Source organism: Notamacropus eugenii, chromosome 2 (assembly GCF_028372415.1).
Source record: "Notamacropus eugenii isolate mMacEug1 chromosome 2, mMacEug1.pri_v2, whole genome shotgun sequence".
NCBI classification, from domain to species: domain Eukaryota; kingdom Metazoa; phylum Chordata; class Mammalia; order Diprotodontia; family Macropodidae; genus Notamacropus; species Notamacropus eugenii.
The window spans coordinates 485,422,196-485,493,744 of NC_092873.1; the positions used below are offsets into that span (position 1 = coordinate 485,422,196).

Here is a 71,549-nt window from a genome sequence, read left to right on the forward strand (position 1 = left end):
GATGACTTTTGTACTGGAAATAACAGAACAGAATAAAAATGACTAACAGGGAGTTGATATCAACATGTGTGAGAAAATAGTAAGACAGCAACTAATTGCCTTTGGTAAATTTAAATCACCTGACCCAGATGAACTGCAACATCAGGTACTGAAAGAACTGGCAAATGTGACTGAGTCATTGTCAAAAGTTATTTGAAAAGTACTTGAAAATATGACTTTAAACAAGAACAAAGGTACAAACATTCCCCACCCCCCACCCCAACACTTCAGTGACACATTCTCTTCTACATCACCTTTGTCTTTAGGGAGAGTAGACTCATACTTAACATAGTTTCTCCAGTCCTACCATGTTCCCATGGATGAGTCTTCACCTCAGGGTGGGATCCTGAAGGTCAATGTTTGCTTCTCAGGGCATTGGTTCTGGGCTGGTTGCAAAACTTGACATTGACTCTGACTCCTAGATTCCTGGAGGTTCACTTGCCTGACCTTTCCAAACATGTTATGGGGAAAGAAGAGACGTGGGTAGTTCATCTCAAAGACAGAACTGGTTGTCCAGATGACAGTGGTGAGGTCATTGCTTTGACTGAAGATTTCCAAATATTTCTTCAAATTCCTTGATTGATTTGACTTATCCCTGAAAGAACAGTTCTAGGAGCCAAAACCCCAGGAGAATGAGGATTTCCAAAGCACCATGCAGATACACAAACTTATGCTGAGTGCAGGTAATGATTATGAACCAGGAGGACTCTTCACCTTAGCAGAGGAATATAACTCCCCTCTTAGGTTTCAAATCCCTCTTAGGGGCAGGGGAATGGATGAGGTCTCCTGAGTTGATAGCAAAGGCTCAGAAGCAACATTAAAGCAAATACGTTTATTGCCAGCACCTTCTAAGGTGGTAAGGATTTAGCTTCACCTTAAGTACCTATGTCCACACATCTTCCCTCCTCTACATATCCTTCTTCTAACCTTTAAGACCAATGATGATGTTTCTAGAGATCCCACAGCTATAGAGGTAAATGCTGATCAGAAATTTAACTCCAATCTCACCTCCAGGAGGCTTCCATTGACTAAGCTAATCACTCTTACGTACCCTCAAGCTCTTATGTATTCAGTTTGCCTTGTTTTAAATCATGATTTTGAAGGTGTTATTGTGAAGCACCTATATATGTATGTCTCATCTGCCCATCAGAGAGACTGCTCCCTGAGGGCAGGGACCGGGCATCTCTCCCCAGTGCTCAGGATAGAGCTCTGAACACAGCAGGTCCCTGTTTAATAATGCTATGACTGAACCTCATAGGCTCCCCACCTGAACCTAATGGAATAGTTAATGTTTAGGAGGGGAAAGTGGGTGTATATGAAAACATGTGAGAATTACTGTACTTCTATACTAAAGAAGTTGGTTCAGGCATTGGTTCTGAAAACTTCATCAACCTTTATAGCATGTGGAAAACAACATTGATCTTGAAATCTGAGGACATGGAACTGAATCCTGCCTCTTCCACTTAATAGCTGTGCAGCCTTATTTCCTTGAGAAAGTAGGACACAATGACTTCTCCTGACTTTTATCCTGAAACCTATAATCCTTTGCTGGGCTGCCTGTGAGGAGCTGATAAAAGCTGAAAGAAACTTCAGGGTTGATATTTGCAAGACAGACCCATTCCATTACTGTCTGGGAGGGAGAAGGATTATTAATGAGTCAAGTGAGACTATTTCGTGATAGAATCAGGTAGCCCTGGAAGAGTCTAATATTTCTGGATGACTTTCTCTGGGAGTTACTATGTTCCTTGAGTATATGGCCTTTGGGAAGTCTTGAGTGATGAATGGGCTGTGTTTTGAAATCTTCGGTATAGAGAACACAAAGTTTGTTGGTGATGACTGTTACATCATCATCGGTGTCATCTGAGTATTTAACAATGCTTTCTGAGCCATCCTTTCTCTGGGTATGCCTGTATCAGAGGTTATAGCAACCTAGCAGTTTTCCATTCAAATCCTCATCACTAACATGAGAACCAATGTGTCCAGGGAAGTCTGGTTGTCTTACTATCCATCTGGTGACCCATGTGTCTCATGTGGGGTGGGGGAAGGTTCTTAGTAAGAGTCTTCTCAGAACTCTCTTGCCATATGGTCCCAATCCCTGCCCCAGAATTAGAAGAATATAATTCATGACACTCAAATGCACACACATGCACACATACACACACACATACACACACACACACACAAATTTGACAAGATGTTCCCCACCTACAATTGTGGAAAAGCATGAATTGATGGGGACACAAAAAACCTAGCAGCAAAGACTCAAGACCCAGATCCTGTTATCAGGAGAGTCCGGTCTCAGGCTCATTCCCTCTGTGGCCCCCTAGAAGTTCCTGGGGCCCCACTGGCCTTGGGAGCTGGCCCTTCAGCTGCTCCTGAAACACTGGACTGAAGGTGTCCAGAGAGATCCCTGAGTTCTAGTATTACGTGGCCCAACAGGGTTTTTATATTCTGCATATGACGAAGCAGAATTTGCATCTGGTAGTTCAGGTGAGGATCGTGCATTGTGAGGGGAGGGTTGGAGCATGGACCATCAGAAGGCTGGCTTCCTGAGGAAGGGCGACTGGACTGAGATGGTCTCTGGGGATCTGGAGGAGCTGGTTTTGGAACTGCTGGCTTTTCAGGAATTGCATCTGAAGCAGATGGAACAGTCGCTCTGGGAGGACTTCTTGAGGAAGAATCTATTAGAAGACACAAAGCAGAAGTCAGGGTCACAGTGTTGCAAACTGGGAGAAAGTTGGTGCAATTTATCTATGTAGCAGAAAGATGACAACCATTACTACCCCTGATGAGCACATTAGCCTCTGTGCCCAGTGAATTGGCCTATAGCCAAGCAGTTTTCTTCTGGACCAGACTGCTCTTCAGAGGGCTGGTGTCATTGTTGGGAGGGAAAGAAAAGTGTCTGGTTGAGACCTCTGTCTGGAAGAGATGTCCTTATGGATCTGTAGACCTCTAACTTGTGTATCTCTCTTGAAATGTCCTGCAATGGACTATACTGAAAGATGATGGAGATCTTAAGGCACAGCATACATCAAAGGCTGTTAATACTGTATTGCAAAGTCAGTAACAGCTTTATTTCTGAGTATAGAGAAGCCTCTATTCTCTCAGGTCTGTCTATGCTAGACATTGTGGGACCCTGATATATGGGGGAGAAATGACCCAGGGGAACTCTTATTCCAGGATTCCTGAGCATTATCCCTCCTACATTCTTTATTACTCCCCTAACACACATACACACACACACACACACGCATGCATGCATACACAGAGAATATCCTAATTATGTAGGATGAAGAATGGCTAGGGCCATCTAGGGTATGTCTGGGCATGATGGGATGGGAGCAATAGTCAAAGATATTTCTTCTAACTTCATTTTCTGACCAAGCTACCATGTACTTTGGAAACAACCATAAGAATCAAAGACAGGAAGAATTTTAATCTCCCCTTGAATTTGGGGGAAAATAGCTAGAAGGAAGAATTTTTGATGGGGAATGGAATGGGTTCTTTCTCTTTGTTCAGCATCTATAGGTGGTGCAGTGGATAGAGCACCAGTGCAGGAGTCAGGAGGACCTGAGTTCAAATCTCACCCCAGACACTTGACATTCACTAGCTGTATGACCTTGGGCAAGTCACTGAACCCCAGTTGTCTCATCCTGGGTCATCTCCAGTCATCTTGATGAATATCTGGTCACTGGATTCAGATGACTCTGGAGGAGAAGTGAGGCTGGTGACCTGCACAGCCCTCCCTCACTCAAAACAAAGTCAAGTGCAAGTCATGTCATCATTTCTCTGATGGCATGGTCTTCTTTGGCAACAAAGTATGAACAATGACTACACCCCTCCCCCCCCCCCCCCCAGTTTATATTGGGAGAAGAGATGGAAGTTGGAAAAGTCCACAACCTTATAGCATTGTTATTCAGTCATGTCCGACACTTTGTGACCCTATTTGGGGTTTTCTTGGCAAAGTTACTGGAGTGGTTTGCTATTTCCCTCTCCAACTCATTTGATATATGAGGAATCTGAGGCAAAAGGGTTAAGTGACTTGCCCAGGGTCATGCGGCTAGTAAGTATCTGAGGGTAGATTTGAACTCAGGAAGATGAGTTTTCTTAACTCTAGGCCCAGCACTTTATCCATTTTACCACCTTACTACCCTGTTACATGGGAGGCATTAATCAAGTCTTAGTATTTTGAAAGAATAGAAATGGAAATACCCTCAGGAAACTTTCTAGCAATTTGAGTTAAATTATACTCTGTCCTAGAGATTTAGTCTTTCTGAATTTAAATTGCACCAATAAAACAGCCTGTTTTTTTGTCTTTGTTTTTTATGAAGGAGACACACACCTTTTTATGTTCCTGGCTTATTACTATGGAGGTAGCAGAGGGTGGGCTCCTTGGGTGGCCACTACAGACTGATTCTTCCCTTTGTGTTCTCTGCAGATATGGCCATATCCATAGCCATAACAACTGCAGAAGGCCCCCAACCAAGCTAGCTCTAGGTCTTTTTTGACTCATTATTTAGGAGTTGTTACTTAAACAGTGAGGCTGGGGTGGGGAGGCACCATGGTCAGAGAGTGGGAGAGACTAAGGAAGATACATACAAGTGTTTTCTTTGACTTTCTCCCCTTCACAGGATGCTGAATCAGAATAAATGAAGTTCTCCAGAACTTTCTACTATCGCCTTTTACTTCTCTGGTATAGGCAGTTCCCCACGGGAGTGTCACACCTAACCCATCAGCCCCATTCCCTGCCCACCCATTCCCTGTCCCCCATACACTCACTTTGCACCTGAATCTCAAGCTTGAGGCTCTGCTTCCGGATCTGGCCGTCCTCCGTGGCTGTCTCACACCAGTAATATCCAGAGTCTCCCAGCTGTACTTCTAGGAGCCTATATTTTGGGGACCTATCTTTGGCCCGAAACATCCTACCATCCTTGTAGAAGGAGAAGTGAAGCAGGGAGGCTGGTCTCTGGGGGCTCAGCTTTGTCTCACAGCTCAAGGTCATTTGGCTCCCCTCCTGGGGTTTTGTGGATGGGGTTGCTGTCATTGTTGGAGGTGGAAACAGCTCTGGGGAGAAGGCAGGTGGTATAGGAGGAAGTGAAAAAGGAGAGCTATGAGGATGGAGGGGTAGTTTTGGTAAACACAGCCTACATGTGAAGGGCAAGCAGAATTCCCATCACATTCACCCCCCCAACTCTTAGACTTCTTTCCATTTCCTGCTCCCTCCCCTCCCTTTCCCTCTCCCCAAAAGGTCAAAATACTTCTCTTTAGCTTTGAGTTACTTGATAGGACCCCTATCCTTTTGAGACTGTGGTCTCAGCCCTAAAGGCTAAGGCTCATGTCTTCAGGTAGATATAGTTCTTCAGAAGTAGGGACAGATGAGATAGATACATATAGATATATTAATCTATATCTATCTGTCTATTTATCTGGTAGGACTCCACAGGGGTGCACTAGAACCAGCTGGATGGGGCTCATACAAGTCAGTTGTTCAATTTTCAGTGTTATACCTCAGAAATCAGCAGACCTACAAATCAGAGCTTGCTTTATTGTTTTGTTGATTATCTAGATATAAAAGTGATGGAGAAAATGTTAATAATGCAAATTAAACATAAAGTATGTCATGTATATATTTTTTCTGGGAGAACTGGTTTTTAAACATTTACTAATATACTACTGATTGACAGCTCCACAAATTATTGCCACTCTCTCCTCCTGCCTAAAATCACTTTAAATATACTTTATATTTTCTTGCTTGTGTCTGTGTTATATTTCCCCAGTAGAATGTAAATTCCTTAAGGACAGAGATTGTTTCTGTTTTGTCTTTGTGATTCTAACACAATGTCTGATAGGGACTCGGTGTGTGACTTCATTGGTATGGGCTGAGAAAACCCTCTCTACCAATATAGGTTGGTAACTTCTCTGAAATTTATGCTCAGATAATTCTTTAGAGTATAGATGTCAAACTCAGGAATGGACCCTAACCAGATTAAGATGTATTTTGGAAATTTTTAACAAAATAAAAGATAATACAATACCAAATAGATAATGTTCATTTGGAACTTTCGAAGTCAATGTGTGACTGGCAGGGATCCATTTGCATTAGCTTGACACCACAGGTTTAGAGCATTGAAATTCCAAGTGATCTGTCTTATAGCTGGTATATATGTCTGAGGCTAGACTTGAACCCAGAGCTCCTAGTTCTGAGGGCAGCTATCCAGCCACTAATACTTGCTTCTTGGAGAATAGAAGGCACTTTTAATAAGTGTTAGGTTTTTATTTTCTTTTTGGAGTGAATTGAATTCTGTCAAACTATGGAAAGTAGGAGGATAATGGGAGTAAAGAAATGTGAAGGGTCAGAGGGAGAGAAGGTGCTATGGTTTCATGCTTCCTCAGCAAATCTCTCTTAAAAGTTGATTGCTTAAGAGCCCAGCGACCCCTGAGCCTTGGCCACAGTTCCTACCAACACTCCCTATGATTCAGAAAAGGGTGGCTGATGATGCAAAACTCACAATTTAAATGGGGTAAAAGTATTTGGAAGATAATTCAGTGGAAATGTGCATGAAAGTCCTTGGTTAATCTCAAAGTGTTCTATAAATGTAAATTCTTCTTTAAATGACATTCCCACATCCAGCCCAGGGACAGCAAGTCTCAGTTGCTTGAGTTCCTTTGACCTTACTTTACCATGCTGGCTCACCCCTGGACGTTGAAGCAACTTCCATTCAACCCTCCATCCCCCAGCCAACTCCAGCCTGGGTCACTGGCCCCTAACAAAGGCTCTCATTCATAGCACCAGCACCTCCCCTGCATCCCACTTCAGCTCATACCTTGTACTCTAAGAAACACAGCAGCTGCCTTCTTGGCTCCAGGACCGGGCCTCTTGAAGATGCCACTGCAGTGATAGTGCCCACTGTCCACTGCATGAACCATACCGATAGAGAGCACTGGCTCAGGCCTGGGGGGGCCCAAGGCTGAGCCATCTCGGTAGAAGGTGACCTGGGACAGAGGCCAGTTCCCCCATGCCAGGCAGTGAAGGATCAGAGAATCACCCTCGAACACAGGCTGGGAGGGAAGCTGTAGTATCAACCAATCTGCAGTCCAAAATAAGGGGAGTCACTTCATTGGTTCAGGATTATAATCTTCCTCTTTATCACCATCCTCCCACACCTCCAACTTTCTGAGATTTCTGGCAGCTGGAGCCCCTAGGTAGGTGGGGGATGGGCTGACCCCTTGTAGTGCTACATGCTTCTTGAGCTACAGAGGAAGTTGGAGAAGGGGGAGATGGAGAGGCCTATTGTATTGCTAGGGACAGTTTCCTGAGGACATTAGGGTAAATGGGCTGTGGCAATAGAGGTAATGGGCCTAACCAAAGTAAGCAGTACAGAGAGCCCCTGTACCCAGTAACTGGCATCCAGAAGGGTCACTGGCAACTCAAAATTCCCCCTCACATACCACATCTCTCCCCAATTAAGTATTCAACTCACTCCTCCAACAACCCTTCTCCATGACCTTTCCCTCAGCACCATCTGGCTGCCATGACCCAAACTCCACAGGCAGGAGATGTTCAGCTTTTTATTTTAATAGCCAATTTCCCCCATTTACACTGTAAAATATTTTCAGAACCAGGGTCTTAGGTGAGTGTTGGGTAGAACCTGGCCAGGACAAGACTCAGGAGCTCTAAGGGATAGAGAGAAGGCTAACCTGGTAATCTTTGATGTGGGCATGGGAAAGGCAGGAGAGGAAAACTGGGCTAGTGGATCCCAAGGTTAAGCTTGGAACAAGTTTGGGAGGGGAGATGAGGTCTGAGGTTTGGGCTGGGAGTGGGCTGGGGCTTTGCCTGAAGCTAAGGAGGATGGTAGGCATGGGGACAGGTAGAGAGAGGGAACTCTAAACTGGATCAAGGACCCTCACTTACCATATGATATAATCAAGTGTAAAGGGTTGCTGAAAGCATAGCCCTTGATGGTCTCATAAGAGTATCTATCTGATTCTGTCCCAGAGGTCTGGCTGACATGAGAGCTGAAGTCCTGCTTGTCATGGTTGCTGACACTCTCAGGAGGTGGTCCCCCCTGCAGGATCATTGGTTTTCTCTGGAACACTGAGGTAAAGGTAGCTTGTGAGGATGGCTTGGACTTTGGGATGGTAGAAAAAGTCTCTAGGGGGATGTATCCCTTTCCTACCCTCATCTATAGTCCCACCCCTCACTCAAGAAATGGCCAATTCCAGGGAAAAGCCGGGATAGCCCAAGCCTTTCCTCCAATAATTTCTTCATTCATTTGAGTTACTGATCCTGCTTCCCTAAGGTACTGTGGCATGGAAAAGGATGAGGGGCATAGAAGGGAATGGTGAACTCACCAGCTCGACCACCAGTTGTTTCTGTAAGAGACCGGAGAGATTGGTTATCAGACTCTGAAGAGGTGGGAAGGAATTGGATGGATCAGATTTAGAGCTGGGTCTTAGATGACATCTAATTCAACTCCCTTGTGTATAGACTAGGAAAATGAGGCCCAGAGAAGCTGTGACATGCCTAAGGTCACAAAACTGAAGGTGGCAGAGTCAAGATTCCAACCCAGGTCCTCTGTCTTCAAACCCAACCTTCTCCACTAGACTAAACTCTCAGATTCTGATCTTGTTGGGGGACAAGTTCAGGGATAGGATGAAGTTTCCTGTACTCTGTTAGTGATTTTTCTCCCTTCTCTGTGCTTTCTCAGGAAGATTTTATCTCCCCAGGAGTCTTGAATATCTTTCCTCACTTGATTCTGTCCTCCACCTCCCATTGTCTTCTCTCCAGTCCAGTATCTATCAGGCATCTCTTGCTAGGTGACCTCTGCTACCTCAGAATTTTTAAGGCAATGATAGTCCTTGTCATCAGTCTATCTCCCTGCCATCCATCTTTACTGGTTATTACAAAAGCTACCTTTTACCCTTTTCTCAAAATTCAGGATCACTGTCCTACACTCACTCTACTTCTTATTCTATGAACTAATTTTTTCTCTCTCTGCCTCTCTCCTCTCTTTCTCTCTCTCTCTCTCTTTCTCCTTTCTCCTCTCTGTCTCTCTCCCTGTCTCTCTCTCTGTCTCTCTGTCTCTCTCTGTCTCTCTGTCTCTGTCTCTCTCTCTGTCTCTCTCTCTCTCTCTCTCTCTCTCTCTCTCTCTCTCTCTCTTTCTCTCTCTTTGTGTCTCTCTTTCTCTGTCTCTCACAAACTCACACCTTGGTTCTATCTTCTCCAGCTCAATTTCCACCTATCCCAAGTCCTACAATTAGAAATCTGTCTCTGATCTGGTGACATCCCTATTACTTCTAAGATCAAATATAGACACTTTAGTTTGTCATTTAAATCCCTCAACAACTTGGTCTCAACCTATCTTTCCAGTCATTCTACCTCTTCACACATGCTGCAGTCCAGCCAATTTATCCTCCTTATTGTTCCTCATACGTGGCACTCCGTCTTCCACCTCTGTGCCTTTGCCCTACCTCTCCTATAGGTCTGGAATGTAATCCCTCCTCTCCTTTTCTGACTACCCCCTGGTTTCCTCTAAGACTCAGCTCCAGCTCTGTCTTGAAGAACCACATTGGTTACTTTCTTGATCCTCCCAGGTCCTAGTGCTCCCCCATTAATCAAATCACTGTGAACCTATTTATATTATATTCAGTACATGCCTACTTAGATATGGTTGTCTCCCTCAAGTTAATATAAGTTCCTTGAAGATAGGGGCTATTTCACTGTTGTATTTGTATATCCATCTCCAAGCATTATGCCTGGCCCAAAGTAGGTGCTTAATAAATGCTTGTTAATAGATTGGCTGTTTCAGTCTCTAATCAGATCACCTCTCTGCCTTTCACTCTCTCATCTTCACCTTTAAGTTGCTTACCCTGATTGCCTCCCTCAGAAACATCTATCATTTCAGCTTAATCCAGGTCATTTACATCCATCTGTTCCCCAGGCCCTGTAAATGGATATCCTGGGTAGCTTCCCACACCTTGTCCATTAAATTTCCTGACAACCACCATTCAAATTTCTCTTGAATACTCACTTATTCCAAAAATCAATTCTGACCATCAATAGATAATAATACTAAAGTGGTGAGGTCAGTACAAACCCCCTTTTAATCTATCACCTTTCCCTCCCTCCTTCCTTCCTTCCTTCCTTCCTTCCTTCCTTCCTTCCTTCCTTCCTTCCTTCCTTCCTTCCTTCCTTCTTTCCTTCCTTCCTTTCTTTCTTTTTGTATTTCTCTCAGGCTGAATATGTGAAAATGACTGGAAGTAAAATGACCTGGCTCGAAGTGAAATGATTCCCTCATCGACTTGATCCCAATACTGGTCAGTGTAGAAGCTTTGGTCCACTTCACTTCAGATCTGGGCCACTTGGCCTGGTAACTCTCCCCCTCCCTCCACCAAGTTTACCATATTAATGCCAAACTTAGCACAAAAACCCAGCTGGCTTTATCCCTAGTGCAACTCAGAGCTTCCAAACTGAAGAGATCCACCAAGTCTCAGCCTTCCCCCAGTAGCAGAAATTATAGGGGTACATTACTATGCCCAACCCCATTCTTCACCCATAGACAGATGTACATTTAGAAATTCAAAAGCATACCCACATCCAAGCACCAAGACAGTAAGCACACACAAATGCTCAAACATACTCCTCACCCAGGAGCAGCAGAGCTACCCACAGTCTCACAGGAGAGAGGACAGGAGTCCAGGGAGTAGAGTCCCACCATAACATCCTGACGGGTGTCTTTGGATCTCTTGCTACCTCCAACTTACTGATAGAGTTCAACATGAAACCTCTTAAATTAGAAAAGAGGAACTCAACATAACTGCCTCTTTACTTTACCTCAGGGTTATTTCTAGCTCATTTGCATGTTTGCGTTCAAGCTTCATCCTCTAAGATCATCTCCAGACTTTTGATTTTTAAAGGCAATTCAGGATCTCTGGAGCACTTCCCTCCCTTGCCCCCTTTGCTTATAGCCCATTCACAGCTGTGATTATCTGTTATCTGACTGATAACCACAGCCCTGGGAGAAAGAGGAGTAGTGAAAGAGTTGTTCCATTTGACAGATGGAGAAACTGAGGCCAAGAGAAGGGAAATGATTTGTACAAGGGTATGCACAGGATACTGCTCACAGGGCCAGACCAAAGACCCAGCAATTCTAGTTCGAGCTTCTTTTGTTACCCACCAGTGACAAAATTCCCAAGCAGTTTGGAGCAATGGAGAAAAATATTTCCAAGCCATCCTGGTAGGCCCTACTGATGTGAAAAAGTTTGCCTGAGTACATGATAGTCAAAGCACTCTTCCCGGACAGAAGCACTGAAAGAGTTGGTGTCCAGAAGACACAAGACCAAGGCTCCTGCCAGAAACATCTACCGATACTGAAGAAACTGGAGACAGGAAGAATCAGATGACTTGAGAAACCCAAGAAGGAGGATCTAGGACAAGGGAGATCAGACAGTAATAGCATCTTTTTTCACCTCTCAACTGTCTCACTATCTCCATTGTCTTTTCCATTAGAGGTCTCTCCTTATACTCTGATCTATGCTCCCAAGAAGTCTAAACTTAGCATTAGGGGTTGATGAAGAATAAAAGAAATGTTCTGTCAGCAAAAGGTCTATTTTGCCCTGAAGCAGAGGGCAGTTGCTGCCTAGAGAAGTCTGAAATTCTGAGGTGAGCACTGTATTTGCACAGAGGTTAGTTAGAGTCACCAGAATCACAGCACTTGAGAATTGGCAAGGACCTCAGCAGCCAACTTGTCCAAGCCATACACCAAAGGGGTTCTCACTTTAACTTACCTGACAATTGGTCCTTTGGTCTTTGCTTGAAGACCTTCAAGGAAGGGGAACTCTTCACCCCTCAAGGCAATCCATCCCCACTTTTGTATGGCTCTAATTGTTACAAAGTTTGTTCCTGACATCATGCCTAAATTGTCCTTGTTCTATCTGGGCTCCAGGGCTAAATATTAAAAATTCAGTCCCTCTTTGAAACCCTTCAGAAAATAGGCTTTAATATACCCCTTCCCCTTCAAAGCTTCTCTTCAGGCTAAATGTCTCCAGTTCCTTCACCTAATTCTTATAAAACATGGACTCAAGGCCTTCCACCGTTCTAGCTGCCATACCCTGGACACTCTCTCACTTATCCGTAATTGGTATGTGATCATAGTGTGTGATTACTCTGCTTTGTTCAAATTTAACCCATCATAGGCATCAGCTATATCACTTTCTTTGAAGCTTGAACATTTGTGAATCTAAAAATAAACATAAAAAAGAAAATGTTCACTCTTTAAGGTAAATGACGCACGCACTCATGAGCTTGGAGCTGTCTAGTCTGAGAGGAGCTGAATTTGGTTATGGTGGGGAGAGTGTAGCAAAAGGAGACGTTGAGGCGATGAACCTTGTAGCAGGTGGGACTTAAGAGACTCCATGGGTCCAGAAGAGAAAGAAGAAACCAGGCCTACACAAGTAAAATTGTTAAGCTGATAATAAAAAAAAACAACTTACACTTGCATGGCACATTTCAATGTACAATATGCTTCAGCATATAGTAGAGGGGCACAAGCATTGTGTAGTGGAAAGAGAAACCCAAGATAGAGTTTAAGAGTTCTAATAGTTAATAGTTGCATGACCTCAGGCTTAAATTTCCTCAGCCATAAAACTGAGAAAATACTTGCACTACCTTCCTACCTCACCGATCACATGTCAAGAGGGACAATGGACACAGCCTATGCTCCACTAGAGGAAGGCTCCTGAGTGGACCTCCTGGGCAGGACTCATTGGGAGGGCCTGAACAAGAGTCACAGAAAATGAGAGGCTGTGAATGGGTTGGAAGGAGTGCTTCTGTCATTGTGTACAAAATAGGGCATGTGCAAAGCTGCCCTTCTTGAGTCCAGTCAACCATGTATGTTAGCTTAGCACTTGATTAAATATTGTGGGTAACAAAGCCACAATCACCTGAGTACCCACTGAGCAAGGAGAGTTGATGGGATGACTCAGTGAAGTTTTACAAGAGAACAACTTATCCTTCATCGTGACTTCTCAGTACTTGCAGGTATATGAAAGACTCAGCTTGATGAATCTGAGCCTGGGCCTTTGGTGGTATTTTCTACTCTGTTTCACTCTCTGACCATAGGTAATCAAACATTGATCCTGAGACAGCTGTGTCCATTCTCAGAGACAACTTCATGATTTTGAAAGAATGGATAGATCCCTCATTAGAGCTGTCTAGTTTCAAGGTGGGATTATGCTCTTGGAGGTGATGGGGAAGTGTCAGGTTAACCCAATCCCTGGTGTGACTTGCCAGAAGATAACTACCTTGGGGAGGATGGAGCAGAGTGAGATAAAATGAAAATTGCCTAGCCAGAAGTCCTGAAAACTCTTCATATTCAGATGTCTTAATCACTATATCCTGTTTTAAGGGTTTTTTTTGGGTTGTCTTGTTTTATTTTTACTGCACACCTTTTATGTTAAGCCCTGCTTAATATATATCTGTCCCATGCTTGATTGACATTGCACAACTTTCTGTGTGCAGTACCTTTCTGCTTCAACCCTCTCTCACTCAAAACAAAGTCAAGTGCAAGTCATGTCATTATTTCTCGGATGGCATGGTCTTCTTTGGCAGCGGACAGACACACACACACACACACACACACACACACCTTTCTGCTTACCACTTGAGAGACTCTAGGTATGAATCAAAACTCAAATTAAAAAATTTTCCCTAGGGCATGGGGGCGGGGGGTAGTAGGGAGTATAATAAGTTGAAGGATGTGAGGAAAGGAGTCTAACCTGTGCCGTTAGAAGCTAGGCTCCTCACTACAACTGAAATTGGTCTGTGCTGCTTGGAGAGAGGAGAGAGAGAGAGAGAGAGAGAGAGAGAGAGAGAGAGAGAGAGAGAGAGAGAGAGAGAGAGAGAGAGAGAGAGAGAGAACCCAGTGCCCTAGGCTTTAGATCCAGCAGTGGTTGCTAATTTTCACAACTGAAATCACAAACCCATCAAAGTAGCAAATTATCTACCTCAAAGCATTATACAAGATCAAATAAAATTAAGTACACAAAGGACTCCATAAAGCCATATATAAAGGTCAGTTATTATTTTTTACGATTTATTAACCACAAAACACCACATAACATAAATTGTCATTATTTTGTCTTCATAACAACATAGTGAGGCAGATAAAATAGTTATCCCCATTTTATAAATAAGTAAATGGAGGGTCATGGAAGACAAATGACTTGACTATGTTTATGTGTGTGTGTGTGTGTGTGTGTGTGTGTGTGTGTGTTTGTCCTTCGTTGCTGAAGAAGGCCATGTCATCAGAGAAATGTTGACATGACTTGTACTTGACTTTGTTTTGAGTGAGGGAGGGCTGTGCAGGTCACCAGCCTCACTTCTCCTCCAGAGCCATCTGAATCCAGTGACCAGATATTCATCAGGATGACTGGAGATGACCCAGGATGAGGCAATTGGGGTTCAGTGACTTACCAAAGGTCACACAGCTAGTGAGTGTCAAGTGTCTGAGGTGAGATTTGAACTCAGATCCTCCTGACTCCTGCACTGGTGCTCTATCCACTGCACTACCTAGCTGCCCCTATTATGTTTCTATACCTAGGAAATGCAGAGCTGGAACTCAAATTCAGCTGTTTTGACTTCAAGTGTAGTGTGATTTCCACTACACAGTGTTTTCTCTCTATATGAAGCAGATGACCATTCTTCTCCTTTAAAGTCTGTTTTTGTAGACCTACCCCTCCCCAATAAAACATCCCCTTTTAAGATCCTTTTTGAATCTTATATAGTCCCCCTTCTTTTAAGCATCCAATGGCTTCATGCCATCCACTAAGGAGTATGATTGTAAATGCAGTCTGGATCTCTTTTCTATACCCACTTCAACTCCCTCTAGTTCAGAACCTTACCACTCCTAACTATTCTTCCTCTGATCTCTCCTGCTTTTCTCATAAATCCAATCTACCCTTCACACATCTAACCAATGCACCATTCAATCTTCTGCCTCTGCTCAGAAGCATTTTTTCTCTATTTTCTCTGTTGCCTTCTGTTATCGATTGAAAAAAAGTGTAAAATCTTTGTCCTGAATTCAAGGCTCTCCACAATCTCCTTCCAACCTACCTTTCCAGGCTTATTTCATTCTGCTTCCTTTAAAACACTAAATCTTCCAGTAAAAGTGGACTCCTTGGTGTCCTCCATTCCCATCTTGCCCTATCCTATCCTCACAACTTTTTTCTCATCACCCTGCATGGATAAAATGGAATTACCCTCTATCCCACCATTCCCACTATTTCCCCCTATGGAAATTTATCTTCCTTCAAGAAACACAACTCAGGTGAACTCCTCCATGATGATTTTCAAGATTCCTTATCCCTCCTACAATTAGAAGGGCCTTCTTCCTTCTTTGAACTCTCATAGGACCCTGCTGAATATCTGCTTTGTACTTCTCTGATATATGCCTTGTATCATAGAGCCAGCTAAGTGGTACAATGGATAGAATACTGAACCTGAAATTAGAAAACCCTGACTTGCAATCTGCATCAGACACTTACTACCTGTGTGACTCTTAGCAAGTCACCTAACCTCTGTTTACTTCAATTTCTTCAACTCTAAAGTGAGATTAACCTCACAGAGTTGTGAGGCTCAAATGAGATAATATTTGTAAAGGATTTTCTTGGCTTAGCATAGTATCATGCACATAGTAGGTGCTATGTGAGTGCTTATTCCCTGCCTTTCCCATGGGTATTTGAGTACATATCAGACACTGTTGAAGTATAAGCTCCTTTGGGGCAGATTCTGGTTCATATGGGTAGTCTTGCACATAGTAGAGGTTTGCTAAATATTTAAGAGTAGAATTAATAGGGGGATATGCCTCACTTATCAAAGTGGATTCATGCCAGTCCTTAGTCCTAGAATGTCCTTTATTATCCTTGTCTTGTGATGCTCCTTTTGGCCTTGCTCTGGTGAGAGGTGGAGACAGGAACTGTCATCCTGAGTCAAGGAGTCTAGTGATGCTGGTTTAGGCTTATAATGCAATGAGACACTTGTGGACCACAAAATGCAATAAGAAACACCTTTACTTAAGAGAATATTCAAAAGGACATAATTTGGATAGAACACTGTTCTTTGCCTCTGAAATAGTCACCTATATCAGAAATATGCTCCTACAGGGCAGTGAGGATTTCCCTAAAACCTCCAGCACCAACTCCTCAAAGGCTGAAACTTTTATACCTCAGGAAACAAGGAAGCCAAACCAGTGACAATTCCCACATCTTAAAGGGAAACCAGTCCAGTTTACATAAAATAGGCTCTGTTCCTACCATACCTGACATGAATTGGGATGCTGGGTCTTTTATAGCGTCTGCTAGGACTTCTCACACTGGGGAACTTGGAAAAACCAGGGATGAAAGGTCTCCACTAGTGGAGGGGCCAGAAGCACCAAGCTGGTTATATAGAGCTACAGATCAGTTATGAGAGATCAGAGCTGCTAAGCAAGGAGTGGGAGCCTGGAGACAGGAGACAACGTTCAGATCAGAAGTGGGCTTCACATGCTATTTGCTCTCTCTCTTTGTTTCGTTTCTTCTTTCTTGTAGTCCATTCCATTGGTTCTAATTCTTTGCAATATGACTAATGCGGAAATGTTTAATGTGAATGTACATACATACATATATATGTATATGTTATATGTATAATACATATATGGAGAGAGAAAGACAAGGAGAGACAGAATATATATCAGATTGCATGCTGTCTTGGGGAGGGAAAAAAATTTGGAACTCACAAGCTTGTGAAACTGAATGTTGTAAGTTAAACATAGATGAATTAATTAAAAAATAAAAGCAAAAAAATAAGGCATGTTTAATAAAATAAATACAACTGCAATACAACAGAAAAAATAGAAGTGCTCTTTACAGAATTAGACAGGACCTTAGAGATCATCTAGTCCGACCGTACTCCCTCCTACCTTAGAAATGTGGAATTCAAGTCCAAAGCAGTTAAATGATTGGCCCAAGGTCGTAAAGATTAGTAAGCAGCAAAGTGGAGATTCAAGCCCAGGCCTTATGTAAAGACCCCAAAAGCCTCTGTGCCCCCAAAATAAAACCTCCTTTTCCCGGGGCAATTTGAATATCCACTAGAGGCCAATTCCTCAGACCCACTCTCCTAGAGCCTGAATCTTCACCAGTTTCCAAGTCCAGGCTCCCCTTCTCTTTACCTAATTCCTGGTCCTGTATTACCCAGATGAGAACCCTATAAAAACCCACCAGCCTTTCCCCTTCTTGGCACCCTTCCCCCTCACTTCCATCTGGAATGCCGATGAAGCCTGACTTATTTCTATCCTTCCTGACTGACCCTCTAATTATGAATGAGTGTTTCCCCTCAATAAAGCTGGCTTGCTTGACTTCCTCCCTGCTGACTCTGCCCTTAGGCTCGCTGTGTCTTGTGACGGTGCTCTGTCCTCCTTTTACTGCCCCTTGGAATCCCTCATCTTACTTTAGCTACACTTAAAATGTCATGACCCCAAATTTGGCAAAGCATAGAGTTCATACTATGATTCAGGTGAAGAGACAGGCTGTAGGGTCAGACACGGAGGCCCCAGATACTGGGCACAGCAAGATTATTTTCATGTAGTACCTAAGACCACACAGATCGGTCTTGTGGGCAGCTACACATTCTCATGTCCTAGCTGGAGAAGTAGAGCTACTCACCTCACACTTTCCTTAAATTGGATTCAGCTAGAGAGCTCCCCATTGTCACTGACATTACCCCCTGCTCCCTCTAGGCAGCAGCATAGACTAGCAGTCATTTAAACCTCACCTCAAATGTTGCTCTCTACATAGAGGAATGACAGGGATGATGACTGTGTGAAAGGTGAGGGAAGGGGACAGAAGAAACAACCCCTCTGTCCTCTGTCCTAGGGAATCCCGAGGGGTTGAGCCTGTGAGAAACAGAAACCCAAGGATTTGGGTCTACATGTGCTCCTTTTCTTTTTTCATCACAGTTCATTTTATCCAAAAAATCAAGGCACAGCTTGAGCCAACCCCAAGGATACTCTCCATTGAGTAGAAAAATGAAATGCAGCTCAGTGCAGAAAGTCAGTTTTTTACCTCTGCTCCTCTTTTCTAAGGAGTTCTTTACCCCTTTGCATGTGATGGACCCCTTCAGTAGTCTGGTGAAGACAATGAATCCCTTTTCAGCATCATGTTTTTAAAAAATAACTCAAGGACTTGCTACAGTTCATTCATTCACTACAGGTTAGTGAAAATAGATGTTTTCCCCACCCAGGGTCACAGACCCCCAAATTAAAGAAGCCTTGCTCTATATCCCATTGCATCATGAGGCCTAGCTTCTTTCTGTTGTTGAAGACAAAAGCCCCTTGCCCACCAGGAGGCCCTCAGCACTCACCTAACAGAGAAGAGTCCTGGACTGGCTTATGAGCTAATATCAATGCTTTATTATAGGTAGGATCACAGAATGTTAGAGCTGAAAGAAACGCTAGCCATTGTATAGTTCAACACCCCTCATTTTACAGATGAGTAAACCAAAGTCCTGAGTGGCACCATTGGAAACTGATGGAAAAAGAGCTGGATTTATTGGAAGGAGAAGTTTAGGTTGGAATCTTGCCTCTGACACTTATTAGCTTATCATGAATGTGGGCAAATCATAGACCTTCGATTTCCCATCTGTAAAAGAGGAATCAAAACCATTATTTTTAGTATCAAGTGATACCATATATGCAAAATATTTTGCAAACCGTAAGGTACTTTATAAACGTCAGCTAAGTGACTTGTCTAAGGTATCACAGTATGACTTCAGAACTTGATTGAAAAGACACTAAAACAAATTAAGAATATGAAGTCAAGAAGGCTTAATAAAAATCACTTTCACTAATTCAACATGCATTCAGAGGATACAGAATGTATATCCTTCACCTCACCCCATGGAGAGACTGGGGAAATGAGTGAGAGAAGGAAAGAAGTGCTGTCCATGTATTAGCAAGTCAGAGATAATAGCATCCTGATAGACAGTAAGTGCCAGAGATACACAGCAAATGCTTAATGAGCATTATTGAATTGAATTGAGGTCATCTGGTAAAACCTCATCTTTTGGGAGATGGGAAAACTGAGGCCAAGCAAAGTGAGCTGATTTATCCACCATCATATTCCTAGTAAGTAGAAGAGGCACGGTTCAAACTCGGGCTCTCTGCCTTCAGCTTCAGTATTCCTTCTACAGCACCATGCCACCTCTCATCCCAAGGTGCCTTTGATACCCCTCCCCCACCCCACTCCACCTACCCTGGGAAAAGAGATTGGGCCCCAACCAGAACAGCAGCACTGAGATTCCCTCCTCCCAGGGGAACAATGCCTGCCTGGAAAGGAGTGATTACAAGTGACATTCCCTGACCCCTTGCCCAGATACTCTTTCCTAATTCCCTGCATGCCTTACCTACCTCCTGCTCACTACAAGCCAGATTCACATTGAGCCCCAAAACCTTTAGCACCAAGGACTCTACACTGGTTCCTATGGCATCAATGGATCTGATGCGATAGTTCAGGGGCATCTTCTCCTCTTGAGGCTTCCTAGATGCTTCAAGGGAGAACACAGCCAGAGAGGACTAATGTGAAAACCAGAGAGGTTTCCATAAAGCACCAGACTTTTCAAAAGCAGACTGTGGCTAAATAGGTGCCTGAGGCCCACTGCCTTCTGCCCCAGGACCTTCCATTTAACACAAAACAAGAATTATTTAGGGGTGGGACAAGGAGATTGGTGGCAGAGATACCCTATTTCATCACCTGTAGATCATCCTGACCTAAGGGGAGCCATGCTCAGCCACCTCCTACCTCCACCCCAACACCTATGGAAAGAAAACTGCCTCTACAGCCAAGGCCTGCCCTAGGGAGGCAGCAGTGTCAGGAGGGAGCAGAGCAATTCCTCTAAAGGGACCCAGATATTTTGGATTGTCCAAAGTACTGATGGAGAGTGATTCAAGGTAGGAAGTCATTTGGGTTGAGTAGATGTTGGCAGCATAGATAGGCAGTGTAAACACTGACAGTAAGTTGTCTTCAAGTCTTTAAAAGCAATTTAGGATTCATGCAGACAACTGCAAAAGGGATTTTCAAATCCATTTTCCTGGAATGGCAAAGTTGGCTCAGGAAGCAGCTGGTCTCCAGCCTTAGGTCCACCAGATCCCTCAACCTGGTGCTTGTGGGAACAAACCGGTCAGGGCCACTGAGGGAGGGATAGGGGTGGTTATAATTATTAGTGATTCTGGTAAGTTGAGCGTCCTGATGCTTCTTCCTCGGGATTGTCTGTGTGCTTTAGAAGTGAATAAGACATCGAATTCTCCACCTAGAGAAAACAGAGAGATGAGGAAGAATTGGGGAAGTGGGATGAAGAGCAGAAGAGAAGGAACAAGAGAGAAACATAGGAGTCCACTAAGGAAGGGGAAAGTAGTATGGGGTAGAGTGTGTGGGGAGGAAGTTAAGGCACCACACTTACCTCAATCCTTTCTGTCTCTCCTGGAGTGTGGACTGTGAATGAAAAGAAAACTTGTCAGGGCCAAATATTGCTACATCAAAGGATTTGTAAAGTGTTAGAGATACTGGTGCAGTTGCTGCTATTTGTATAGATAAGACAGGAGCTATAAAGTAAAGCCCAATCTTCTACAACTTAAAAAAAAAGATCCCAGCCTGCCCCATCCTCAGTCCCTTTCTGAAATCCCAGAGAAGGTGGCCAGACTCCTTCCCTGAGCCAGCCCTACCTCCTGGCCCCAAAGCTGCTGCTGGGTCTGCAGCACATCTCCACTCCACAGCCCTCACTCTTCACCCTTCTCAGCTGAACATAATCATCTTCTACTAATGACACTGGATTTGAACCCAGAAGATCTGGATTTGAATCCTGCTGTCACCACTTAAAAGCTGCATACAATGCAGTGGAAAGGAGTCAAAGCAGATTTGGAGTCAAAGCAGAGTTCTGCCACCTGTGTGCCTTTCATCAAGTCACTTAAGATCTAAGGGCCTGTTTCCTCTTCTGTAAAATGAGGGGCGTTAGACTAAATGATCTCTGAGGTCTTTTTCATCTCTAATTCTATGATCCTATGATATTAGGATCTTGGGCAGATCATATGATCCTTTTGAATCTCACTTCATCTGTAAAATGGTGATAATAATACTTATACTCCTTAACTCACAGGATTATTGGGTATTATCTCCCTTCCCTGCACTACAGACCTCATGGTGCTTCTGAGAGGCTTTTCCTAGCTCTAGATATCCCTCACTCCCTTTTCTGAGAAGCACTGTCCTGAACTCCTGGTTGTGTAGGCTTTGCCATGTAACATCTCCACTTTTCCACATCTCCAATGTTGTCCTAGTTATCCTACAAAGCTGGCCAAGAGTTGAGCTTCTGACCTCCTTGCAACTCTACTGAGCTTCCACAAGCCTGCTTTTCTTCAGCCTCCAGTTCACCTTGCAGTATACACTGTCTGTGTCCCAACATATACTGGGACAGCAATGAGAGAGCCACCTGTACTTACTTGATTCCTCTGGGAGACTCTCCTTGTTTCCTATGTTTAGGGCTGTCTGGGAGAGCTAAGGCAGGACACATGGGGGAGGGACAATGGGACAGTCATAAAACTCAGGACCATGGACAGGGGAAAGAGGTTGATTCAAGGAGAAACAGACACAGCCTTAAAGCTGCCACACACCACCCAATGAGATACTTTATGAGACGGTAGGAAGGAAATAATTATGAAGGCCTTGGGATTATTGTATTCTAGATCTCAGGACAGGAGAAGTGGTGGACTAGGTGGGGAAGCAGCAATCTTCATCTCATGTGGAAAGATATCTGTGTCCAAGACCCAACAGTACCTGAGCCACTATCACCACCCACCCCTTCCCTATCCTGCTTCCAGGAGAGTCTAAGGCTCCCACCTTCCCTGAAAGTTTGGCTCCAAATCACTGAGGTCCCTTCATATAGCACTCAGGTTATTCAAGGAAGTCTGTTTGGAAGCATGGGGAGAAAGAGAAAGGCAGCCAAGAGTGTTGAAAAGAGGCCAGATTAGAAGTTGGAGCACTACTGTTGTTCTGACTCTGCCCCTTCATATTTGAGTGACCCCAGACAGGCTGCTTAACCTTTCTGGACCCCCAATTCCTCATCTGTAAAGTCAGGAAATTTTGTCAGATGACCTAGAAGGTCCCTTCCTGCTCTAAATCTGTGATCCTATGAAATTTCAAGCATTGCTTTCCCATTTCCACCCCCCCACACACAGCCTGTCCAGCCTAAGGGCACCTTGAAGAATCCAGTTGGGATAATCCCACCCCAAGGAAAAGAAAGTGGACATTAGTAAATCTAGAGGATTGTCCAAAGAGACAAGAATGTTGATAACTAAGTGGAATAGTTAGGGGTGTGTCTCAGAGGCCCCTCAGTTTAGATCTTAGTGTCTCTTAATGACTATTTTTATTTCTATCTCTCTGTTTCTTACTTTTTCTCTTATATCTTTGTTTCTCCACCAATTTACATGACAAATTAATTTTTTTTTAGATGGGTAAAACATTGTCTGTCAGCTTCCTATTTCAGCATCTGTGGGGTAAAAGAACTTCCCTGTTGTGTTAAAGAATTCCACAGTGCTAATTATGTATATGGCAGGGGATTCTTTAGGTTGTGGAAAAAACGTTACTAATCTCTGGATCTCTGGATCTCTGAGGAAGGATAGAGTAGGGATCTTGGCCAAGAAGAGAGCCTATTATATAAGAAACCAAGGGGAATCACATACCTGACTTTTTGTGTCGCTTGTAGTAATACAGGAGAACAACAGCAATTATAGTGACCACAACCACAAGGACCAGTATTATTGCGATTGCATTCACGGGGCTCACCTTCCCTCCTGATCTTGGAAGAGAGAGATCTCAAGATACACACTTCTTGTCTATCCCCCACCCTCTCCCTACCCTCCATTATTGTTAAATTAGCCTTGCCTCAGGCTTCCCGTTTACTTCTCCCTTATCTTTAGTAGTCAAACATCCTCCTAGTCTCAGCTTCCCAGATTTCTTGCCTTCTTTTAGTCTCAGCTCCAAGCCCACCTTCTACAAGAAGCCTTTCCCAATCCCCCTTAATTCTACTATCTTCCCTCTGAGATGAGCTTCAATTGATCTATATATTTTGGATTATACAGAGTTGCTTGGATGTTATTTTCCCCATCAGACTGTAAACTCCTTAAAGTCAGAGACAATTTTTTTCTTTCTTTGTGTCTAGAGAACTAAAAATAGTATGGGGCCTGACACTTAATAAATGCTTGTATATTTTTTGTTGACTTGATCCAGTCTCCTTCACTCTACTGATGGAGGCCTTCACTCATAACCTGGCAGATGGGGCCCTAGAGCCAGAAGAAAAGGACACTCCTCAGGCCTCTCTTCCAGGGAGGGGCCATGTGTGCAGGCTTACACAGTCTCTGCCTGGATACAGAACTATCTTGAAGGAGATGGCCTGGGAGATGACAGTGGATAGGTTGTGGGGTTCTAAGAGTACTTTATAAATTTTGTACGTGGATGACCATCTCCCCCTACTTAGGGGGTTCCGTTGGTATTCTGGGGTCAGCTGAAAAATTGTTGAAAAGCTTTCTTCTTAAAGCTTATCACTTGGGAGCTGTGGTTTCCAAAGGAGGTGAGCATGGAGAAACTGAACCTCTGGTTAGGACTGCTAAAAACCCTGCCCATCTGACCTGGTCTCCACAAAGTGAGACTGCCATGACTCTCCAAAGCTCTTTGCCTGGACTGGAATTACTGAGAGTGGTGGTATGGCATAGTATAAAGGGTGGGCTTGGAATAAGGAAGACCCACATTCAGGTCCTGCTGCTATGTTATCATAGGGATGTCACATCTGTCTCAGTCTCAATTTATTACCTCTAAAATAATAATAACATATAATAACAAATAATAATGCATGTGGGTGGGGTTTTTTGGTGGAGATTCAATGAATGCTTCATAAACCTAGAAATGCCATCTAAATGTCAATTATTCCTATTTTCTCTTTCTAGCATTTCCTTGTCCACCCCTTAAGAACCACATAAGCTCAGTCCTAGATGTCTGTCTTTTCCTCTCAATGCCTTGGCCAAGTCTCCTTACCTTGGACAGTGATCACCACAGTTGCAGATGCATGGGAAGTTTGCCCCGTGACCCCTGTACAGAAGTAAGATCCACTGTGAGTATAGTTCACTTTGGAGACAACGTAGTCGAAACTCTGAAATTCATACTTTAAGGCAATGTTATTCTGGTAGTATATGACTTTGTGCAGTGGTTTGTTTCTCCAACTGTGGCACCTCAGGATCATCGTGTCACCTTCCATGAATTCTAATCTTTCTACTTGGAGTAGCAGCCAATCTGAAAGACAAACACAGAGGCCACTGGCTCAGGACATTTCAGTTGGACCTAGAGCCTTGGGCCATCTAAGACTTCCTGCCATCTCCAAAGAGAAAGAAAAGCAAACTTCATCATGAGCAATGATTCCAACTGCCAGTTGAGGGCATGAGAATGTCCTTTGTTGTTTGTCCTTGATGTCTTGGCTCAAGGGTGTACTGGAGTTAAGGGGGGGAAGGGGGTTTGCACAAACTCATCAGATTCACTCTTCCAGAGTCATTAAAATCCAGTGCTAAGACAAAAATTAGAATGGCAAGCAAAGGCCCAGGATGAAGTGAAAGATCCTGGCATCTTTGCTGTCTGACCAAGCTCTAAGCACACCACAGTGCCTGCTTCAGCCCATGGCCATTGGAATAAGATGTTCTTATCTGCCCTCTGTACTGGCAGAAGTCTTCACATACTTGGGGCAGATGCCCCACTAACTTGTCAATGGGTTTGTGGCTAGTTGGTTACTCTCCACCTCATTAGTCCATCTGCCAAGAGGGAGAATTGAAGTCAAATAGACACTAAAGGTGGATGAGCAGCGCAGAGATGGATCTAGCAAACCCTCACACCAGAGGTACTAGTCCTCCTTAAATAATCATTCAGCACACATAAGAGCCCAAGAAATGGGGAGAATGTGCAATAAGACAAACATGGAGGCAACTTGGGAGGAACTAAAGAACTAGGCAGAGACCTAAACGTTTTAGAGAGTATGAGGTCATTTATAATCTGGAGCCCTAATCCTCAACCCACAGGGGATGCTAGTAGAGCATGGTGAACTGACCATGGGACTATACTGCTCAACCAACTCCAGTGGCTCCCCATTGCCTCTAGGAAAAAAATGCAAATTCCTTTGTTAGCTTCAAAAGGCCTTTATAATTTAGCCAGCTTCATTGGACATGACTCTTCCCTCCCTTGGATTTCAGCACCCAGTCCTTCTCTCTCTTCCTCTCATGCTACCTTCAGCTCCCCACTCCAGGCTTTTCTGCTGCCCCTTTCTATATTGAGTCATATTGCCTATGCCTGGAATGCAGTCCCTCTTTACCTTCTCCTCATAAAGTCCCTCTCTTCCTATAAGACACAGCTCAGGCAATATATTAGTGCATGAAGCCTTTCCTGGTCCTCTTAATTGCTAGTACCCTTCCTTCCAAAATTCCCTGTCTTCATTTGTACATGTAAATTGTACAGTATGTTGTATGTATGTATATATATAGTATAAATAATATACGTGTATACGTGTAAATATACATTACATGTACTTATTACCCCCCCCCTTAGAAGGTAAGCTATTTGAGACATGGGATTGTCTCATTCTCTATACTTATATTTCCAGGGCTTAGTACATGGGAGGCCTTTAATAAGGACTTCTTGATTGATTTAATGTAGGTCCCTTGTCTCCTGGTCACTTGCAGGTGGGGGAGGGAGTTCAGGAAATTTCCTGGCAGAAATGAGTCGTGAAAATAGAGTCAGTGAGAAAAACTGAGAACAAGACAAGCTAAACTTGCACCTCAGGAAGGGCAGCAGTGAAAAGGAGAATTAAAATACCTTGTGAATTTCTCAGGAACTCTCCCATCCACTTGCATTGGCATATTAGTTCTGCCAATAAACAGGATATGTCCCTTTCCAGGCTGTACTGTAAGCAGATTTCAACCCTCCCCTCCCCCTCCGTCTTACCCCAGGCTCCTTGCTTCACTTACCACTAAACACCTGTAGTTTCACAGGGCTGCTGAGGGCTGTGTGTTCTGTCCGACACTGGTATTCCCCACCATCCTCTGTGTTGACAGCTGGGATGAAGTAGGAGTCCTGGTGGATGGGGAGAGCTGACCCATTGTGGAACCATTCAATGGATTCCTTTCCAGGGGTCTGGAACCCTTCACAAGTGAAAGTCACATTGTCCCCTCGAAGCACATTGAACCATGGGGGCTCCAGGGTCAGTACTGCCCTTGGGGGACCTGATGGGTAGAGGAGAGGGGAATGAAGAAAAGGAGTCCCCAAGGAGGCATCAGATTCCAGATGTGAAGGGAGGACACCAGAGACAGGCACAGAGAACAGAATGGAGCATATTTAGAGGGCTGTGGAGGAGACAAAAGGTCAGAGCTGGGTCAGCTGCTGGTGGCAGTTTTCTCACACATTGATGCCACACTGAGTCATGAAGCTACAGGGCCTTTTCCAGACGGGTGGGCAGCTCCCTAGGGATTCCTTGGGTCCCATTTGATTGGTAAAAAGCAAACAAACAAACATAAGAATAATAACCAAAAACCAGAACACCCCAAGAGCTCTCATCTTCTTCTCAGAGGGAACCCATTTCAGGGAAAGGCAGACTGAATGATCTGGAAGATCAGTCTCCAAAATCTAGGGGAAACCCTGAAAAGTTCTGGGATCAGTTTTGTTCTGTGGGAAGGATAGGGATCCATTTATTGAGGAAGCGCTCTTCCTGCAGGAAGAGAGAGAGTCACATTTGCCTCCATTCCAAGGCCAGGAACCCCAGCCCCTACTACCTGCTAGCCTCATCAATGGATCTGAGTGTCTGCCCCCAATCCCTCCTCCTCCAATGTTCCCAAATGACATATTACAGAGACTCAAGATCTAAGCATAACAGATATAGACACATGTACAATGCACAGTACATATGCTCAAGATGGTGTAGACAGTAGCACCCACAGACTGTGAGCTCCTTGGGAGAGGGGATTGTGTTTGCCTTTCTTTGTATCCCAACAATCATTAGTTTCTGAGACATCATGGACACTTAATAAATACTTGTTGACTTGATTTGACATGACCCACACAGCACATACACAGACATTTAGACATCACTTGGGGCAGGAGAAACTAGCTTTGGATTCAGGGATCTTGGGTTCAAATTCTAGTTTAGCCATTTACTAGTTGTGTGACCTTGGGCTACTCAGCTAACCTTTCTTGGACTCAGTTTCCTCACCTGCAAAATGAGACAACTGGACTAGATGACCCCTCCCACTCTGATCCATGACCCATCAATATGTTGATAACCTCAGAGCAACCACAGACATAAGGAATCCAGACATGACATGAGGAGTGGGAATGGGAAATTAGTAATTACTAAGTGCCTACTGTGTGCCAAGTAGCGTGCTAAACATTGTCCACACATTCTCTCATTTGATCCTAAATCATAAGATTTAAATCTTAAGGGCTGAAAAGGACCATAGAGATTATCTAGTGAGTCCAACTGGCTCATTTTACAGATGAGAAAACTGAGGCTTGGAGCAGTTAAATAACAAGGTCAAATTGTTATTTGGTAGCAATTTGTTATTAGTAGATAGTAAATAGCAGATTTTTCTTTCAATGGAGCTGGTAGTGAAACACATGCACAAGCCCGTGGATACAGAAGAAATGGAATATACACATAAACACTGCTCAAACCAGAAGGGCAGCTAGGTGGGGCAGTTTATAGATGTCAAGAAGACCTGAGTTCAAATCCTTCCTCAAATACTTACTAGCTGTGTGACCCTGGGAAAGCCTTATAATTCTGTTGCCTCAGTTTCTTCATCTGTTAAGTGAGCTAGAGAAGGAAGTGCAAACCAGTCTAGTATTTCAGCCAAGAAAACCCCAAATGGGTTCACAAAGATAATAATAATTCCCTCAAACACAGAGAAACATGAGGACACACCTGCGCAGACTAGCTCTTTTTAGAAGGTATATGCATCCTATGGATTCTGTGACTGAAAAACAAATTTCTTGGGTAGAGCACTGGGCCTGCAATCAGAAAGGCTTAGACAGTTACTTGCTGTGTTTCCATGAGTGAGTCACTTAACCCTTATTTATCTCAGTTCCCCATTCATAAAATGAGGATACATTAGAGAAGGAGAGTTGGCCACGACTGAATCATCTAAAAAAACCAGGTTCCTGAGGAAGAGGGTTGAGTCTCTAGCAGTAGAAAGTGAAACAAGCAGTTTTGGTTGGAAGGTACTAGGAGAAGAGTTCTAAGTGACAGTTGCTTCTTTACTGACCCTAAAGTCTCACTCTTCCCTTAATGAGGTGGGCTCAAGACTCCAGTCAATAGGAGTTACTGTCCTGCATGTACTGATAAGTCCCATATGGCACTGATATGGATGTTCAGGAAGGGGGGAGGAGAAAGGGATTGTTAAAAAAAGAGAGGCCAAAACTGAATATAGAACTTACCATTACTCCTGATGGCAGGAGCTGCAAGAGACCAGAAAGCAGGGATTAGATCAGTTCAGGGAACCGAGGTGCCCAGCTGGGCAACTCCAGCGTGGAACTCTCACTAGTCAGACTAGGGACCCAAAGAAGCCTGCTGTGAAATCTTTCCCCAGTGTGCCTCAGAGCTGCCTGGAGTCCCTGGAGTCAGAAGGATTCCAGGGGCACTGGAAATCCCCTCTCCAACCAAATAAGAAAATAACCTACAGTCTGCTCAGTGACACTTGAAATGCCACAGTTGGAGACCTTGCTGTGGCTTAATGTTTTGTTCCCTTTCAAAGTACAAACATCTTTCCTCCTCAGTGTGAATGACTTTATTGAATTAAACCCTTTTTTAAGAGTAGGAAGCAATCTAAGAGTGCTCATGAACAGGGAGAAAGACAAACAAAGGAGAATCTCTAAGGGACTGGCTATATCTGGCTGTGCTTTTTCTTCTTTTTTTGTTTTTGTTTGTCTTTTTATTTGTTATTTACTCATTTTTAACTTTTTAAAAATTTTTGAGTTCCAATTTCTCTCCTTCCTGTCCATCTCTCATCTACTCATTGAGAAGCAAGAAATGTGATATCAATTATACATGTGAAATCATGTAAAACCTATTTCCATATTACTGGCTATGATTCTTAAGAACTAAGAGAGACCATGGGGGCTGCATGTTAGCTTAGGATTGGAGAATAGTCACAGTTTAACCAGGTAGTGCAATGGATAGAGCACTGGGCCTAGGCAGGAAGACCTGAGCTCAGAACTAGACCTCAGATGCTTAACTAGTTGTGTGGGTAAGTCTCTTAATACTGTCTGCCTCAGTTTACTCATCTGTAAGATGGGGTCAATAACAACACTTACATCATAGGGGTGTTATAAAGGTCACATGAGATAATCCATGTAAAACCCTTTACAAACCTTAAAATGCCATTTAAATGCTAGCTGCTTTTATTAGTTCAAAGGCAGAATTGGATCCTTGCCTGAACAAGGGAATAAGGCCAGGGATATTTAGATATTCATAGATTGTACAGAGAGAAAGACAAAACTTTCCCCCCATATAGAAAGAAAGACAGAAGAGGATGCTTGAGAAAAACATCTCCCCAGCAACAGATTGAAAACTGTTGCTGCAGACATCCAATGTATTTGACAGAGGAACTGGTCTGAGATTCAGGAGACATGGCAGTGTGTTTTCAAGAAAGAAAGTCCCTTCATTTACCAAGTGTTTATGGAACATGGGCTCTGTCGTTTACTTACTTGGGTGAGATAATGAGCCCTCCCTAGCTAACTGTAAAACAGGAGTACTGGACTCAATGGCATCTCGGGTCCTCTACAAATTCTATTCCAGCCTTTCCCTCATTTTCACAACAAAGCACTGCTCATTATCAAGTCTAGGGATTTCTCTGCTTATGTCCTATTAGATCCTGGAGTCCCCCAGGTCACTAAGTAGACTCAATAGGTGACTTAACAGAACTAAGAGCTATTGGGATCTGTCTGGATACCAGTATGAGCTGTATAACATTTGGGGGGAGTGGAGAGGAGTGATTTACTGTGGGCAGGTTTGACCTTGGTGGGGTAGGAGATCCACAGTCAGTATATCTCATCTAAATTTAAAATTTGATCTGGAGATGACTCCCCCCACAGAAAAAAGGAGAAAAAGAGGAATTTGCCCCAAAATTAGAGGCATAGAGGTTTTGAAGTCAGAGGACCTGAGTGCAAAATGAAGGTTCTCCTACCTTGGCAAGCTTGGGCAAATCATTTACCTTCTTTGGCCTTTGTTTTTTGATTGATTTTATTTTTTCATTTAAAAAATGGGGAAAGAATGGGAGACATCCAAGTGGCCACTAAGGTTTCTTCCAACTCTAAACCTTTGATCCAAGGCCACAGCTTAGAGTTTAAAAGTGCACTAACACTTTTGAGGGACAGCCTATGTACGCTTCCTATCTCACCAGCACCCTTAATGCCAGACAGTGTCTATGCATCTGAAAGAAATAAACACAATTCTCTTAATTCTTCAAGATTCACAATCTGCTGCTACTGAATTACTGAAATTAGGGTTTTCCTTATTCCCGGGTTCCTCGGATAAACACTTCCCTTCCCTTAACAAGGAAAGTCAGCTTTAGACATGGGAAGGGGAGCAAACTTTCATGATTTGAGCCACAGAGGGAGAAGCACCCTCATCCACCCCTTGACCGAAGCAATTTGATTCCTCTGTGGTTATTAAAATAGAAACATCCTGGAGATGCCTGTCTGACACTGAGTTGTTATGAACTACTTATACCACAGAGAGGGTCATGATCTCAAAGAGAAGGCTACAATAGCTGGGAGAAAGAAAAACTACCAGGTGCCTGATCAGGAGAGGATACCCACAGAAGAGCTGGCTTTAAGAATCAGCATTGTTGGCATGGGATTGACCAGCAACTTTAACATCTGCCCTCTATCCTGATTTTAAGGAACTGGTTATGTTTAGCTCCTTCCCACCTCCATCTCCATCTTCTTTCCATCTTCTCCACTCATGCTTTTCTCTCAAGTTAGATCCCTAAACAATTCCCGAGTTAGAATTGGCCCTTTGTCTTTGCACCCCCATTTTCTGCTGCATTAAGCTCAGACTCACCTAGACACAAGAGTGTTACCCACAGCAGCACAGAGCTGGTGGACATGATAGGCTGGGGTCTCCACAGTCCCCCCATGACAGGCACAGGAGGTCAGGAGTGGACTCCAAGCGGCACAGATTCAGAAAATAGCAGCACACACCCGTCCCAACAACCCCAGCACGTCCACTCCAGAGGACAAGTAAACACGTCTTCTAAAAGAGGAAATGAACATGGGCCTTCTACTTCAGAATCTCCTCCCCTCTGGCCCTTTCCCTGACTCTCCTCCCACTGAACTCCCCCTTCTTTGTGCTCCTCCCTCTTTTACCAGTGGAATGCAGGGTTTCCTGGCCCTGAACCCACACAGCTGGAGCTAAATCATTACACAACTCTAAATTCAGAGAAATCTACTGCATAGCAAACAAACTACCCTGAACTTGCCTCAGTAGAACCCAAGCTGCAAGCTGCACTGGAAATAGAAGTGTGTGTGTGTGTGTGTGTGTGTGTGTATGGATCACAGATATGTGTGGCGAGGAGAGGGAGAGACAGAGAGATAGAGACAGAGACAGAGACAGAGAGAGACACAGAGAGAATATGTATGTATGTACATACATATGTATGTTTTTGGGATCATAATATTCTCCCTACCTACCTTAATATGTTGTTGTGAGAATGGAATGTGATAATACATTTAAAGTTATTTGTCAACCTCAAAGCTGTATGTAAATGCCAGCTGTTGATTATTCAAAGGACCTACCCCAGACTCCAATCCTTATTCAGAGAGAGAATGGAGAAATATGAAAAGTACTTTTACCTGGAGTTCCCTGATATGCCATAATAATAACATGTTTACACAGCACTTTTCTTATGACTATCCTATGACATATGGTGTATATATTATTCCATTTGGTAGGACAAGCAGGAGCTCAAATAAGCTGAGTGATTTGCCCATGGCCAGAGACCTATGAAGTATCAGAACCCATTCTCTCTGTCCATTATACCACTGAATCTGAGTTCTTGGTGCTAGAAATAGCGACTTGAGGTTGCCCATAATTATGTTATCCATAATAATAGGACAAAATACTCCAGGGAAAGTCAGGAGGTGGGGTGAGATGGGAAGCTCTTTAGACTGGATGGATGGGGTGGTGCTTGCTTCAGTACTCCATATTGGGGGAGGGAGTGCTGAGATTGGAGATCCATTTTGAATTCTGAGTTGCAGTAAGTTTAAAGCCAAGTGTGTGTTGTGTTTGCACTGTCTCTCTGGGAGTGGAGGATCACCAGGCTGCCTAAGGAGGATGAATGAGAACAGGTCAGAAAAAAAAAAAAGAGAAAGTTGAAGCTCCCAGGCTGCTCATTATTGGGATTGGACCTTTGTATTTCCAGTATGGAGAAGATAAGATCTAAAAAAAAGTCTCAAAAAAGAAAGAAAGAAAGAAAAGGAATGGAATTCTAAAGGCACAAAGAAAAATAATTCCAAGGAAGAGGAAAATAGGTGAAGTGTCTGAATGACAGAAAATACAGATGTACAGGCAACTTCCTAACCAAGTTAGATTTTTTGGAAGATGTGTACAGGAGGCAGAGCCAAGATGGTGGAGTAAAGGCAGGGACTCACCTGAGCTCTCCCCCAAACCCCAGCTGAATCAGCAGTGGCAGTAGCTGCTTACAGAGCTCTCAGTCCACAGATGGTAAGGAAGTTGAACAAGAAGAAGATTGCAGAGGTCTCTTTGCTAGCACTGAGGAAGGACTCTGTTGTTTTGCCCATATTTGGATCCAGTCCTGGGTGGTAGTCCCAGGGTAAAGAGGAACACTAACACAACAGACCTTGTGGGTCCAGTGGAGTGGCAGAAAACGGTGCTTGTGGTCACTCACAGTTCAGAGCACCAGACAGGAGAATAGCAAACATCCCTTCATAGAAGAATTGAAAATTTATAGGTCCCTAGAAGTATCTTTGAAAACAGATACATAAAACTCCTAAAGCTTGGGTCAGTGCATCTCCACCTTGGAACCAGAGCCCTACTTTAATGAAAAGTTAAAAGTCAATTAATAGACTGGGAAAATAAACAAACAAGAGAAAAAAACTTCTGGCCATAGAAAGTTACTATGGTAACAAGGAAGATTAAAACACTCACTTAGAAGAAAATAATAAAGTCAAAGCTCCTACATCCAAAACCTCCAAGAAAAACAAGAATTGAAAAAAATAAGAATTGAGAAAATAGAAGCTAATGACTTTATGACAAATCAAAAAATAATAAAGCAAAACCAAAAGAATGAAAAAATAGAAGAAAATATGAACTATCTTATTGGAAAAACAACTGACCTGGAAAATATATCAAGGAAAGATAACTTAAAATTATTTAACTACCTGAAAAACATAACAGAAAAAGAATCTAGACATCATTTTTCAAGAAATAATTTAAAAAAAAAACTGCCCTGATATTCTAGAACCAGAAGATAAAATAGAGATGGAAAGAATCCATCAATCACCTCCTGAAAGAGATCCCAAAATGAAAACTCCCAGGAATATTATAGAGAAATTCCAGAGTGCCTAGGTCAAGGAGAAAATATTTCACACATCTGGAAAGAAGCAATTAAAGTATTGTGGAGCCATGTTTAGTATAACATAAGATTTAGAAGCTTCTACATTAAAGAATCAGAGGACTTGGAATAAGATATTCTGGAGGGCAAAGGATCTAGGATTACAACCAAGAATCAACTACCCCGCAAAACTGAGTATAATCCTTCAGGAGGAAGAAATGAATATTCAATGAAATAGAGGATTTTGAAGCATTCTTAATGAAAAGACCAGAGCTAAATAGAAAATTTTACTTACCAATACAAGACTCAAGAGAAACATAAAAAGGTAAACAAGAAAGGGAAATCATAAAGAACTTAATAAGGTTAAATTATTTATATTCCTGCATGAGAAGATGATACTTGCATCTCATAAGAACTTTCTCATTATTAGGGATGTCAGAAGGAACATATATATATATACACAAGCACAGGTGTGAGTTTAATATGAATTGATGATAGCTAAAAATAAAATTAAGGGGTGAGAGAAATGAACTGGGAGAAAGGGAAAGGGAGAGGTAGAACAGGGTAAATTATCTCACTTAAAATAAGCAAGAAAAAGTTTTTACAGTGGAAGGAAAGAGGGTGGAGGAAAGGGAGAGTGGGTGAATCTTACTCTCCTCAGAAGTGGTTCAAGGAAAGAATAATATACACACTCAATTGGGTATAGAAATCTAACTTAACCTATAGGAAAGTAGGAGGGGAAAGGGATGAAGGGGTGATAGAAGGGAAAGCAGACTAGGGGAGAAGGTAGTCGGAAGCAAAAGACTTTTGAAGATGGACAGGGTGAAAGGAGAGAGAGAATAAAATAAAAAGGGTAGAGAAATACAGTAGACAATCATAATTGTAAAAAAAAAATTGGAGCAAGTTTCTCTGATAAAGGCTTCATTTCTCAAACATATAGAGATGTGAGTCAAATTTATAAAAACGAGAGTGATTACCCAATTGATAAATGATCAAAAGATATGAACGTTTTCAGATGGGGTAATTAAAACAGTCTACAGTGATGTGAAAAAATGCTCTAACTCACTATTGATGGGAGACATGCAAATTAAAACAATTCTGAGGCACTCCATCATACCTATTAGATTGGATAATGGAACAGAAAGGAAAATGACTAATGTTGAAAGGGATATAGGAGAACTGAGACATTAATGCCTTGTTGGTAGACTTGCAAACTGATTCAATCATTCTATAATTTGGAACTATGCCCAAAGGGCTATAAAACCATGCATACCTTTTGACCTAGCAATACCACTACTAGGCCTGTATCCCAAAAGAGATTAAAAACAAAAATGAAAAGGACTTATACTTACAAAAATATTTATAGCAACTCTTTTCTGATGTCAAAGAATTAGAAATTGTGAGGGGATGCTCATCAGTAGAGAAATGGCTGAACAAATTGTGGTATGTGATTATGATGGAATACTGTTGTGCTATAAGAAATGATGATCAGGATGCTCTCAGGAAAACCTGGGAGGAATTATAGAAGCTGACACAAAGTGAAATGTGCTGTGTACAAAGTAACAGCAGTATTGTAAGATGATCAGCTGTGAATGACAGCTATTCTTAGCAATACAATTATCTGACAGTTCTGAAAGACTTGTAGTGAAAAATGCTATTCATTCCCAATAAAATGATGATGTCTGAATACAGACTGAAACACACCTTTTTTTGCTTTCTTTATTTTTCTGGAAAGTTTTTTGTCTATGTTTTCTTTCAAAACATGACTGTTATAAAAATGTTTTTCATGAGTACACACGTATAAACTATGTTGAATGGCTTGTCTTCTCAATGGTGGAGGGGGAGGGAAGAAGCAAGAGAATATGGAATTACAAATTTTAAAAAGGAATGTTAAATAATTGTTTTTACATGTAACTGGGGAAAAATAAAATACTAGACAACAGATGACAGAGAAGCAGGAGGCAAGGGTTAGTAACTTGGAGTCCATCAATTTATCAGTCAGTAAGCACCTATTATATACTATGCATTGTATTAGGAGATGAGGATAGAGAGACAGCAAACAAGAGCATGTCATAGTCCTATAAAAACGGTATGAAGACTAATGCGCAGAATGAGTTGAGGCTGGCATGGAAAGTTAAGGACAACAAAAAGAGAACACTCTGGATTCTGTTGGCTTTTTAAAAACTATATTGAAGGACAGAGAGATGGTGTCGTGTGGTGTATTGTAGTGGTGTTAAACTCACATAGAAACAGGGGACCCCTGAGTCATACATAAAGATCCCTTCGGGTCACATAATGACCTAATTTTCGAAGGCAACGTTATCTATGTTTTATTGTATTTTTATTTCTTTTGTAAAATTTCCCAATTACATGCTAATCTGATTTGGGTAACACTCAGGAGTGTTGTGAATTGCAGGTGGCCCTCAGGCTTTGTGTCTGATCCCTCTGGTGTAGGGACTTGAGAAGTGGCCTCATAGCCAGGTAGACTTGGGTTTGAGTCCTTTTTCTGACATAGAATGGTTTTGACCCTGGGCAAGTTACTTAAACTCTCAATGTTCTGGACAACTTTCTCAGACTATAAATTGCAGAGAAGATACTAACCTATATTGTAGAAGGAGTTTCCTCATTATGCTGTTCTCTTATTAGTGAACTCACTAATGTTGTCCATATTTCTATGGAAAAAAAGGAAAAATGAGTGTGGAGCCAAGATGATGTAGTAAGTACAGAGAGCACTCCCTCTCACTCCCAATTCAAACTCCTCCAACCAGATCTAGAAAATCTGACAGACTGAATCCCACTCAGGAAAGCCAAGAAAAATCAGTGAGTTACTTCTTCAGCCTAGTTTGGCATAGTGAGACAGGCAGAGTGGTCTGCTGACACTAGGAATGGAGTCTGGCCAGGAACCAAGCAGTCCAGAGCCCAAGGACTGGGCCCAAAAGCAAGATAAGGACTTAGACCCATACTGGAATAAGTGTCTACTGGCAGCTTTGTTGATCACAGACCCAGGGCAGGGAGGGGAGAGGGCCTGCACCTGAGTGTAACAATCCAGGGTAGGAAGAAATTGCAAGTTCAGGGCTGTGTGCCTAGAAAGAAGCTAGTTTGGAAGAAAGGACAAGGACCTCAAGAGTGAAGTGGGCTCTCAGTTCTATCTTCTATCCCCATTTGAAGCCTGCAGAGAAAGGACAAAGGCAGGAACATGAGACCAAAAGAAAGCTTATACTTCTGTCACTCTGAACCAGCAGAGCTTTCCAGTTGGCTCATAGAGTTTGAGTAAGGCAGCAGTCTACTGTTGCTCAGATCCAAACCAAGGTCAAGAACTTGTAAGGCTCAGACCAAGGGAACAGTAAATCAAACTTTTCCCTGGATCATACCTCTTTGAGAACAGGAAAGCTTGCAGGTCCCTAGCCTGAGCTGTCCCAGAAAGCAGGGAATATCCCCACAGCTAATAAACCAATAAAAGATCAAGACCAACCTAGATCTTTCCTATAGAAGTGTAAAGAGCATGGCCTTTCTGAAATCAGAAAGTAGGCTGGAAGAGTGAGCTAACAACAACAAAAAAACCCCACCATAAAAGGCAGAGAAGACACAAAACTCAGAAGAGAATGACTCCAAAACAGCTATAAGCAAAGTCTCAAAGGAAAACACAGCTCAGGCACAAATTCAGCTGGAATCCCTGGAAGTGATGAAACAAGAGTTTCTTGAAAGAGTTAACAAATTTTTTATAAATGAAGTGAGAGTACTGGAGGAAAAAGTGTAAAATTAATGAGTTATAAAAGAAGGAACTGGAAAAAGAATTAACAGCTTGATACAAGAGGCACAAAAGCTTGCTAAAGCAATATATTCCCTGAAAGTTAGAATGCAACAAATAGAAACCAATGACTCCATGATGCAAAAATAAATATTAAGCAGTCAAAAATGTTTAAAAATAGAAGGTATTTCATAGAAAAAACAACTTACCTCTAAAACAGAGCAAGTAGGAAAAAATTTAAGAATCATTTGACAACCTGAATATCATGACTTAAAAAAAAGTCATCATCACAATTCAAAAAAAATTAAAAATAAAACTTCCAAGGTGTCTTGGAATTATAGGATAAGGTGAAAACAGACAAGTTCATTGATTACCTCCTAAAAGAAATCTCAAAATGAGAACTCTCAGGAACATTACAGCCAAAATCCAGAGAGTTCAGGTGAAAGAAATAAAATACTGAAAGCAGAAAGAAAGAATTAAAGTGCCAAAGAATCAATCATAATTTGGAAGTCATCATCATAAATAAGCAGAGAGCTTAGAATACAGCACTCTGAAAGGCAAAGGATATAGGTCTATGGCCAAGAAGAACTTACTCAGCAAAACTGAGTATAGTCCTACAGGAAAAAAAATCTGTAATAAGATAGAAGACTTCCAAGCATTGCTGATAAAAAGACCTGAGCTGCGGAAGAAATTTTGAAGCTCAAACACTTGAATTAAAAGAAACATAAAAAAATAAACATGAACATACAATGATAAAGGATTTTTAAAAGGCTAAATTGTTTATATTCTATTGTAGGGAGATAATACGTGTGATTTCTCTGAATCCTATCTCCATGAAGGGTCAAAGACTCTAACTGAACAGAAGGTCTGAGAATGATTCTGCTATGTCTTGATGATCTTAAAAGAAGATGGGAGGTGAAGAAGACTATCCTAGGGGAGGAAAGGGAGAGGAAGGTTAGGGAAAATGATCTCACAAAATCATACTGTGCATGTAGAAGTCTATACAAGCTAGGAGGAAGGGGGAGGGGAAATGGCTGATATTTAAACCTCACTCTCATCCGAATGGGTCAAATGATCAAGAATACATACATGCTGCTGAGTACAGAAATGCGTTTTACTCAATGGGAAAGTAGGGTAAGGAGAAATTAGAAAAAAATATGAAGACAAGGATTAGTCTTAAGCAAAACAAACTCTAAGGATATATGAAAATAGCTCTTTTTGAACTGGCAAAGAATGGGAAACTTAGAAAGTACCCATTGATTGGAGAATGGTTGAACATGGAGTTTATAAATGTGATGGAATACTATTGTGTTATAAAAAAATGATAAAGTGGCTATTTTCCAAGAAACCTGAGGAGATTTGTATGATCTGATGCAGAGTGAAATGAATGGAGCCAAGAAAGCAATTTATACAATAACGACTAGAGCACTGGGCTGAAAATTAGAGGAAGATTAATAGGAGTAAAAGTAAAGTCCTTCCCTTGGGTTAAAAAAAATCAGTTTCATAAGTAGAAAAAAAGGGAAGCATTATGAGGTAGTATTTTACCTGAAACATACCAGGATGTTTTGATGGAGTACAAATTTGAAAGAAGTAACAAAATGTAATATAACATCCAATAAAAAAAAAACTCCAATTATATGATTTTGTGTTGCTTTAAGAGAGAAATAAGGTCTCAGAAAAGGAGGTAGTAGCCCAGTGTACTCTGCCCTGCTCAGAACACATCCAGACTATTGCATTTTAGGGAAGACATTGACAAGCTACGGTGTTCAGAGGAGGCAACCAGAAGGGTTGTGTGAAGGGTCTCAACTATCTGTCAAATAAGAATCACTTGAAGGAAGTGAGAATGCTTATCTCAGGGCAGAAAATGCTCATGATAATTCTCTCCGAGTTCCAGAAAAGCTGTCATGGAGTCTCCTTGGTCCAGGAGGGGAGAACCAAGAACAATTTTTCCTCCAATATTTCCCCTTCTCTGTTCTGATACTGTCACCACCCTCGTGTGAGCCCTTATCTCCTCACTGCTGGACCTTTGCAATATCCTCCTGGTAGGTCTGCCTGCCTCAATTTTTCTCTCCTCAATCCAATATGTCATCCATCCTGTACCAAATTCCTAAAGCAAATGTCTGACCATGTCACCCTCTAGTCAATGATTTCCAGTGGCTCCCTATTGCAGTCAGGGTCAGATACAAAAGGGGACAACTAGAGGGGGCTGTGAATAGAACACTAGACTTAGAACCAGGAAGATTCTTCTTCATGAGTTCAAATCTGGCCTCAGGAACCTGATGCAATGAACAGAGCATTGGCCTTGGAGTTAGGAAGACTTGTCTTCATGAGTTCAAATTTCACTGGAAATCTTTAAGCAGAGTCTGGATTACCCCTTTTCTTATATGATGTATATATATATACATATATGTGGGTATGTTTATAACATAAATGTTCATAACGTATTTGTGTGTGCGTGTTATAAAATGGGTTCATCTGAGAAAATGTGGCTTGAATGCCCACTTAAGCCCTTTAGCTCTGAAACTGTATGATTCTATGATCCTTATCTCCTTGACTATTCTTATTCTTATCAACCTCATTGACATGTCTATTATATGACTCCACACAAGCAACTTCTTTATCAGATTCCCATAGTGGCTATTCCAAATCATTTGCCTTCTTCTCAAATTACCAATCTCACCCTTCACCTCCTTCATTCTTCGCAGATGACTACAGACCTTACATTAATGTTAAGATTGAGGTGATTTGCCATGAGGTCCCTCACCTTCCCTTCTCTTCATCTTAGAATGTCTGTCTTCACCCATCCTCTCTTGCTTTTCTTCTGTCTTTAAGGAAAATATCTTTCTCCTCTTTACTGCCTGATTATACTGTTGATATGACCTTCTTCTGCCTTTTCTCAGTCTTTGTCCATTAATATCTGCTCTTGCATTGTTTCCCTCTCATCATCTTTCATCATCTTCACTGACTTTCTTACACCATCGATCTTGTCCTTTCCTTCTAGTTATAAGATGCTTAGCTCTCCTATATGCTAAAAAAATCTCCCCTTGACTTTTCAATTATACTGAAGATAACTCAATGTCTAGCTCCTTCCCTTAACTACCAGACTTCTTGAAAGAGCTATCTATACTTAATTCCTCACCATCCATTTACTCTCTTGTGAAACATTTTTCACCCTTGCCTCTCTATTGAAATGGCTTATTCCAAGCTCACCAATAACTAATCTTTCACCTTATCTTGTCTCATGTTCCTTGATCTTTTTGTAAAATTTAACCATATTCACCATTCCCATCCAACTTCAAATGACTATCTTTCCTGTTGGCTTTCTTTTACATAAATTATAATGTTTTTATTAATTTTTTTTTTAATATTGTGGTCCCTGGATCACACTTGGAGAATCGCTGTCCTAACCTGAGGCTTGTTTGGTTTCTGTTCCTCTTGTCCCCCTGCTGACTATCTGAGTAGGACCCTGTGATTGCTACATCGGTCCCCACTAGGGAGTGTTTTCTGGCAAGACCACTTCCTTATAAGGTCCCTTGGGGAAGAGGTATCAGAGTTAGAAAGACAGAAGCAGGGCTGAATTGTCTATGTAGTGAAATGTCAGGGACATAAGGGAGGCTCCTTCTGCCTACAAACATCTGCCCAGACAATGTAGGCTCCAGGGGGAGGGTGCTACCCAAGGTAGCCTGGGGTAACTGGAGAACCTGAAGAGTCTATTAGTAGAGCTCTCTTGTAGAAAAGAGATTTTTCTCTGGGACCTGAAAGAAGCTAGGGATGCCAGGAGACTCTTAGTAAGTCTTAGACAGGTATAGCATATATTTTGATCTGGGCAGGGTGGGCTGTTCATTCCCCATCCAGTAAAAACCCAAGGTCTAGGGCAGGGGATCAGACTGCTGTGACCTTGGAGTGTAGCAGAATTGCAGAAGTGAGGCTGCATTTCTTGGAGCTCCTGGGGGCAACAACAGCCCTAAATTGCTGAGCTGGTGAGAAACAACTCATAGGGTTCAAGTGATGGCAGTGAACTTGCCTATGCTAGGTGTAGGCCCCATTCAAAGTTCATGCAGAGCAAAAAGAAAAAAGTTCTGTCCTTATAAATGTGGAAGTCCAGGGACAAGCCATTGCTGTCCTTTGTCACATATTTTCAACAGACTGTCCCAGTTTCCAGATTCAGCACATTCCCCAACTCATAGGCCTTACCCCTTGCCTTACCATTTCTAGACTTGCCCCTTTCTTATTCTTTGTCTCATATCTGCTCCAGATAAGACTTCCACCCCAAGGCACATGGTGCTTGATTAGAACGTCTCACCTAACCTGAGTGTACTTTATGCCCTGATTAGCTTGTGCATAATATTCTTGAACAGCTTGCTTTTGTCTGAGAGGCCCCACTGGAGAATTCTGTAAGGCTTGGCCCTTTACTAAAACTCTCCTGAATGCTTGCCTATAATTAGGACTGTAATGGGGAAAAGCTGATCAGCTCAGAACTATCACTTTTTCTAACTCATATTTTTAGGACATATAGAGAACTGGTAGACTGAGAGATAATTCACCAGACGTGGGTTTGTGAACTACCAATTAAAGGCAGAGAAAAATCCTCCAAAGTGGCCATTGAACTGCAGTACTGACTAAAAACTATTAGCCTTATTAAAACTATTGACCCCATCACCCCAGTCACCTACCTAAAGCAATTTCTGTGTTCCCAAGGACCCCAGTGTATTCAAGAATCTGGAGGCCAAAACTTGGGTGAAGTGTATACATTCCCATCAAGTAACTTTGCCAATAAATAATTTTGGTCAACTGTGTGGCAAGTGTGGATTCTTTTCTTGGCTCAGAAGTCACACTTTGAGGGGAAAAAACCAACTCTACTGGACAGGCCCAAGGGACACAATTTACTTTCTGCTGACAGATCAGCACTGTGACTTCCAGAAGAATGAAGAAAGATAGACATATTTAGAAGAGGAATTAGGCTTGTTTTATTTGTCACTAGGGGAAAAAAATAGGAAGGAAGACACATGTTCAAGTCCTTCCTATGTTATATACCAACTGATGGTTCACAAATGACTTAATCTGTCATTGCCCCAGACTAGGGGTGGAGAATCTGCAGCCTCAAGGCTACAGGTGACCATCTAGGACCTCAAGTGTGGCTCTTCAATGGAATCTAAACGTCACAGAACGAATGTTCTGCCACATGTGGTCTTGAGAACGCAAGTTCCCCACCCCTGCCCCAGACAGGGTATTTCTGAGGGGCAATGGGTTTTTCTCTGAAACTTTAAGTTCAAGCCCCCACTCTGGTGCATTCTCTCCAGTTACAGTTATTATCTCCCTGAGATCATTAATTGACCCAGTGATAAGTGCCCCCCCATCAATATAACCAATTAATACAATTCAATTTTACAGAAAGATATTTACTATGATGATATAGGAAGATCGAAGTAGAAAGCACTTCCCTCCAGAGATATATTCCCTATCTCTTCCATCTCAGCCCCTAGTAAGAGTGGATTAAACCTAAAGCAATTGTGCTAAAGCTTTTCTCCCAATCAAGTTCATTTCTGAACATGCCATGGCCATTGGATGAGTGACTCCTTGCTTACAGGGCACAGCGTCAGCTCTCAGGCCAATTCATTATTGGGTTGGATCATATAAGTTGTACTCACCTGATCCAGCTACCAGCAAACTATAGCATGAATCTTATAAAATAATGCAAGACAGTGTACCAAAGGAAGGAATACAAATAGGAGGTGGCTCCATCCCAAACAGAGGCTGGATGCCACATGCACACGTTTCTTGGAGGCTATGAGTGAGGGAAGACTTGAGGTCTCTACCCCAGTCATAGGCTCTCCAGAGCTCATCTTTCTCATAACTAATCTGATTAAAAAGAAGAGAGCAGAAAATCAAGTCAGTAACATAAGTGAGCAAGGTGAGATCACACAAAATCAGAAGAAATAAATAAGAATAATCAGAGCAAGTTAGGCAGTTACATGCTACTGAGAACATAAAAAAGGAGGAATACCTTCAAAACTATAAAGTACCCAATTGTCAGAAGCCCAAATAGAGATCTTAAGTAACTCAATCACAGTGAAGGAAATTAATCTAACTGTAATGGAACCATCAAAGGAAGAAAAAAATCTCTTCTTGATGGATGCCCAGGAAATTCTATCAAACTTTCAAAAAACAATCAGTGCCTATACTGTACAAATTATTCTTAACATTGAGAAAGAGAACACCCTGTGTGTTTGTGTATTATGTTTTGATTTTTTATATGATTTCTTCCATTTATTTTAGTTTGTCTACATAGCATGACTATGGTGAAAACGTATTCAATAGGAAAGTATGTGTAGATCCTATATAGAATTGTATGCCATCTTGGGGAGGGAGGGGAGTAGTGGGGGGTAGGTGTGGGGGGGTTAAAATCTAAATTTTATGGTAGTGATTGTAGAACATTAAAAAAAATAAATTAAATTAAATTTAAAAAAAAGAATTGGGGCTGCATTCTGAACATGCTATACCATTCTCCTAATCAAGTTTAGAAATATATAAAAATATTTACATTTTTATATTTGTGAGCAAATTTAAATTCATTCTCACTTCGAGCACTGATCTTGAAATATGAAAAGTCACTGAGAATCTTGCTTGCTCTTATGTGATAGCACTGACTTCAGCTTTGCAAAGTTGAGAATATTACACAAATTTACTGCTTTTATAGTCTGTTGGTATGCATTTTGTACTTCACTATGTAAACTTTTTGTGAATTTCCAGATTATTCAATAAAAGATCACTTCTGTAAAAAAAAAAAAAAAGAGAGAGAGAAAGAAAACACCCTGCCAGAATTCTTTAAATGACAAATATGGTCCTAATACATAAGCAACGGAAAGATAAAACACAAACAGAAAACTATGCCAATATGAATGAGTTAATGAATACTGACTCAAAAATTTTAAATAAAATCCTATGAAATAGGCTACAGTGCTTTGTTGAAATCATTCACTCTGAACAAATAAGGTCAATAACAAAGATGGAAGGATGGTTCAACATTAAGAAAACAATCAGTTGATTGTTATTGATCACATTAAATTGATCACATTAATTGATCACATTAAAAATGAAAACATCTAGAAGTCATGTGATCATTTTAATAGCTGCAAAAAAAGCCTTTAAAAAAGTACAATACACTTTATGCTAAAACCCTACCAAATAGGGACATAGAGGCAACTTTTATAATATCATAAAAAGAATCTACCTAAAAAAAATCAAGTATCATACACAATAAGTATATACTGGAAGTTTTTCCAAAATATACTAGAAATACAGGAATGGTAGAAAAGGGAAGGTGCTATGAGAGCAGTCTTCAAATATTTGAATGGCTGTCATGTGAAAGAATGACAAAATGTATTTTGTCAGGCATCAGAGGTCCAAATGAGGAGCAATGGACAGATGGGAATTTCCCTCATTGCTAGCCTTTGATTTGAGTTAGAAACTCAAACATTTCTCTCTATTCTCCTGGTTGGTCCCCAATGTTCACAAACCGTCCCATGGTGTTACATTGTCCCACAAAAAACCACAAAAAACCCCCCAAAACATTGATTCATCAGAAGGCAGGGTATTATCCGGTTCTGTCCATAATGCCCCAGGCCTGCCTCTTTGCTGTTACCTCCATTATCCCTGTCTCGTTGCTCACATTTAGAAGGAAGTCTCTTAGTGATCTATCTGCTGTCATTCTGTTTTCATTGCTGTCCTTGGCTGCTGCATTTATTCATCCTCCTACATTTCTGTTGTTTGGGATATTCAAGAAGCAAATAATCTTTTCAGTTCTTCTTTTCTTTCTAAGAATGTTTCAAATGCCTATTTTTTTTGAATCAAACAGATTTCTTTCTTCATTTTCATTTATAAGTTCAGATCTGTAGAGTAGGTGACCCTTAGCTTGCATCCTGAGCTGCACTGCTCTTCAGAATACCTTATTCCACTTCTTCCTATATTTTCTGGTTGGGTCCAGAATAGTCTTGAATTTCCTTGCTTTTGCATGTGAAGATCTTTCTCTGGATCACTTGCAAAACTTGTTTCTCAGTTGAATTATTCAATTTAACCACCATGTGTTTTGGGGTTTGCAGCCTTGATTGTTTTCTGAAAGATATCTGGAAATTCTTTCAATTCATATTTAATTGGCTATGTTCAGAAGTTCTGGGCAGTTGTTAAGTTTTTTTGACTTGTCATGTCCTTCTAGGGGACCTAAGATCCTGGGGTTGTCTCTATGCATCCAGTCTTTGATATGGCTATTTTTTCTGTGCATAGAGAACACATTTTTTTTTGAATTTTATTGTTTTTTGCTTCTTTTCTTCGGGATTGTCCTTCACTTCTGTATATTTGCATTTCCAATTTATTGTTCTCTCTTACATTTCTTTGATGAGACCACATTGGAGATTCAAATTTTTCAATTCTGCATAATATTTTTACTTTGCAGACCATAAGTTCTGCTCTCATAATACTCATTTCTCTTTTGAACCACTGAGGAACTACATTGTGGTTCCAATTTCCCATTACAGGCCACAGGTGACTCTGTCTTATCAAGGATTGGGTCATTTTCATTTCTTTTGCTGTATTTCTTCATAGATGCCTGAGCTCACGTACTAGACCTGGAGGTCATAGTTCCTTCTGTTGTTAATGTTTTTTCCTGTTGATTTATCTGCCTATATTCAAGGTCCTTGAGTTTTCTTCTTCTGAAGAGTTTTCTTAATTTCAGTCTTCTCCCCCCTGTCCCTCTTATTTTCCCTTGACTCTTTCAAGGACCCAAGCAGGGTTCTGCTCTTGAGAGACTGCTGTCATACTGGCTGGCTATTATAGTCCAAGCAAACCTCTGCAACCCAGAGCCAGGCTCGCCATGGCACTGGAAAGAGGGAGGGATTGGGCTGGATTGTGAGGTTGGGTTTTATTGCAAACCCATGTGTTGGTCCTTGGGTCAACTAGCATAGCCTTGCTCCTGGTAGTGGGGAAAGGGTCCTGAGTGATTTCAGGGTTGGTATTAGTTCATTTTTTTCCTTCTTTTGCATTTTGGGTGTCCTAGACCATGCAGACAGCTGGCAGTGCTTTATCTTTGGTGCTTGATTCATTGGAGGGGTTTGAGAGGTCATGGAGATCAGAGAAACTGTCTAATCCTCTGCCTTGTTGCTCAACTTTTCAATGTGGTGTGCAGGACAGAACTTAATGCTTCAAACGTAGCCTAAACAGGGCAGGGAAATGATTACCTTTCTCATTGTGGACGTTTTTACTTTTCAAATACAACCTAAGATTGTAAGACACTGTTCCTGTGACCACAACCTAATATTTCCTCATCTGTAAAAAAAGGGACTTGGACTAGAAGCCCTCTAAGTTCCCTTACAAGTCTAGATCTAGGACCCATATCACAGGATTTAATCATACCAATCTTGCCATCTACTAGAAACCACATTTCTAGGCACAATTCTTTCATCCTACTTTATTTTATTTTATTTTATTTTACTTTTAGGCAATAAGGGTTAAGTAACTTGTCCAGGATCACACAGCTAGCATCTAAGCCCAGTGCCTCTACCCATTGTGCCACCTAGTGGCTGCCCCCATGTGTGCTACCTTTTGAATTTCCTCCTCCTTCTCTGCTTTTCCCATGATACCTGGTATAGTCGACTGCATCTCTATATTCTCCAGACTGCCCTCTTCAGTCCAGGACACTAGCAAACCTACTGTTCTCTATGGCCCAAAGAGTGACCTCTATACAACAATGAAAATAACACCCCCCCCCCTTCTGCCACAAATAAGGGAAGTACCAAAAATTAAAGGTGAAATTAATAAAATTGAGTGTAAGAAAACCATTGAATTAATAAAGAAAACTAGGAGTTGGTATTTTGAAAAAAATCAATGAAATAGATAAACCATTGGCTAGAGAGAAGAAAACCAAGTTACTAGTATCAAAAATGAAAGGGGTCAATATGCTACAAAAAAAGATGAAATTAAAGCAAGTATAAGAAATTATTTTGCTCAATTATATGCCAGTAAATTTAACCACTTAAGCAAAATGGAAGCATATTTACAAAAATACATACTACCCCGGATAGCAAAAGAGGAAATAGAATGCCTAAATAGACCTATTTTAGAAAAAGAAATTGAATATTCCATAAAAGAGTCTCTTAAGAAAAAAAGCACCAGCAACAAATTTATTTACAAGTGAATTTTATCAAATATTAAAAATCAACTAATTCCAAAATTAAATAAATTGTTTGGAATAATAGGCAAAGAAGGGGTCCTACCAAACTCCTATGAAACAAGTATGGTACTGATACCTAAAACAGGAAAAGTAAAAACAGAGAAAGAAAGTTATAGATCAATTTCATTATGAGTATGGATGCAAAACTCCTAAAAAATATACTAGCTAAAAGATTACAATATATTACAAGGATTATACATTATGACCAAGTGGAATTCATAGCAAGGATACAAGGAGGGTTTAACATGAGAAAACTATTAATATAATTGATTGTAAGACTAATAAAAGTAACAAAAATCATATAATATCAATAGATGCAGAAAAAGAATTTAAGAAAGTACAACACTCACTTCCATTGAAAACACTTGAAAGTATAAGCATAAATGGACTTTTCCTTAAATGGATAAAAAACATGTACCTAAAACTATTAGCAAGCATTATATGTAATTATATATAAGCTAGAAGCCTACCTAGTAAGATCTGGTGTGAAACAAGGGTGCCCATTATCACCAATATTATTCAATATTGTTTTGGAAATCCTAGCAATAAGAAAAGAAAAAGAAATAGGAGGAATCAGAATAGCGAAAGAGGTAAAATTATCTTTCTTTTTTTTTGCAGATGATATAATGATATACTTGGAAAATTCTAAATACTCAACTAAAAAGTTAATTGAAGCAACTATAATTTCAGCAAAATAGTAGGATATAAAATAAACCCCAAATAGTAGGATTTGAAATAAATTATGAGCATTCCCATATATTACCAACAGAATCCTGCAGGAAGAGATAACTAGAGATACTTCATTTAAAATAATTCTAGACAGTATGGAATACTGGGGAATATACTTACCAAAAAACCCCAAGATCTATAACCAAAACCATAAAAAACTTTGTGTGCAAATAAAATCAGATTTCAATAATGCAGAAATATTAATTGTTCATGGGTAGGAAGGGCCAACATGATAAAAATAATAAAATAATAAATTTACCAGAATTAATCTATATATTCAATGCCATCCCAATTAAATGACCAAAAAAATGTATTTTATGGAGTTAGAACAAAAAATGGCAAAATTCATTTGAAAGAACAAAAGGTCAAGAATATCAAGCAAACTAATAGAAAAAATGTAAAGGAAGGAAGTTTAGCAGCACCAGATCTTAAACTTTATTTTAAGGTAGTAATTATCAAAAGTATCTGGTACTGGCTAAGAAAAAGAAAGATTAGTAGATCAGAATATACATACAATCTACAGCAGCAAATGAAAGTAGTTACCCCCTGTTTGACAAGTGTATACACTAAAGTTTAGGGAATGAGAATTCATTATTTGGTTAAAAAAATTGTTGAGAAAGCTGGAAAGCAATCTAGCCGAAATTGTGCAGAGAAGAACAACTTATACCACTTACCAAAATAAGGTAAAAAATATAAACAGAGATGTTACAAGAAAATTTGAAAAACATAGAACATATTACCTATCAGACCTATAGAGAGGCGAACAGTTTATGAACAAACAAGAGATAGAGTGTTGTGAGATACAAAATAGATAATTTTGAAATTAAAACATGAAATGAAAAAGATTTTATAAAAATAAAATGTATGTAGCCAAGATTATAAGATCTTGGGAAAGCAGAAAATGTGGAGACAATTTACAGACAGTTTCTCAGATAAAGTTCTCATGTCTTAAGTATATATAAAATTTGGTCAACTCTATAAGAATGTGAGTCATTCCCCAATTGATAAATGGTCAAAGGATATAAAAAAGCAGTTTCCCAATGAAGAAACCCAAACAATTTATAGTCATATGAAAAAATGCTCTAAATCATTACTGATTAGAGAAATGCAAACTAAAACAACCTGGAGATATCATTATACACCTGTGATCCTATGATATTACAATCTCGGGCAAATCATATGATCCTTTTTGTCTCTCAGTTACTTATTACAGGTGATACTTATTACAGGTGATAATAATGCTTATACTCTTTAACTCACAGGGTTACTGTGAGGATTATATCATCACCCTTCCCCGCCCTACAGACCTCAGTGCACCTGAGAGTCCCATACTAGCCCTAGATGCCCCTTACTCCCTTTGCTGAGAAGGCTGAACTCCTGATTGTGTAGGGTTTGCCATGTAATATTTCCACTTTTCCCCATCTCCAGTGTTGTCCTAGCTGTGCTACAGAGCTGGCAAAGAGAACTGAGCTTCTGTCCTCCTTGCAACTCTGCTGAGCTCCCACAAGCCTGCTTTTCTTCAGCCTCCAGTCCACCTCGCAGTTCCAACTTGAGCAAGGCGTATCTGTGTCCCACCATACACTGAGACAGCCAGCGAGAGAGCCATCCACCTGTACTCTATTAGATTCTTTCCTTGTTCCCTGGGTTTAGGGCTGTCTGGGACAGCCAAGGCAGGGCACATATAAGGTGGGACAATAGGACAGAGTCATGAACCTCAGGACCAATGACAAGGTAAAGGGTTTGATTATGGGACAAACAGACACCCCCTTAAAGCTGCCACACACCGTTCAATGAGATACTTTCTGAGACAGTAGGAAGTAAACAAATAAAAAGACCTTGAGGTTTCTGTACTCTAGATCTTGGGGCAGGAGAGGTGGTGGACCAGGTGGAGAAGAAGCAATCCTCATCTCATGTGGAGAGATATCTGTGTCCAAGACCCAATAGTGACTGAGCCACTACTACCTCCCACCCCTCACCCATCCCACCGCCAGGAGAGACTATGGAAAATCTGTTTGGGAGCATGGGAAGAAAGAGAAAGGCAGCCAAGAGTGCTGAAAAGAGGCTAGATTAGAAGTTGGAGGACTATGGTAGTTCTGAGTCTGCCCCCTTTCTATTTGTGTGACTCCAGACCAGCCTTTCTAGGCCCCCACTGCCTCATCTTTAAAGTCAGGAGACTTTGTTAGATGATCTAGAAGATCCCTTCCTGCTCTAAATCTGTCATCGTAGGAAATTTCAAGCATTGCTTTCTCATTCCATCACCTCGCACAAATTGTGTCCCTCATTAAGGGCATATATCCATCCACCCATCCATAATTCACATTCTCTCTCTCTCTCCATATATACATACATGTATGTGTGTCTGTCTGTCTGTACATACACACAAACTTCTACTTCTAGTGCACCTTACCCCTAGGATTCCAGGTAGTTTCTTTTCTATCTAGTAGATTTCTCTAAATTTAGAGCCATATAATGAAGTGGTTCCAACTGTGTGAGTGTTGTGCCAGGAAACTCTACATTCCACTGGTAAAGAGGGAGCAGAAATAAGAAGTTGTTCTGTGGGAGTAGGGTCAGTGAAATGGACAAGAAGGGAGGAGATTCTGAGATAGAAGGCTGATGCCCAAAGTGAGGAAGTCTCTTTTAGAGGGAGTGTTTCTATGTTCTCTGGAGTGGCCTGTGCTGGGGTTGGTGGGACAGGTGTGTGCTGCTGTTTTCTGAATCTATACTGCTTGGAGTCCACTCCTACATCCCCTGCCTGCCATGGCTGGGGCAGGGCAGGAATGGGCGGACTGTGTTTGCCCCAGCCGGTCAGCATCACTAGCTCTGTGCTGTGGTGGGTAGCACTGTTGTCCAGGTAAGTCTGAAGTTTACTGGAACATAAAATGGGGGTTCAAAGACAAAGGGTCAATACACCTCAGGCATTGTTTGAGGGCCTAACCTGAGAAGAAACCAGGAGGCAAAGTGATGGAAAGAAGGTGTAGGTGATAGTGGGAAGGGATTAACATAACCAGTTCCTTAACTGGTGGAGAATTAAATTGTGGGGAATCATACTAAGACTTCCTTCCTCCTTTTCCCCATAACCTGTTGCCTCTTTAGGCTACATATTACAACATTATATCTGGATAGTACTTTATTCTGAAGTCCATGGTTCCACTAGAACGAGGAATCCTTATCAGTATTTCATTCTCATTTCTGAAACTAAGTTCTGCACTGAAATGCATTCATCTATGTTTTATCTCATTATAGAATTTTGTCTTTAGGGGAAAATATTTTAAATTGTGAGTGAAAATGGTCTACGTCACGGAGGGATGTTCAGAGGAAGGACAGATTTTTGTCTCGTTTGATTTCCTCTTTAAACAAGGAAGAGAAAGGAATACACGTTTAATAAGTACCTACTATGTGCCAGGCACTGGGTTAAGCATTTTACAAATATTATGTGATTTGATGTCCACAGTAACCCTGTTGGTAGGTGCCATTTAATACCCATTTCAGAGTTAAAGAAACTGAGGCAGAGGCTAAGTGATTTGCCCGGGGACATACAGCTATTAGGTTTCTCAGGTTCAATATGAACTCAAGTATTCCTGAGTCCAGATCCTGCACTCTGTGTACTAGTGGCCTCTGAGCTGCTTAGACTTGGAAAAGTTTAATTAAAAAATTGTCTCTCCACTTCATATCTTGGCTCTGAGTATTTTCTTGGGCTGCCCCTATGTTTGGAATGCTCTCTGTCCTTATCATCACTCCCTGGCTTCCTTGAATTCCTTCAAATCCCAACTAAAATTGCATCTTCAACAGGAAGCCTTTCCCAACTGCTTTTAATTCTCTTACCTTCCCTCTTTTAATTATTTACTACTGTCATATAGATGGGTTGTTTGTACATGTTTACTTGTTGTCTCCTCCATTAAATTGTGAATTGCTTAAGGTCAGGGACTGTCCTTTGCATCTTTTTGTAACCCTAGCATTTAGCACAGTGCCTGGCTTGTAGAAGGTGCTTAATAAATACTTACTGATTGATTGAATTAAAAGCAGTTTAAAAAAAAATTGTCTCTGACCAACTTATGTACAAAGCGAAGTGTGCTTAATTTTTCTTCCACACTACAAGGAAGCATTTAAGAGATGATGCAACAAGACGAGAATTAAGGCAGTGCTTTCCACACTGAGGTAGCAGCTGATAACTCTGAATGAGCTCAGTCCTTACATAGCACAGGCCCATCCAGTTTATTTGAAGGCCAAAAGCACTTCCAGGTGAGTCCTCCCTATGGGCCAGGGTCTTGATGGTCTCTCCCAAAGAAGCTCCTTGTTCCTTGCACCTCTTGTCATTGACACTTTGCTGGCTGCAACACCTAGACTGGATTCTGATGCCTGGATTGGGGAAACTCAAATTTTTAACAGATATCGAAAACTTTTATCTCTGAAGCTAGAGTGAAAAGAATAAATGAACAGGCCAAGGAATTCCATTTGTCAGAGGGACACAAAGCCTTCCCCCCCCCCCTTTTTTTTCTTTTAAGGAAATCTGCATATTTATTCTTTGTTAGTATTGAGTTTTTGACACTACAAATACTTCCCAAAAAACAGCTGAAGAAGCCCCCTCCCACACACTGATCGCATAATACCACTTAATAGTAATTATGACTGACAGCACATGCTTTTTTCAGTTTATCTATTACAGAAAGGAAGTATGCTTTAATAACTTGATACCACCTTTGTCCATTGTACTTGACCTGAATTTTATTGCCTTTTACTGTTATCTTTATTTACATTCTAGTAACTGTTGAGAATATAATTCTTTTATACCTGCCTTGTTTTTTAGTATTACTTCTTATAAGTTTGGCCTCTTAAGGGACCTAGGTTGTGAATGATGAGAATGGGGCACCGGAGCCTCTGAGCAGGGAGCTGGCGTAAAGTGACAGGCTAGGCAGGTACCTGGCTGAAGCAGAGTCAAGAGGAAACATTTCAGCAGAGCTCTGAAGGGCTTGGGCATGAGGGAAGCAAAAAGCAATGAGACAACTTGATTTGTGGTTTTCATTCTTCTCCCTTCAGCTAGTGAGGATCAGAGGTGAATGGAGTCTCAGAGACAGAAGAGAGAGAAACTATTCTTTCCCTTTGTGCCCTCAAGTGAGTTCCCTTCTGCTTCCTCATGATTTATTGCCTAGATAAGAATAATTGCCAGGGCTGTGATTGATTTGGCAGGAGGTTCTGCCAAGGGTTACATGACATCTGCTCTCAATTCCTGGCAAACTTCAGGGTGTCGCCTACTAAATAAAGTTCAAACTTTCTTCCCAGCTTTTGAGGCCCTCCATCATGTGGTGCCACCCTACCTTTGAAGCCATGTCTCATACTCCAGGGTCTCTACTTTTGTCAAGCCCACCCCTTGTGCTAGTTATTAAGGGTTTCCTATTGCTGAAAGTGTCTTCTCTTTCTTTGTCCCAGTACAATTTCAGTTTATCCCTTAAAGCCAAATTTTAAAACCATCTTCTCCAGAAAGCATCCTGTTATTTGATCTGACATGACCTTCCTTCAAAGACTTGCAGTAGCCTACTCATCTCTCTACAGAAGTGTAAAATGGGTCATTTCCAGATAAGGAATAGAAAAGGGACATGTTAAGAGTCAGGTGTAAGCCTTTCCCCTTTTAACTTGGTCTCACTGTATGCCATAAGGGAAGAAGTCACCATGCCCCGTCCTCCACCAGATACAAATGTAGTAGAGAGAATGAGAGATGCCTTGAGCCTTTTGAAAGGGCTCATGGTTCTGGCTGTTCATTCACCCACTTTTCCCAAACATGTGGCATGCCAACTGAAACCAGTTAAAGCATCTCTATCCATGCTCATACACATACATATACATATATGTACACACATGTGGATGCATGCAGATATGCATAGACATACATATATTTGATTCTGTTTATTTCATTCTGCATCAGTACATATATTGAAATGTGTTCTTAATGCTTCTCTGATTTCATCATATTTATTATTTTGGGGGCAAAATAAAATTAATTTAGTTTAGCACTCCCTTATTATGGATCTCTACTTTGTTAACAGGTCTCTGCTCTCACAGAAAGTCTTGCTATAAATATTTTGGTATAGAAAGGACCATTCTGTCTATTTTTAACTTCTTTGAAACTTTTGCCTTGGACTTTCCTGTTCATTTCTAAGTTAAGCTCATTCCCTTCTATCTTCTCCAACATCTTGCTCCATTCAGTTGTTTCCTCTACACCAAACATCTTTAATCCTTCTCCTTTTACTGGTTCCTTCTCTTTTGGTTTCAAGGACATATGGTTTTTCTTCATCTTAAAACTAAAACAAAAACTTTATGCTTGACTCTACTTGAATGTCTAGCCTCTCAACTAAAGACAGCTATGTGTGACGGTGGATAGAGCAGCTGGCTTGGAGTGAAGAGGACTTGAGTTCAAATTTGACTTTAAAATTCAAATTTGACCTTAAGAAAATCAGTGAATGAACCTTTGTCTGTCTCACTTTCTTCATGTGTAAAAGGCGTATAATAATAGTTCCTACCTCTCCAGGATTGTTGTGAGACTCAAATGGGATATTTGTAAAACATTTAGCATGGTGCTTGATACAGAGAAGGCACTTAAAAAATGCTTATTCTCTCCTTTTATTTCTTTCCATTTATTGGTGAACTTTTCAAAACAGTAGGATAAATTCACTGACTCTACTTCCTTACCACCCATATTCTTTAACATCCTGAAAAGGATGTAATCCTGACTACCTTGTGGAAATTGTGACATCATCAGCCTATAGGGTTAAGGATAAGGTCTCATTTTTGCATCTCCAGCAGTGATAACTATAGTGCCTTATACAAAGGGATTGTGAATAAATATTTGTTGAGTGAATGGATTGAAAGGGGATGCTGGGAGCCTCCTTTGAAAGGAGATGTTATTGAGGTTGAAGTCAAGACAGGAATATGGCAGTCTCCAGTAAGAACAGATAGCTTAAGTTGAAATCAGCTTGGTTACATGCTGTATTTTCCCTTTAATTTATTTTCTAGATATTTGATTTGGCTTTTAAAAAAACATTTTATTGATGTATTTTGTCTTAACATGGTAGTCATTTTCCTCCCTTGTGAGGAAGAAAAGCAATCAAGTGAAAACATTTTCTAATGTATATAATATTCTGACCATGTAGTCCCCTCTTCTCCATAGTGGGGGAGGAGATATCTGCATCCTCTTCTTCTGATGGATGAGGTTGCCTCTTTTCTAGGTCTTAGAATACTTGCAGGATCCCTTGGCCCAGTCTCATCCAACTGTTCTGACTTAACTTTCATGATTCTTTTATTATCTTTCATCTTTTTTCAAACTCCCTGTATCAACACCCCTCCAAGACAAATATGGAGAACTGTCTTTAGATCACTCATGTAACAGAAAGATGCAGCCAATTGTTAGTGTCCTAGAAAGTTATTTGTTTATTAAAACACTAAAATCATTTCATACATCTCCAGAGTCCTTCTGTGTCTAGGGGAGGGGCAGTAACAGTGCAGCCCCGAACTCCTAGGAACTCAGTCATGAGAAGGGTGGTAGTTGGGGCTGACTACATTTCCTGGAGCTCACAGACACCTCTATCTTCTGAAAACAAAGAGATACTGGAGGTCAGGAATAAGGAAGAGTCCTCATCCCAGGTTTGATAGGAGTCATCCACTGATGCCTTCAGGAATGGACTGAGAAGGATGAGGACTAGGAAAAGAGGAAGTAGACAGAGATGAATGGGTCACTGCTATGCCAAGACCCCAGTCATTCCACAGGCTGATGAATCAGTCATCCTCAGGTTCCTAACGCCTTCTGGTTAAAGGATGCCTTGTGTTCTTCTTTGGGCTATTAACCTCTTTCTGAAGTGTAAAGTACAGACTAGTGTCCATGGCAAACAGAATTCCCATCACAAGGTAGAAAAGGATGTAGTACCAGATTTTAGAAGATGAGGAAGTGACTGCATTTGGATCTATATTTGTATAAAAATAAGAGACAGGAGGAAGAACCGTTAGAATTCTGGTGAAACAACAAAACAATTCAACCAATACCCATGAAACACTTGCTTCGTAAAGGAGAAAGAAAGAAGAGGTAGTCATCTGTCCTTGGGTCTGGGGTTTGGGAAGGATACTGTGAGATTTTCAGAGAGAAGACTGATTAGATTCCTAAGGTGACCTGTTGCTAAGGGTCTCAGCCAAGAGGTACTATGAGGGTCACTATGAGGAAGAAAGAGAGAGACAGAGAGAGAGAGATAGAGACAGAGAGACAGAGACAGAGAGACAAAGACAGAGAGAGAGAGAGAGAGAGAGAGAGAGAGAGAGAGACAGGGAGGGAGGGAGAAACAGTAAGAGTGAGGTACTGCACCTATGCCATACTTATGCTACATTTGAATTTTGTAATAGTTGACATCAGTTTTATTATTACCCTTGCTATTATTGATTATAATACTACTATTATTACTGGAACTTCTGAATCAAGTTTCTAGATCTTCTAGACCCATGTGATATTTTCTTCTTCACACTATATAATGGAAAGAGCTTTTACCTGGGCCTGCCGAATCAAAGGATGAACTCCTACTGGTCTTTCTAGGGATTCAGGAATTCAGAATGTCATCAGAAGGGCCAGACACCTGATCATTTACCCTGGGAATGAGGGGTAAGTTGCAAGGATTCATACTAAAGAAGTTGTGCTGGTCAAAATGATTGGGAGCATGGTTGAATCAGGGAGTATTAGACCTCAGGATTCTAAAAAATGGGGTGTGTTGCATGAGAAGGAGAAGTTATTCCTTTCAATGGAGGAATCCAGACTTGGGAAATGAGGGGAGAGGTATAACTTTTGTTCTTTTGCAACCACATGTGAATGAATGATTATGCCCCAACTCCCAAGAAGTCCTTTGTGTAACTTAGACACAAATAAAATAGTCATGCACGTCAAGTAGATCCTTTCAGCCATTGTGCTGGTAGCAAGAAAGACAATTCATGATGGTTTAGTACCCTAAAATTATCATCAACCCTCTTCAGATTCATCCTCCAAAGTCCCCTTCCCTCAAAGCCCAACAACCTTCCCTCTTTCCTGGTTGGGTATATCTAACCTTGGACAGTAATTCTCACCACTCTTGACTTCTCCTTCTTATTTCCTATGGTCACTGAACAGAAATCATTATAGTTCATTTATAGTCATTATAGTTCACTTGATTGATGGAAATGTTGGAAAAAATTCCTTCCTTTGCCATTTTGCTAGAATGTGACTTTAGAGATAAATTTGTTTTGCTAGTCATGGCATCTCAGCATCATGGGCTTCCTTTCATATAAACCAATTTCAAGGACTGGAGTAGTTGCCAGTTTTAAAAGAGAAACAAGAACCAAGAATCCAGGAGGTCTCAACTCAAAGTATAGTCTCAAGTCACTCTAGACTGGGATGGGGAGAGATGGTAAGCTCCCAGGACAAAGAAAAATGTCCGATGGTGAGGTACCCTCAGTCAAAAGCATTGACTGGGCACTATAGGAGACTATAAAAACAACCTCCTTTCACCTGAAGACCTCCAATTTAATAGGATCATAGTACAGACACCATGTGAAAAAGTCATAGGACATCAGAAAAAATAGAAATAGGAATAAATGCATTGAATTTTGTAATAGTTGACAACAGTTTTATTATTACTCTTGCTATTATTTGATTGTAATACTATTGTTATTACTAGAACTTCTGAATCAAGTACCTTGATCTTGTAGCCCCATGAGATATTTTACACTTCATAGTATATGATAGAAAGAGCTTATGCCTACATCCCTCCTGACAGAGGGGAGGTGGATTCAGGTTGCAGAATGAAACTGCATTTTCAAACATGGCAAATGTGTGGATTTGTTTTGCTTGACTACGCATCTTTGTTACAAGGATCATGTCTTTCTTTTTTTCATGGCTGGATTTGGGGGAAAAAGAGATATCAGGAGTGTTGGCAAAAAAGAGGAAAAGAAAGAAAAATGGCTATTGGACCATTTTTAATGCAGAGAGGAGAACAGAACGAAGTTCAGAAGGAAACACAAAGAAGTAGAATAGCTTTTAAAATAACACATTGCATCACTTAAGTACTTTTTTTTGAAAAGCAAACTGTATGCAACATAGATGTTTCACATTTAATCTTTTTATGTTCTGTTTTCTATAAAAAATAATTATTTTGGGGGTGTTCATTAAGTTCAGAGTTTTTAAAAAATAGAAGACAGAAATTCAAGGAAACAAAACATAAAACCCATCTGTACATTCTGGGGAACAAAACTCAGGGACTTTGGTGTCAAATTAAATTTTAAAATTCTATCTAAGAGGCATTAGTTAAGCACTTACCATGTGGTACAAGGCAGTGGGTGGGTGGGGAGGGAGGCAGAAATGAAACAATCCTGCCTGCCCTAGAAGAGCTTACATTCTATTGGAGGAAACAACCTGTATACATAGATAAGAAAATACAAAATGTATACAAAGTAATTGGGGTGAGGCAAGCAGCAACAATTAGGGCAATCAGAAAAGTCCTCCTGTGGGAGGTGGCAGTTGAGGCCAGTCTTGATGAGACAGAGGATTCCAAGGCACAAAGGTAACAGAAAGAATGTTTCAGGCATGGGGGACAACTGGTCCAAAACCATGGAGGTGAGAGCTGGCTGTTGTGTTTAGGGATGGCAAGTAGGCCACTTTGGCTAGAGAGTCCATGAGGAGGGGCAACATGCAATCAGTCTAGAAAGATAGTTTGAAGTCTGATATGAAGGGCTTTAAATGCCAAGCAGAGAAGTTTCTATTTTATCCTTGTTTTTATAGGTTAAGAGGGAACCAGCTGTGGACTGACATGGTCAGACCTATGGTTTTAGGAACATCAGTTTGGCCTCTATGTGGAAGGTGAATGGGAGAGAGGGGAGACTGGAGGCATGGATACCAATTAGGAGACTATTGCAACAGTATAGTAGGTGAGAAGTTAAGATCCCCTGAACTAGGATGGTACAGTCATGTGAGTGGAAAAGGGACAAGTGTGGAGTTAGAATCAGTAAGACCAGAGAACTGGTTGGATTTAGGAGGTGGGAGAGGAGAGTGAAGAGTCCAGGATGACCTCAGAAATCCAAGTAAGGCTCTTGACAGAAGCAGGAAAATTAGGGGGAGGGATGAGTTTAGGGGACAAAATGAGTGAGTTCAGTAGAATTTGAGATGCTAATGACACATCCAGGTAGAGCTATCTAACAGGCAGCTGGAGATATGGAACCTCAACCTCAGGAAAGAGTAGATTTAGGAGACATTTGCACAAAATGAACCTGTGGGAGCTGATGAGATCATGGAGATAGAGAATGTTGAGAGAGAAAAGAAGAGGGCACAGGACAGAGCTCTTGGATGCACACAAACATCAGGGGCTCCACATGGATACTCAGAAACATCAGTTAACTAGGAGGAACATAACCAAGAAAGAAAAGTGTTATAAAAAACCAGACATGAGAAAGTAGCTAGAAGGATGGTATGGGCAATAGTATACATTGATACAGAGAGGTCAAGAAGGATGAAGACTGAGAAAAGGAGAGATCATAGGTCTAGAAGGAACCTGAGAAACCATCTAATCCAATCCTATTTCGCAAATGAGAAAACAGAGGCCCAGAAGAGGTTACATCACTTGCCCAAGGCAATAGAGATGGTCAGCATCCATGGAACATCCATCAGCTTTTCAACACTCTGAAGCCAATGTTCATCAAATGGTACGATGCTAACTCATTGCATGGTATTATGTTAGATCATGGGTAACTTTGGAGAGAGCAATTTTAGTCAAATGATGGGGCAGAAGTGAAACTGCAAATAAATGTTTGAGAAGAAAATGTAACTTGAGAAAGTATGGACAAAGGTAGACAGCTTTGTCTTTAAAAAACAAAAAATACTTTTAGTCTTTTTGGTTTTTAACTTTCCCTTGTTTTCTGCCTGTATCTCTTCCACCATATCTGCAAAGGATCCTTTATAACAAAAAACTTTCATTAAAAAAGAAAGAGAAGAGAAAGAAATCAGCAGGAGCAAACAATACATCAAACACATCTCACATCATATACAACGTTCCATACCCACATCCATGGATCTTCACACTTCTACAAAGAAGAGGAGGGAGATGATTAACATTTTTCCGCTAAGATTTTGACTGTGAAAGAGCAGAGAGATGTAGAATAGCTTGTTAGGGATGGTAAAGCTAAAGGAATTTTTAAGGGTCAGGAGACATCAGCAGAGAGGGAGCCTGTGGGTTAGAAATATTTTTTAAAATTACAGAGAGAGAAGGTATTGTCAAAGGGACAAGCTCCCCTAAGAGAGAGGAGATTAAGGGTCTCAAGGGAACAGAATTTTGGTCCTTGGACCACCCCCAGTGTTTTCTCCATTGAACTTCATTGTCACCTACATAGAGATTTTAATTAAAGTCTTGAGAGTTGGTAAGTTGCCATTCATTGAGAATTAAAGAAGAGAAGAAAGAAAAAAAATCCTAGGGGATCATCTTCATCTGGGGGTTGGAAAGAGGAAGGAGGCCAAAAGAAAGAGGCAGAACTGGAATGAGGAGCACCATAACTGTGGCATCTCATGGAAGTTAAAAATAAGGAAAGTTTCAGGCTAGACAACGGATGGTAAATACTGTCAAATGCTGCAGAGAAATGAAGCAGGAAGAGGACCCAGAAAAGGGGACTGGATTTAACTCATGAGAGCTGCTGGAGAACTTTAAGAAAGTCATTTCACTGGATTGTTGTGGCCAGAAATTGCATTGGAGAGAGGTTGAGGTATGAATGTGCTGTGTGCTATGAGGAAAGAAAAAGTACAGGGAGTATGGATTTGCTGAGAAGGTTGGTGGTGAAAGGAAAGTGATAGGACTGTAGCTTCAGTGAGTAGCACTCTCCAGGGAACAATATTTTAAGGCAGGCAGGACCAGCTTGTTTGCAGGCTGAGGAGAAAGGTCTGATAGAAAGAGACATTAAGGACACAAGAGAAATGATGAACCAGTAATATCTCCAGGAGAAATGATTAAGAGCACAGGTGATGGGGTTAATTTGGGAAAGGAGGTGTTGGATCATTTTCTCTAAGTCAGGTAAGAAGGATGGTTTGAATGATGAGGGAGATAGGAGGGAAGCTCAGGTATCTCCCATCTGATGGTCTGGATCTGCTTTTTTATGAAGCTGACAAGGCAGGGTCATTTGTTTGACCAACTGGCAGCCATTTATTGAATGCTTGCTATGGGCCAGGCACTGTATTAGGCACAGAGGGAAGCACAGATAAAAATGAAAGACTTACCTTTAAAGGGCTTACTGTCTATAAAGGAGATTTTGCACATACAAATGAGTACAGGCAAGGTATGTTCCCCTTTTGGATTTGGACAATTTTACTTGTGGAAAGGAGAAACATGGACAGTTTTGAGAAGACCTGAGAGAAATCAGACTCAGAGAAACATACTTACTGAAGACAAAAATGGCCTCAGTGTGTTGTTTTCCAGTACCTTGTTACATATCACTACTAAGAACCCTGCAAAACTTAATATTTTTGTGACTAGAGATGGGGGATGGGGTGCTCATAGCCATATTATATATAAATAAAATTGTTATTTTACTTATTATGCTATATATCCTAATTATCATATTATTATAATTATTATAAAATAAATAAAATTATTTTTTGAACAGGTGAGAACACTAATATCTGGGATGAACATGAGGAAATCAGGAAAGTTTGTATATTATTTTTCAGCCCTGTTCATCAGCATCGAAGTAGGAGTGGAGTCTGTGTATGGTTAGAGTAATTCAGCACTGAAGCTTGGCAGTGAATGGGCTGGTTAACTGCAGGGCTCCTCATTCCCCTGGGAAGACTTCTAGCCTCACAGGATCACATATAGGATGTGGGGTTCAAGGAGTACTTTATAAGTATCTGAATAATCTTCTCCTACAACTAGGGGACTCCTTTGATATTCTGGGGTAATTTTAAGAGTCAATGAAAAATTATCTTCTTAAAGCTTATCACATGGGAGCTATGGTCCCCAAAGGTGGTGAGTATAGAGGAATTGAACCTCAGATTAAGACTGCTAAAATCCCCACCCATCTGACCTGATCTCAGCATAATGGGACTACCATGACTCTCCAAAGCTCTTTGCTTCAAATGGAATTACTGAGAGAGGTGGCATGGCACAGTATATAGGGTGCTGGGATTGGAATAAGGAAGACCCACATTCAGGTCCTGCTGCTATCTTATCATAGAGATGTCACATCTGTCTGAGCCTCAATTTATTACCTCTAAAATAACAATAACAGTAATAATAATGCCTGTGGGTTTTTTGTGGAGATCAAATGAAACATATATGAAAAATACTTCATAACCTAAAAATGCTACCTAAATGTGAATTATTCCTATTTTTTCTTTCTAGCATTTCCTTGTTCACCCCTTAAGAACCACATAAGCTCAGTCCTAGATGTCTGTCTTTTCTTCTCAATGCTTTGGCCAAGTCTCCTTACCTTGGACAGTGATAACCACAGTTGCAGATGCATGGGAAGTTTGCCCCATGACCCCTCTACAGAAGTAAGATCCACTGTGAGTATAGTTCACTTTAGAGACGACATAGTTGAAACTCTGAAATTCATACTTTAAGGAAATGTTATTCCGGTAGTATGTGACTTTGTGCAGTGGTTTGTTTCTCCAACTGTGGCACCTCAGGATCATCTTGTCACCTTCCATGAATTCTAATCTCTCTACTTGAAGTAGCAGCCAATCTGAAAGACAAATACAAAGGCCACTGTCTCAGGACATTTCAGTTGGACCTAGAGCCTTGGGCCATCTAAGACTTCCTGCCATCTCCAAAGAGAAAGAAAAGCAAACCTTCATTATGAGCAATGATTCCAATTGCTGAACTGAGGGCAGGGAAATGCCCCTTGCTGTTTGTCCCTGATATCTTGATTCAAAGGTATACTGGAGTTAAGAGAGGGGCAGTTACACAGTCATCAGATTCACTCTTCCAGAGTCATTAAAATCCAGTGCTAAGACAAACATTAGGAAAACTGGTGGGGCGGAGCCAAGATGGCGGAGTAGAAATACACACATACACTAGCTCCAAACCCATAGCCCATAAAATATCTGTAAAAAAGAACTGCCAATAAATTCTGGAGCAGCAGAAGCCACAGAACAGGGGAGTGGAGGAGATTTCTGTTCCAGAGAGCCTGAAAACCTCTCGCAAAAGGTTCTTCACGCTGTGGACACGGAGCAGAGCCTAGCCCTGCATTGGCTGCCTGGCTCCGAGAGGAGCAGATCCGAGTGGGGAGCAGATCCAAGCAGGCTTCAGGGACAGAATCTCCAGCAGCCGCCCGGGTCCCTCCACCCACAGATGACAAGGGTCGGTGAGAGGGTCTCTTTGGTGGGTCGAGAGGGGAGTGGAGTGCCCCCATAACTCAGGCCCCCTCAGGAGGCAACAGTGGAGGTGGGAGCAGACCAGGGCTCCCCAAGCAGGCAGGAGCACGGATCCATTGTTGAAGGTTTCTGCATAAACCCCCTGAGGGAACGGAGCCGTGAGGCAGCCCTACCCCTACCTGAGCACCTGAACTTGATCTCACACTGAATAGCAGCCCCACCCCTGCAGAAGCCCTGAGGCTGGGGAGCAGCATTTGAATCTCAGACCCCAAGCCCTGGCTGGGTGGATCTGCAGGCGAAGTGGGTGTGAAGAGAATATTCAGAAGTCAAGTCACTGGCTGGGAAAATGCCCAGAAAAGGGAAAAAAACCAAGACTATAGAAGGTTACTTTCTTGGTGAACAGGTATTTCCTCCCTCCCTTTCTGATGAGGAAGAACAATGCTCACCAGCAGGGAAAGACACAGAAGTCAAGGCTTCTGTATCCCAGCCCACTTAATGGGCTTAGACCATGGAAGAGCTCAAAAAGAGCTTAAAAAATTTTGAAAATCAAGTTAGAGAGGTGGAGGAAAAACTGGGAAAAACAATGAGAAACATGCAAGCAAAGCATGAACAGCAGGTCAGCACCCTGCTAAAGGAGACCCAAAAAAATGCTGAAGAAAATAACACCCTGAAAAATAGGCTAACTCAATTGGCAAAAGAGGTTCAAAAAGCCAATGAAGAGAAGAATGCTTTCAAAAGCAGAATTAGCCAAATGGAAAAGGAGATTCATAAGCTCACTGAAGGAAAACTGGCCAAGGCCCAGGATGAAGTGAATGACCCTGGCATCTTTGCTGACTGACCAAGCTCTAAGCACACCACAGTGCCTCCTTCAGCCCATGGCCATTGGAATAAGATGTTCTTATCTGCCCTTTGTACTGGCAGAAGTCTTCACATACTTGGGGTAAATGCCCCACTAACTTGTCAATGGCTTTGTGGCTAGTTGGTTACCCTCCACCTCATTAGTCCATCTGCCAAGAGGGAAAGTTGAAATCAAGTAGACACTAAAGGTGGATGAGCAGCCCAGACTTGGATCTAGCAAACCCTCACACCAGAGGTACTAGTTCTCCTTAAATAATCATTCACCACATATAAGAACCCAAGAAATGGGGAGAATGTTCAATAAAACAAACATGGAGGCAACTTGGGAGGAACTAAAGAACTAGGCAGAGACCTAAACGTTTTAGAGAGTATGAGGTCATTTATAATCTGGAGCCCTAATCCTCAACCCACAGGGGATGCTAGTAGAGCATGGTGAACTGACCATGGGACTATACTGCTCAAGCAACTCCAGTGGCTCCCCATTGCCTCTAGGAAAAAAATGCAAATTCCTTTGTTAGCTTCAAAAGGCCTTTACAATTTAGCCAGCCTCATTGGACATGACTCTTCCCTCCCTTGGATTTCAGCACCCAGTCCTTCTCTCTCTTCCTCTCATGCTACCTTCAGCTCCCCACTCCAGGCTTTTCTGCTGCCCCTTTCTATACTGAGTCATATTGCCTATGCCTGGAATGCAGTCCCTCTTTACCTTCTCCTCATAAAGTCCCTCTCTTCCTATAAGACACAGCTCAGGCAATATATTAGTGCATGAAGCCTTTCCTGGTCCTCTTAATTGCTAGTACCCTTCCTTCCAAAATTCCCTGTCTTCATTTGTACATGTAAATTGTACAGCATGTTGTATGTATGTATATATATAGTATAAATAATATACGTGTATACGTGTAAATATACATTACATGTACTTATTACCCCCCCCCCCTTAGAAGGTAAGCTATTTGAGACATGGGATTGTCTCATTCTCTATACTTATATTTCCAGGGCTTAGTACATGGGAGGCCTTTAATAAGGACTTCTTGATTGATTTAATGTAGGTCCCTTGTCTCCTGGTCACTTGCAGGTGGGGGAGGGAGTTCAGGAAATTTCCTGGCAGAAATGAGTCATGAAAATAGAGTCAGTGAGAAAAACTGAGAACAAGACAAGCTAAACTTGCACCTCAGGAAGGGCAGCAGTGAAAAGGAGAATTAAAATACCTTGTGAATTTCTCAGGAACTCTCCCATCCACTTGCATTGGCATATTAGTTCTGCCAATAAACAGGATATGTCCCTTTCCAGGCTGTACTGTAAGCAGATTTCAATTCTCCCCTCCCCCTCCACCTTACTCCAGGCTCCTTACTTCACTTACCACTTGACACCTGTAGCTTCACAGGGCTGCTGAGGGCTGCGTGTTCTGTCCGACACTGGTATTCCCCACCATCCTCTGTGTTGACAGCTGGGATGAAGTAGGAGTCCTGGTGGATGGGGAGAGCTGACCCATTGTGGAACCATTCAATGGATTCCTGTCCAGGGGTCTGGAACCCTTCACAAGTCAAATTCACAGTGTCCCCTTGGAACACATTGAACCATGGGGGCTCCAGGGTCAGTACTGCCCTTGGGGGACCTGATGGGTAGAGGAGAGGGGAATGAAGAAAAGGAGTCCCCAAGGAGGCATCAGATTCCAGATGTGAAGGGAGGACACCAGAGACAGGCACAGAGAACAGAATGGAACATGTTTAGAGGGCTGTGGAGGAGACAAAAGGTCAGAGCTGGATCAACTGCTAGTGGCAGTTTTCTCACACATTGATGCCACACTGAGTCTGATCTGAAATCTCAATCTGAATGATCTCAATGATCTGAAAGTTCAATCTCCAAAATCTAGGGAAAACCCTGAAAAGTTGTGGGATCAGTTTTGTTCTGTGGGAAGGAGAGGGATCTATTTATTGAGGAAATGCTCTTCCTGCAAGGAGGAGGAGAGTCACATTTGCCTCCATTCCAAGGCCAGGAACCCCGGCCCCTACTACCTGCTAGCCTCATCAATGAATCTGAGGTTCTGCCCTCAATCTCTCCTCCTCCAGTCTCTCCAATACAGAGACCCAAGATCTAAGCATAACAGACACAGACACATGTACAATGCACAGTACATATACTCAACATGGTGTAGACAGAAGCACCCACAGACTGTGAGCTGCTTGGGAGAGGGGATTGTGTTTGCCTTTCTTTGTATCCCCTATAATCATTACTTTCTGACACATCACAGACACCTAATAAATACTTGTTGACTTGATTAGACATGACCCACACAGCACATACACAGACATTCAGACATCACTTGGGGCAGGAGAAAGAGGCCAGCTTTGGATTCAGGGATCTTGGGATCAAATTCTAGTTTAGCCACTTACTAGTTGTGTGACCTTGGGCTACTCAGCTAACCTCTCTTGGACTCAGTTTCCTCATCTGCAAAATGAGACAACTGGACTAGATGACCCCTCCCACTCTGATCCATGACCTCTCAATTATGTTGATAATCTCAGAGCAACTACAAACATAAGGAATCCAGACATGGCATGAGGAGTGAGAATGGTAAAGAAGCATTTACTAAGTGCCTACTGTGTGCCAAGTATTGTGCTAAGCATTTTACACGCATTCTCTCATTTGACTCTAAATCATAAGATTTAAATCTTAAGAGCTGAAAAGGACCATAGAGATTATCTAGTGAATCCAATTGGCCCATTTTACAGATGAGAATACTGAGGCTTGGAGCAGTTAAATAACAAGGTCAAATGGGTAGTAGGTAGCAGACTTTTCATTGAGCAGGTAGTAAAATACACACAAGCCCAGGGTTACAGAAGAAATGGAGATATACGCACAAGACCTGCTGAAATGCAGGACAGCTAGGTGGGGCTGTGGGTAGAGCCCCAGACCTGATGTCAGGAAGACCTGAGTTCAAATCTGGCCTCAGACACTTACTAGCTGTGTGACCCCTTGAGAAAGCCTCATAACTCTGTTTGCCTGTTTCCTCATCTGTAAAGTGAGCTGGAGGAGGAAATGGCATGCCAGTCTAGTATCTTTGCATGAAAACCCCAAATGGTGTCAGAAAGAGTCATATAATTGAATAATAATTTGTTCAAACACAGAGAAACATGGAGACACACCTGAGCAGACTAGCTCTTTTTAGAGGGTATATGCATCCTGTGACTCTGTGACGGAAAAACAAATTTCCTGAGTAGCTAGGTGGCACATTGGACAGAGTAAGGGGCCTGGAATCAGGAAGATCAGAATTCAAACGCAGGCTCAGTGTTTCCAAGAGTGAGTCACTTAGCCTTATTTGCCTTGTTCCCCATTTGTAAAATTGGGACACATTAGAGAAGGAGAGTGGGGAATGACTGAAAGACCTACAAACAACAGGCTCCTGAGGAAAAGAGTTGAATATCTAGAAGTAGAAAGGGGAGCAAACAGCTTTGGTTGGAAGGTACTGGGAGAAAACACTTATCTCAGTGACAGCTGCTGCAGTACTGGCCCTAAAGTCTCACTCTATCCTTAATCAGATGGGTTCAAGGGTCGAGTCAGGATAGGAGCTACTGTCCTGGATGTACTGATATGTTCTATACTGCACCAATATGGATGTTCAGGAAGGGAGGAGGTGAAGGGGGTTGTTAAAAAAAAGAGAGAGGTCAAAAAACTGAATACAAAACTTACCATTACTCCTGATGACTGGAGCTGCAAGAGACCAGAAAGCAAGGATTAGACCAGTTCAGGGAATCCAGGGGCTGGGCAGCTCCAGCATGGGCCAGGATAGGGATCCAGAGGAGCCTGTAGTGTAGTCTTTCTACAACCTTCCTCAGAGTTGCCTGGAGTCAGAGGATTCCAGGGGCACTGAATGTCCCCTCCCCTCAAACAAGAAAATAACCTACTGGCTGCTCAGTGACATCTGAAATGCCACCATTGGAGACCTTCCTGTAGCTTTAGTGTTTTGTTTCCTTTTAAAATGCAAACATCTTTCCATCTCAGTGTCAGTGAGTTTGTTGAATTAAATCCTTTCTTAAGAGTAAGGATTTAACCTAAGAGTGATCATGAACTGGGAGAAGTCCAAAGAAAGGAGAGGCTCTGGGGGAGTGGCTATCTCTGGTTATGCTTTCTCTTCGTTGTTTTTGCTTGTCTTTTTTATTTGTTATTTACTGATTTTTAACATTCTTTCCTTTCCTTAAAGTTTGAGCTCCAAATTCTCTCCATCTTTTCTACCTCTCAGCTACTCTTTAAGAAGGCAAGAAATGTGATATCAATTACACATGTGAAATCATGCAAAATATATTTTTGCATATACTGGCTATGCTTCTTAAGAACTAGGAAAGAACATGGGGGCTGTATGTTTAGCTGTGGATTTGTGAGTAGTCATGATTTAACCAGGTGGAGCACTGGGCCTACCCAGGCTGATCTGAGCTCAGAACTAGACTTCAGACACTTGCTAACTATGTGATTCTGGGCAAGTCTCTTAACACCATCTGCCTCAGTTTCCTCATCTATAATGTGGAGACGATAAGAATACCTACATCACAGCATTGTGAAGATCAGATGAGACAGTCCATTTAAAGCCCTCTAAAACCTTACAAACCTTAAAGTGCCATTTAAATGCTAGCTCTTATTTTTACTGAAAAGCAGAATCGGATCCTTGTCTGTACAGGGGAACAAGGCCAGGGATCTTAGACATTCAGAGACTGTACAGAGGGAAGGTGCAGGAAAATCAGAACTTTCTTCCCCATGTAGGCAGAAAGACAGAGCTATGGGGAAAGCATCTCCCCAGTAACAGACTGAAAATGGAAGAACTGCAGACATTGCTGTGTCTTGGACAGAGGAACTGCTCTGAAAGTCAGGAGACATGACCATGTGATCTCAAGAAAGTCCCTTCATTTACCAAGTGTTTATGGAACACTTGTATGTCATTTACTAACTATGGGACCTTGGGCTGGACGTTGAGCCCTCCCAGGGCCTGAGCCTCATCTATAAAATAGGACAGCTAGACTAGATGGCATCTCGGGTCCTCTTGGGCTCTACAGTTCTATTCTAGTCTTTGCTCACCCTCATTTTCACAATTGAGCACTGCCCATGATCAGGTCTGGGGATTTCTCTGCTTCAGTCCTATTACTGAAATAGGTCCAGGGTTCATGGAGTCCCCAGGGCACTGAGGTGAACCAAAAGGTGCCCGGACTTGATAGAGCTGTGGACATCCAGGAGTCTGTCCAGGACAAGCATGACATTTGGGGGAGTGGAGAGGAGTGTTTGCCATGACCCACTGTGGGCAGACCTGGAGCCTCTAGAGTGCATTTTGACCTTGGTTAGGAAGGAGATCCACACTCAGTATATCTCATCTAAACTTAAAATGGGATCTGGAGATGACTCCCCCTTAAAGGAAGAAAGAAGAGGAATTTGCACCAAAATCAGCAATGGAGTGAGTTTGGAATCAAATGATGGCTCTGCTACCTGTGAGACCTTGGGCAAATCATTTACCTTCTTTGGCCTTGGGTTGTTTTTTTTCCATCTAAAAAATGGGGGAAGAAAGGGAGGAATGTAAGTGACCATTAAGGTTTCTTCCAACTCTAAATCTTTGATCCAAAGCCCCAGCTTAGAACTTAAGACTACACTAACATGTGATGGGGACAGCCTGTGTACCCCTCGGACATCACCACCACCTTCCATTCCAGACAGTGTCTGTATATATATGAAGGAAGTAACTCTTCAAGCCTCACCATCTACTGTTCCTTCCCTCAACCAGGAAAGCCAGGTTTAGACATGGGAGAGGGAGCAAAGAACGGCAAACTTTTTGTAATTTTAGTCACAAAAGGAGAAGCACCCTCATCCACCTTCATTCCACTGTGGTTAATAAAATAGAAACATCTTGGAGATGTCTGTCTGCCACTGAGTTGTTATGAGCCATTTATACCATAGAGAGGGTCAGGTTCTCAAAGGAAGGCCACAATAGCAGGGAGAAAGAAAAATTCTCAGGTGCCTGGTGGGGAGAAGACATCCAGAGAAGAGTTTGCTGCAAGAATCAGTACTGTTGGCACGGGACTGACCCAGCAACTTTAACATCTGTCCTTTGTCCAGATCTTAAGGAACTGGTCATGTTTAGCCCCTTCCTATTCCCACCCTCCCCCTTATTTCCATCTTCTCCACTTGTGCTTTCCTTCCTTGTTAGGCCCCCAAATGATTCCTGAGCTTTGCCCTTTGTTTTTACACCCTCATTTTCTGCTCCATTAAGCTCAGACTTACCTAGACACAACAGGGTTACCCACAGCAGCACAGAGCTGGTGGTGGTGACAGCCTGGGACATCCACAGTCCCCCCATGGCAGGCAGGCGATGCTGGGAGTGGATCTCAAGAAGCACAGACTCAGAAAATAGCAGCACACACCTGTCCCAACAACCCCAGCACAGTCCACTCCAGAAGACATAAAACTCTTCTAAAAGAGGGAATGAGCACTTGCATTCTACCTCAGTCTTCTCCCCTCCTGCGTCTTTCACTGACTTGTTTCCCATTGAAGGCCCCCTTCCTTCTCCTTCCTTCCTCTGGCAGTGGATTACTAGGTTTCCTGGCTCAGCACCCCACACAGCTGGAACCAAAAGATTGCACAACTCTACATTTAGAGAATCTGCTAGAAAACAAATAAAGTACTCCATTGTTGCCTGGGTAGAACCCAAGCTATAAGTTTCACTGAAAGTAGGTTTGCGTTCCTGTGTGTGTGTGTGTGTGTGTGTGTATGTGTGTGTGTAGAGAGAAAGCAAGAATATAAATATATGTTATGGATGTATGTATGGACATATATATATATTTGAAATCATAAATAGAAAAAAATAAGAGGTATTTCATAGAAAATAACAACTGACCTCAAAAACTGACCTTGGAGAAAAATATGCAAGAATCATTTGACCACCTGAACATCGCAACGACT

At 41.7% G+C, this 71,549-nt stretch overlaps 3 protein-coding genes across 4 annotated transcripts; all 3 read right to left on the minus strand.

Moving 5' to 3' along the window:
* Positions 1-2,244: 2,244 nt before the first annotated feature.
* Positions 2,245-10,830, minus strand: FCRLA (Fc receptor like A). The gene is made up of 6 exons (XM_072648823.1): positions 10,687-10,830; positions 8,392-8,412; positions 7,952-8,134; positions 6,864-7,127; positions 4,819-5,103; positions 2,245-2,720 (listed from the first exon to the last, which is right to left on the minus strand). Exons 1-6 carry the CDS (start codon positions 10,817-10,819, stop codon positions 2,344-2,346), a joined length of 1,263 nt encoding a protein of 420 aa, XP_072504924.1. The 5' UTR covers positions 10,820-10,830; the 3' UTR covers positions 2,245-2,343.
* A 7,629-nt stretch (positions 10,831-18,459) lies between these two features.
* Positions 18,460-32,498, minus strand: LOC140529854 (low affinity immunoglobulin gamma Fc region receptor II-like). 2 transcript variants are annotated; one of them, XM_072648825.1, is made up of 7 exons: positions 31,202-32,498; positions 28,576-28,596; positions 26,118-26,372; positions 24,148-24,402; positions 22,800-22,910; positions 20,528-20,559; positions 18,460-20,377 (listed from the first exon to the last, which is right to left on the minus strand). In XM_072648825.1, exons 1-7 carry the CDS (start codon positions 31,275-31,277, stop codon positions 20,288-20,290), a joined length of 840 nt encoding a protein of 279 aa, XP_072504926.1. In that variant the 5' UTR covers positions 31,278-32,498; the 3' UTR covers positions 18,460-20,287. The 2 variants fall into 2 exon arrangements, with proteins under 2 accessions (XP_072504926.1, XP_072504927.1); XM_072648826.1 differs by lacking the exon at positions 22,800-22,910 and having other exon boundaries at positions 20,086-20,377.
* A 23,309-nt stretch (positions 32,499-55,807) lies between these two features.
* On the minus strand, positions 55,808-70,997 carry LOC140529852 (low affinity immunoglobulin gamma Fc region receptor III-like). The gene is made up of 5 exons (XM_072648822.1): positions 70,872-70,997; positions 68,304-68,324; positions 65,974-66,228; positions 62,873-63,127; positions 55,808-56,361 (listed from the first exon to the last, which is right to left on the minus strand). The coding sequence occupies exons 1-5, from the start codon at positions 70,945-70,947 to the stop codon at positions 56,195-56,197; spliced, it is 774 nt and encodes a 257-aa protein (XP_072504923.1). The 5' UTR covers positions 70,948-70,997; the 3' UTR covers positions 55,808-56,194.
* Positions 70,998-71,549: the final 552 nt, after the last annotated feature.

Coding starts and splice junctions, on each gene's coding strand:
- LOC140529854 (XM_072648825.1), bottom strand. CDS start 31,277: ATGGGGGGACTGTGGAGACCCCAGCCTATCATGTCCACCAGCTCTGTG. Junction 22,911..24,147: donor TGTGGTGATCACTGTCCAAG/GTAAGGAGACTT, acceptor TTCCAAGATCAG/GAGGGAAGGTGAGCCCCGTG. Junction 20,560..22,799: donor CAAGCGACACAAAAAGTCAG/GTATGTGATTCC, acceptor TTTCATTCACAG/TCCACACTCCAGGAGAGACA.
- LOC140529852 (XM_072648822.1), bottom strand. CDS start 70,947: ATGGGGGGACTGTGGATGTCCCAGGCTGTCACCACCACCAGCTCTGTG. Junction 68,325..70,871: donor GGTAACCCTGTTGTGTCTAG/GTAAGTCTGAGC, acceptor GGTCTCTTGCAG/CTCCAGTCATCAGGAGTAAT. Junction 56,362..62,872: donor TGTGGTTATCACTGTCCAAG/GTAAGGAGACTT, acceptor ATACAAATATAG/ATCCAAATGCAGTCACTTCC.
- FCRLA (XM_072648823.1), bottom strand. CDS start 10,819: ATGTTGAACTCTATCAGTAAGTTGGAGGTAGCAAGAGATCCAAAGACA. Junction 8,413..10,686: donor GGTAGCTCTGCTGCTCCTGG/GTGAGGAGTATG, acceptor GGTCTCTTACAG/AAACAACTGGTGGTCGAGCT. Junction 2,721..4,818: donor GCTTGAGATTCAGGTGCAAA/GTGAGTGTATGG, acceptor GTCTTCTAATAG/ATTCTTCCTCAAGAAGTCCT.